The sequence below is a fragment of the Cetorhinus maximus genome, chromosome 2, assembly GCF_964194155.1.
Source record: "Cetorhinus maximus chromosome 2, sCetMax3.hap1.1, whole genome shotgun sequence".
NCBI lineage: Eukaryota > Metazoa > Chordata > Chondrichthyes > Lamniformes > Cetorhinidae > Cetorhinus > Cetorhinus maximus.
The window spans coordinates 220,723,450-220,795,538 of record NC_135880.1 but is presented as its reverse complement, the minus strand read 5'-3'; positions in this window follow the sequence as shown (position 1 = coordinate 220,795,538).

Here is a 72,089-nt window from a genome sequence, read left to right as displayed (position 1 = left end):
TGTGCCCAAATCTTCATGGATACATCAAGAGGGTTAAAAAAGAAATATCAGCGCATGGCCCCTGTGTATTAATTAAAACAGCATCTGATCCCTTTCCTTCTGCAGAAAACAAAATTCTTTTAGACCCGATGAAATGTTTCATGTTTTAGGTTCCGGGGCTGCGGTACTTGAGAGATTTGGTTCATAATTATACAGAGGTTGCAGTGATGATCTGGGGCAGTAACTTGTGCCTAATAAATAATTGAATGGAACCAGAGTTTAAGATACACACTCAACAAGCAAGTATGTCAGACATCATCTCTCTTATTAGGCTGGATCTTGCTAGACGGGTGCTTCTCAGGGACATGCAAGATTAGTTAGGCTCGAACATAATTGTACTGTAACACGCTGGAAATGCAAGCTGATAATGACATGGCGAGAGCAACCTGGACCTTAGTGAACAATTGGACTGGCAACCTATCTCCTTCAGCAAATATAATAAAGATCGAGAAACTGAGGTAAAAGCAAAAAAAAAACTGCGGATGCTGCAAATCCAAAACAAAAATGAAAATAAAAATACCTGGAAAAACTCAGCAGGTCTGGCAGCATCTGCGGAGAGGAACATAGTTAACGTTTCGAGTCCGCATGACTCTTCAACAGAACTAAGTAAAAGTAGAAGAGAGGTGAAATATAAGCTGGTTTAAGTGGGGGGGTGGGACAAGTAGAGCTGGATAGAGGGCCATTGATGGGTGGAGATTGCCAAAAGACGTCACAGACAAAAGGACAAAGAGGTGTTGAAGGTGGTGATATTATCTAAGGAATGTGCTAATTAAGGGTAGTTGTTTTCTACCCTTAATTAGCCCATTCCATCTGTTGTCCCCATTGGGAACAATCCATCAGCACAGATACTCTGGCTGTGTTTGTGCGCAGTGGGAGTATTTTGCTTTGAAATGTGCCAGAGCTTGAAGGGCCACTTTACAAAAAAACACGCAGGGCTAAAATCAGAGACACCACTGGGCAGATTTGGGATGCAGGGTAGATCAAGGTGAAAGGGTGGTGAATGGGATGGTGGGGGGGCGGCGGGGTGGTGCTGGTGGGGAGCCTCTTGGCTCATTACAGTGGCATTAAACTTCTTAGGAACAATCTTTCTAAAGAGCCTCACAAACTGGATGAACGCTTCCACTTGGGAGGTTTAATGTTCCCTCTGCTTCGCAAGGTCCAACCAGGGACATTGGCAAGACAGTGGCTCTGTGGTAACACCCTCATCTCTCCATCAGAGGGGTGTGGGTTCAAGGCCCACTCCAGAGATTAGAGCACATAACCTCAGCAGGTACTCCCAATGCACTATCAAGGGAGCGCTGCGCTGTTGAAAGTGCTTCCTCTCAGATGAGGCATGAAATGAGGCCCCTTCTGCCAACCTGGGCGTAAAAGATTCTATGGTATTATTTGGAAGAAGAGTGGAGGAGTTTTGTGTCCTGAAATATGCTTTGGGATGTTCTGAAAGGTGCTAAGTGAATGCTTGTCTTCCTTCCTTTATTGGCGGATCCAGGTTCATGGCCTATAGACAAGCTGTGAGAATTTGATTGAGCTGGGATTCACTGAATACAAATTTGCCTAATCTTGGTCAGCAGTAAATAAAAAGGAGATGGTATTGGGAGCCAGGGTTGTCCCAGTTTCCATGGAGTAAACAAAAGGATCCAATCAAAATAGAATTACTTAACAGACCCATTTGTAAGGCTGGTGTCACGGACAGAATGTTTGTGCTGTCTTACTGGCCACGATCAGGATGTCTTGTATGGCAAAATGCGTATCTTTTATTGCCTGAGGAGTGTGTATTCCAACTAAATGATTTAGCAGCAAGCTTTCGCGAGGTTAAAACACAAGCACACACACACACACAAAGATTGGATATAGATAAAGATAGCGCACTTTAACAGATTACAGTTAATCCAGTCTCTCATTTATAATTTCCAGCCTTGCATGTGGCAGGCCTATGGTTTCTTGAATGGATTTGATGATTTGAAATTGAAATGAGGGTCTGGTAAAGCGAAAGGTTCACTGCAGTTGTGAGGTTGCTTGTAGTCGAATATCTAGAAGGTTGGTTCTCAGGTAAACTTTGAAACTGGAACAGGTTAAGTACTTTGGCTGCTTGGTGACATGCAGCTAGTTTCAGATTCTGGCTCTCAGACTGGCTGACAATGGTGCTTCAAGGGCAATTTGGCACAGTCTTTCTCTGTAGCTGCTGTCATGTTCTATCGTAGTGTGCCCAATTCTCTGCTTAGTCTTGGGATAATAAAGGATCTCAGTGTAAGAAGTCAGTTTTGGCCACATGGTCAACAGCCATTTATATGCCATAGGATAACTGACAGATAACTGGTCTCATCAGCTTTCCTTTGTTGAATTCCAAACCTGGAGAGACAGACCCAGACTTTCTGAGCTCTGGATGGTCGGAGACCGGACATACCCTGCAAGGTATGATATGGGACCTCTCAGAAGTCCCAACGCAAGGACTCTGTAGGAATTGCCTGAGAAGTTTTAACTTCCAATTTGCAATTCCCCTGCTTCCTGGGACCATCCAAAAAAGTCTCCAACTTTGAATTAGAGTCAGAAATTTCCGACCTGAATAGTTAGCCAGGAAATGTTATACAGAAGAAAAACTAGTCTAACTCCCAGCTAAGTATAAAACTGACCCCTGTATCACTCATATTGACCTCCCTGGACATCTGCCTGACTTTCCTCCACAAATCCCCCGCCAACCAGGATAAAGCATAAACCATCCAGGATAAAGCAGTCTCACTTGATTGGCATCCCATTCACAAACATTCATTCCCTTTGCAACCGACACACAATAGCAGCAGTTTGTATCATCTACAAGATGCACTGCAGGAATTCACCAAGGCTCCTTAGGCAGCACCTTCAAAACCCACAACCGCTACCATCTAGAAGGACAAGGGCAGCGGATACATGGGAACACCACCACCTGGAAATTCCCCTCCAAGTCACTCACCACCCTGACTTGGAAATATATTACCGTTCCTTCACTGTCGCTGGGTCAAAGTCCTGGAGCTCCCTTCCTAACAGCACTGCAGGTGTACCTACATCACATGGACTGCAGTGGTTCAAGAAGGCAGCTCACCACCACCTTCTGAAGGGCAATGAGGGTTGGGCAATAAACACTGGCCCAGCCAGGGAGGCACACATCCCGTGAATGAATAAAAAAAAAAGCATGGTTTCTGTGTGGACTCTCTTCGCTGCTCCCTCTGAGGATTCCTGCACTAACTGAGTTCTGCAGGATCCTCCATTGGAAGATAGGCCTGAAAAATTGGAGGAAGCTAAGTGCCATCTTATTTTGTCTGACTGGGTTCGGAAATAGGGATTCCAATCCTGAATGGACGATTCGGGCCATAGAGTCTAGGATCCATTGACCCTGCATTTTGAGTAAACTTCGAACAATGGCAGGTGTGAATTCCACAGATAACATTTGTCTCAGTACGTCCATTCCAGGGGGAGGACCCCACCTGTGGTTATTTGGTCAGAACTTTCTGGAAGCTTGATTGTCTGTGTTGAATCAGCAAAGGTCTCCTGACCCTTTGTCATCCACCTTAGCAGTTCATCAGTGTCCATTTTAAACAAATGAAAGACAGTTCTAGAAGCTTCCACATGAACTCAGTCCATGTGTAAAGTTGTGAATATGAATTGCCTTTATTGGGCATGACAATAGAGAAATGTTTTTATAATGCTTTTGTTTTGATTAAAAATAAAATTACTACATGGAAAGGATTTGATTAAATCATCTTGAAAAAGCTCGTCTTTTTCCTGTCTGTTCTCAAAAGATCGCCTTAGTACTGCTGACAAGAAAAGTCTTTGAAATACAGGCTTTTACCACAGCAGGGAGTGCCACAGGTACATTAGAAGGTGGTTTAAGAGGGGACTGTGTGTGGGGTGGGGGAAGGGGCAATAAGTAGGGAGTAACAGTCAGGTGTGAAAAGAGTATGAGGCCTCCCTTTTCTGTTTGGTAAACTATTTGAAACAAAGGGCGGGATTTTCTGCCCCGGCCTGTCATCGGGGTCGGCAGGTGGCACTGAAAGTCAGTGGACCTTTGGCTTGGCCACTGAACCTCCCACGGCGGGTCCCACCATGAGGGGGGCCGGAAAATCCCAGTCAAAATGCTAGCGGCAAAACATGAGGTAAAGGCTGCATTTAGCAGTGGAAATCCATAAAGCAAAAGGGTGTAAGGACAGATGGTATGATTTACTCAGTTAGAAAGAAGGGAAGAAAGCATTCGATTACTCTTTGGCATGAGCAAGCTTGGAGAAACCATCCTTCCAATTTCTCATTAAGCCTACTTACCTTAAGTTTTGGATACAGAGCCAATGTGTGCTGTTCTATATGGTTGCTTAGGGTGTTATAAGATTAATGTTTTGTCAGTAATCAATGAAGTGAATTAACAAACATCTCTGGTTATATTAATCTACCTGAAGGATAAGAAAGGAATCATCCAACACCAGGAGCCCTGTAGACTGTCTTTCTCTGTGAGGAGCTCTTTAGCATCCATTTGCCAATTATCCCAGTGATGACTAAAATGAAGAATTCACTGTTTGAGGGAAAATTGCAGACACAGACCTGTCTCCTATTCTATTGTTTTTTTTATTCATTTGCAGGATGTTGGCATCACTGGCTGGGCCAGCATTTATTGTCCATCCCTAATTGCCCTTGAGAAGGTGGTGGTGAGCTGCCTACTTGAACCGCTGCAGTCCATGTGGTGTAGGTACACCTGCATTGCTAAAAGGGAGTTCCAGGATTTTGACCTAGTAACAGTGAAGGAACAGTGATACATTTCCAAGTCAGGATGGTGAGTGACTTGGAGGAGAACTTCCAGGTGATGGTGTTCCCATCTATCTGCTGCCCTTGTCCATCTAGATGGTAGTGGTCGCGGGTTTGGAAGGTGCTGCCTAAGGAACCTCGATGAGTTTTTGCAGTGCATCTTGTAGGTGGTATATACTGTTCATCGGTGGTGGAGGGAGTTAATGTTTGTGGATGGGGTGCCAATCAAGTGGGCTGCTTTGTCCTGGATGGTGTTGAGCTTATTGACTGTTGTTGGAGCTGCACTCACCCAGGCAAGTGGAGAGTATTCCATCACACTCTTGACTTGTGCCTTGTAGATGGCGGACAGGCTTTGGGGAGTCAGAAGGTATTCCATACTGTAGAGTATGACTCTAAAGTGAAACATCAACTGGGGTAAATAAAAAGTTAATAAGTTGACATTGTCATCTAATTGCAATGAGAATATAAAACAAGCAACAGTTTGTGTGAAATCAAATGCCTCTAGCTGAAGTTAATCATTTCTGTTGCTCAGTTAAACAGTTTGAGATTCGGGGGTAATTTTAACCTAAGTCGCCAGGCAGGAAACCCATAGTTTAGGTGGAATGCCAGTTTTATATCATCCCTCATTGACTTCAATAGGGAATAAAATCAGGCTGGATGTATAATCAGCATTGCATCCAACCTCATCAATTTCCCAGTGGGCAGGTTAGGTTAATATTGACCCTCAGTTTTTCAGAAACATCTCAAAGTGCTTTGTCTACTATGAAGTACATTGCAGAGCAGTGACTGTTGTTGAGTATGACAATAATTTGCATTTATATTGCAGTAAAATATCACACCATTCTTCATAGGACACTGAGACACGTAAGGAGATATTAGGATAGGTGACCAAAAATTTGGTCAAAGAGGCATGATCTAAGGAGCATCTTAATGGAAGAGAGAAAGGTAGAGGGGCAGAAAGCTTTAGGGAGGTAATTCCAGACCTTAGGTGGTTGAAGCAGTTATTAAAATTGGGATGCAAAAGATGCCAGGATTGGAAGAGCGCGGAGATCTCGGAGGGTAGATAGATTTGTTTAATTTTTGACACTGCCATTAATCTTTTTAGCTTAGCATGGGTGTAAAATAACTGGAGCTGACAGAGAGATGCCGCTAAATATTAGCTTTAATGATTGCTGGCAAACTGTGCTTTCCCTTTCATTGACTCGTTCCATAGCAGCATATGAAGATCCTGCTGTCATTGATGACAATTATGGATCAACGGGGAACTGAATGTTTGTTGGATTCTGGCAGTGTTAATCTCTGGCCCAAGTACATCTCGCACTGGGTATAAAGTTGCTCTGAATCTGGCAGCATTGTCAATGAAAAAAACAAGAACTGACTGCAGTGAAACATCCAACACAACAAGCAACACTTCTTCACATCAGAATTTCAGGATCTAAACCTTTTTCACTGGTGCTTCCTTCTGGGTTAAGAAGTGCACTTCCTCTGTGATAATATGGACTTTCCTTGTGCTCTTTACACAAGTGACCGCACGTTGAAAGTACTTTATTGAATGCGTAGCATTTTGTGACACACTAAGGTTGTTAAAAGATGCTATATAAAGAAAGCAAGCTCTAAATAAAAGGCAGGTTTCTTTAAGGGATGTTAGCACTAGGGGATGAAATACTTTTCCATTTCAGACACCTTCAGGGTGTAAATTCCATTTGGTGTAAATATTAGAACCAATCCAAAATGAGCACCTGTTGCCTGGAGAGTAGAGGAGAATCCATTTTGCTATGTCCTTGCTTGAAAAAGTGTGTATAAATTTTGAGGCAGGCTTTCTAGTTGATATAAACTGCTCGCACTGTGTGACAGCATCATTTTAATAGTCTAATTGACATTAGTCCCATTGAAAAAAAGGTCAGGTGCAAAATCCCATTCTTTAAGCTGGTAGAAGTCATTGCTTTACTCAGCCCCTTAGGCCTCGCTTTTCTAGTTGTCTCCTTATTCCTCTTTCCCTCCATAGTGAGTCTTGGAATCCACACATTCACTTCTGATTAAACGGAATAAACAAGTGGATTAAAATCAACTTTAACTTGAACGTAGTCTTTGTTTGCCTGTTAGGATTGCTTCCTGTTCAGTGAAACACATGTAAATTCCTCGATTTAACTTTTATTACTATTAACTACTAACCTGTTAGTTAGGTGTAAATTGGTCTTGTTTCTGTTATTCTCATTATAATTTGTATGTAATTTTGCATTCCATGCCCACAACAGATTAGCAGCCTTTATTTCTCTGTTTATAATTCAAAGACTAATGAGCTCATATCTGCGACAGTCTGGTCAGCTAACGTCAGCACTGCACGTGCAGTCCTAAAGAGTCCTAATGCTAGAACTATGAACCAGAGTTAAAAGCATAGCTCAAGTCTAGAATGATAATCTCTGGAAGCTATTGTATCAAAAGTTTTTTCCTTTCTATATCTCCTATGTAGGCTATTCTTGAATTTGGCAAGTATAGCAGCAGATTTGTTCAGAGTTGTGCTTCGCAGACAGGAAAAGCAAATCAAATACTGGAAAGTTGCCTACTTTACTTCCCACTTTCTAAAAGGCACAGATTAAATTTCCCGAGGTAAACCTAAGGATTCAGCACTGACAGAGGCCTGATGCAGCAGCAAACTACCCCTGACACAGTTAACTGTCAGGGACATGTTACAAGTCAGTTTGAAATATGCACAAGATATCACACTCACCATAAACCCTTATAAATCAACGTGTAATGTTTGTCATATCTTCTTATTTTCCTATGGAGGACGACATGCAAGCTAATTAACAGCCTGTTAGGCCACAGTGCGATCCCTTCTCCCATGGCCGTAGCCATCTTTATATAAAAGGTGTTTAGTCCTATAGAACAGATTAGTCCCACTGATGCACTTCCCATCTGATGTCTGTGCCCATGCTGGATATGAACGAGAGCCAAGCTCCAGTGTCCACTTACCAGGATCACCTAGGGTGGGATTTGAACCTGTACCTTCAGAGGCAGGAACGCTACCGCTAAGCCAAAGTCTCACTGCAGCAATGTATGGTAATTCAAACACTGAAACATGAAAGAAAATTATTTTATAAATGTATTGGGCTATCAACACTCTCGAGGAAAAGGCACTTTTGGATTCTTGTTCATTTGACACTTATACTGTAGAGCTGATGGGATAAAATTAATATTTCAATAACCAAATGAATATTTATTGCACTAGTGTCCCACAGTGTGGATAGACACGCCAGCAGTTGGCTTAAATTTAACTGAACATTGAAACTGGAAAATGGGGGAGAAATAATTATTCAATTTGAATTTCCAATTGATGTTTTTCCTAACTTCAGGAATTCTGCAGCAATCATGTGCAACGAGGAGATGTGATGCTGGAGGCAACTAACAAATGGAAACCTGGTGCATGACGAATGGCAATTACACGTGTGATCCTTTGGAAGGCTTTAATCGTTCTAATGTACCTTATCTGGTAAACCCAGAAATTACATTGTAACCCTATGGCATTATCATTGGAGACCAGTTAATGTAGTTGCTGCATGCAGGCCCTGATTAAGTCATTTAAAAAAAACCTCCCGGTCTCTAATATGTCCCTTAAGACATTTTTCTGGAATCAGTATTGGAAAGGGAGGCCACATCAATTGGTACCCTATTCTTGTTGGCAAGAACCAGCCATGGTTTGAGATTAAGGATATATCCATTTCATACGTTTCAGTCTAAGAAGTAGCATGATCCTCTGTAATGATGAGATCGCATGGGCTCTTATTTACCCAGCACAAAATCAATACATGTACATCAGTATTCTAACACACAAAAAACTGGCCGCCAAGGAATAGAAAATAGTGCGATGAATATTTGCTTATACCCTGCAGAGAAAATTTGCACATTTAAATACTTATTTAGCAATTCAATCCACACAGAAACCAACAGAAATCAGAGAAGTATGTTTTATGAGAATAACGATTCCCAGTACAAGCTGACATCTTCAGTGAACCGAGCATTGAAACCGGAAATTGAGGGAGAAATAATTATTCAATTTGAATTTCCAATCAATGCTTTTCCATGCTTCAGGAATTCTGTACAATGTATAGGTTTCATGCATCGGATTGCCATACAAACAGATTGCGTGAAAAGTGGTTTGCTTTAATCGAACACTATGCCACATGAGTGAATAGGAAGTGATTGAGTCCCACTGGAATACAATGGAATAGGACTATGCGTGAGGATGAACTTGGTCAGTTGAATCCCAACATGGATGAGGTGTGCATTTAGCTCAAGTTACTTACAGCAAGTTGTCATCTGATATAATCATCAATCCTCAGTAGCTGCTGAGAAATTAGAAGCAAGATTAAATGTTTAATGTTACTTAACGGAGTAATTGCAATTCTGAGTCCATTTTCATGGAGCCAAAGTTTTATTTAGAAAGTTGAAGGACTCTGGGCCTGTGTAAAACACCTTGGACATTTTACGTTAAAGGCACTACATAAATGCAAGTTGTTGTTTTGTCAAACATGCTCATGATTTCTCTCATATCATGTACTGAGCTGTAATAATGATCCAATGTTTCATTACTCAGTGAGAGGAGTTTTAAACATATGTATGATAAGAGTCACCAGGTGCTTGAGAGAGATCACTGATGGACCTTATGATCACCGAATGTTAGGAGGCAAATGTCTGCCGTCTAAATGAGGCGAACGTTTAAAAATATGGTATAGGGTTGGATCTCCAAGCCTCCAGAATTTCCCTGACGTTGCTAGGAATTGGGGATTAGTCCAAAGGACACTACTGGGAGCAACACAGGAGGAAAATCATAGGGGTGTAGAAGAAAATAATTTTCTTTCAACACTTTTATTAGTTGGAGAAATGTTGGTGATGAGAAAGAAAAGATTCCAATCAAGGATCATCCAACCAGGTACTGAAGAGTCCGCTCACATTCCAGTTGGCCAGGGGGAAGCTGTTGCACCATGAGGCTGGGTGACCAATGAGGGGAGCGTAGAGGTCAGCTTGTTGGTGAGAGGGGGGTCATGTGATCAGGAATACATCCAGTCAGAGTTGTCAACCTTATGTGGAAGGTTTTTAGATTTTACTACAAAAGGCTTTTATTTGTAATTGCAAGTGAGATTTACTGGCCTGAGAGATGCACTAGTTTCAGAGATTCTCTGTTCAGGTCTAAGGTTTGCAATCAGTGCAAGGTGAAGGCCTAGGAGCCTCCTCTCTCTGTCAGCAATAAAGGCCTTCTGAAAAAGTATCAGTCTCTGGTCGCACTCTCCTTTTGTTTCTCCTGTTTCAAAATGCTTGACCTGCTCTCCGATGCATGTCACCCAAATTTTATACCTTCCAAAAGTTATTGGGGTGGATTTTGACTTGGCCTTCCAATTTTGCTGTCACTATTTGACACTATTAAACCACATTTCACATTGACTCATACTGATAAGCCTTGGACATGAGAACATAGCAGAGATTGAGAATAGGTCATTCAGCCCATCGAGACTGCTGGTCCTACAGAAAGTTTGTATAACTACTTGATTTGTCATAGATAATCAAGGGACACTGCAGAGTACACAAGAGGTATAAATCTACCCTCTTGAGGTAAGCTGTGAACCAGGGGTAAATCTGTACTATGAACTAAATCAATCTGTAATTGGATGTTTATTTAGGCCTGTTTCAGTTGCTAAGAAGCGTTTTTGATAAGTCATATTATCTTATGATACCTTCCATCCCTTATCCACAAGAAACATTATAGAATGGATGCAAAGAAATAGAAGCATCTGTCGCATGATTACCAACATTGGATCCTTTCTGTCCTAGATCACCTCTCTTCTCACATTACATTTAGGAAGTAATTTTCCTGTGAGCTTCTGTTTTGCCATTTCAGAATCGCAATCTCACACATACATAGACCTCAGAAATGATTCCCCATCATTTCTCTTGCTTTCTCCAAATTTCAGCAACTCTGCCTTTCCATCTCTCTCTCTCTCTCTTTCTCCTCCATTGAGTCCACTGTGAAAATCCAGTGAAGCCCAACGCAAACTGGAGGAACAGCACCTCATCTTCCGACTAGGCACTTTACAGCCCTCCGGGCTGAATATTGAATTCAACAACTTTAGATCTTAAACTCCCCCTCCCCCCATCCCCACCCCGTTTCTTTCCCCCCCCGCCCGCTTTTTTTTTTCAATAGTTTATATAGATTCTTCTTTCCCCACCTATTTCCATTATTTTTAAATCTAAAACTAAAACCTTTAGTCTTTCCACCCCACCCCCACTAGAGCTGTACTTTGAATATCCTGTCTTCCATTCTTAATTAGCACTTTTCTCAGACAAATACCACCACCTTCAACACCTCTTTGACCCTTTTGTCTGTGACATCTTTTGATTATCTGCTCATCTCCACAATCACCACACCACACCCTCAATGTGTCTCTCCCACCCCCCACCCACCTTAAACCAATTTATATTTCTCCCTTCTTCTAACTATGCTCCAGTTCTGCCGAAGGGCCATGAAGGCTTGAAACGTTAACTGATTTCCTCTCCGCCGATGCTGCCAGACCTGCTGAGTTTTTCCAGGTAATTCTGTTTTTGTTGTGAAAATCCATCTCTCTGACCAAGCACATGTCACCCTTCCTAATACATTCTTCGTTTGTTGGCCGTCCATTTTTTGACACTGCCTCAGTGAAACTCTGGGGCATGTTTTTATGCTGTAATTGTTGTATAAATGTAAGCTGTTAGTATTATATTCTGTTTTTACAATGAAATTGAAGAGAAGCCATCCTTTTGTAAGATCTCAGTATCTGAGCTTATTCATTTAACAGCACATGCATGTTGACTCTCAGTTCAGGATCCTGACCAATATTTATCCCTCAACCAACATTACTAAAGGAGATTATCTGTTTGTAAGACCTTACTGTGCACAAGTTAGTGCCATGTTTTCTACATTACAATAGTGAAAACACTTCAAAGGTATAGTTCATTGGTTGTAAAGCACTTGAGGCAGCATGAAAGCATTGTCCAAATCCGCAACCTCTACACTTAGAAGAACAAGGGGAATAAATGCATGGGAACACCACCACCTTCAAATTCCCCTCTAAGCCACACAGCATCCTGACTTTTGGAAATATATCGCTGTTCCTCCACTATCACTGGGTCAAAATCCTGAAACTACCTCCCTAACAATACTGTAGGTGTACCTACACCATAACGGTTCAAGAAGACATCTCACCGCAACTTTCTCAAGGGCAATTAGCGAGGCACAATAAATGCCAGCCTTGCTAGCAATGCCCACATTCAATGCACGAATAAAAAGCAGTGAAAGATGCTTAGTATCAAAAAAAACCACGAATGTAGCTGACGAATGATTGATTACCTATAGAATGTCAACAAATCAGTAAGGCTGTAACAATAGCCATATTATGGGCTATCCCTTGCAAGCGAGGATGACTCCGTGAGTCAGAAGATGGCTAATCAGGCTGATTCGGGACCTGCAGACTATGGTATGCAGGGCATTTGTCATCATGTGGGATGTCTTCTCGTGTATTATTAACTTGGGTCATGGTGTGTCTTTTCACCACTCTCATTTTTTCACTTAATTTTGTCATTGTTCATTTTGGGTCTCAAAATGCTGGGATCCTTCTCACAGACTCTGCCGTCATCTGATTCGATCCAGAGCGACGATCTCCCAGGAGTTGATGTCAATGTTGCATTTCTTAATGTTGGCTTTCAGCACATCCTTGAAACACTCCCTCTGTCCTCTGGTGTGTCTGCCCTGACTGACCTGGGAGAAGATCTGCTTTGAGAACCTGAGATCTGACATCTGAACTACCTGACTATGTAGCCAAATAAAATAGCCTTGAATAGTTTAATCTTCTCGTGAATAACACTGCACTTTCTTTCTGTTCTGTTGAAGTATAGAGATCAGGTAGTTAGTGTTAGGTCTTGATGTGGTGCTGTAGAGCATTTTTGAACTTTTGCTATTTGAGCTAATAATATCCAATGTCATGAAAGTGGTGAAGTAATGGTCTCAAGAATTAACGCAAGACCATTGTGAGATTGGGAAATGAGGAAGGGATACTTCTGGAAAATTGAGTTCAACTGAATTTAATAAGACTTGGACTCAGCTGTTTGGCTTTCATTCCCTCACCCACTAAGGAATAGTCTGTCAACCTTCATAGCCTCATGAGGAATGAGACACTTGGAGAGGTGATTCCATAAATCTGTATCCCAGTATGAGTCAGCAATTTCAAGGAAAGCCTGGGACAAGAAAAAAAAGCAGATGAAAACTCTCAATACTCCACCACACTTTTGTAAATTAAATCCACAACACAGATTCTCACAGTAACGCATACAGACAGTGCCAAGGATCACAGTAGTCTACTGGAATAACAGACTGATTGTATACTTTTGATAATGGAGTTGAGTTACAGGGAAAGATTAAACAGGTTAGGACTTTATTCCTTGGAGCGTAGAAGAATGAGGGGAGATTTGATAGAAGTTTACAAAATTATGAGGGGTATAGACAGAGTAAATGCGAGTAGGCTCTTTCCACTTAGATTAGGAGAGATAAACACGAGAGGACATGGCTTTAGGGTGAAAGGGGAAAGGTTTAGGGGGAACTTCTTCACTCAGAGTGGTGGGAGTGTGGAACAAGCTGCCATCTGATGTGGTAAATCCAGGCTCACTCTTAAGTTTTAAGAATAAATTGGATAGATACATGGATGGGAGAGGTCTGGAGGGTTATGGACTGGGTGCAGGTCAATGGGACTAGCGGAATAATATTTCGGCAAAGACTAGAAGGGCCGAATGGCCTGTTTTTCTGTGCTGTAGTGTTCTATGGTTCTATGGTTCTAATCACAGGAGGACTGTTCCCTGGGCATTATTTTAAATCTTCTTATATTCCCAATAATCTACTAAAGGATATAGAACCCTCAAAGCAATAACAGTGGGACGGGTGAGTCAATGCAATATGCGTGGTGTGCATGAAATGATAGAAAGCTTTAAGAATGGAAGGGATATTTCAACATTTTCCATCAAGCTGTATTCATCGATAATCAATTAATTTAACTAAACAAAACACTCAGTACTCTCTCTGTCATACTGCAGGTTATGCCAATCACCTTAAATTTGATTCCTGGCCCTCTGCCACTAGAAAGAGTTTTTCCTTATTCTTTTCAAAACCATACATGATTGTGAACATCTTTATCAAATTTCTTCTTAATGGTTGCTGCTTTAATGAGTGGCGGCCAAGGCACAGTTAGTAGCACCTTTGTCTCTGAGTTACAAGGTTTTGGGTTCATGTCCCACTCCAGGGAGTGCTGCATGATTGATGGTGCTCTCTTTTGGATAGGATGTTAAACTGAGGCCCGCTTGCCCTCCCAGGTGGATATAAAATATCCCATGGTACTATTTTGAAAAAGAACAGGGAAGTCTCCCTGATGTTTTAGCCAATATTTAGCCCTCAAGCAATATCACAAAAAAAAAGAGATTATCTTGTTATTTTCACTTAGCGGTTTACAGGAGTTCACTGTGTGCAAATTTGCTGCTGCTTTTCCTGTATTACAACAGGGAGTACTCTTCCAAAGTACGTCTTGGCTGTTGAGTGCTTTGGGACACTGAGGTCATGAAAGGTGCTATACAAATGCAAGTTGTTTTTCCCTAAAGGTTTTTGAATAGGGTTTCATTTCCTCTCCTTTGGTCTCTACCGTTTCAACTGTATTGATGTGCGACACTACTTGCTAACAAACGTAGCTGTTAACCTGAGCACTCATTGTCAAATCGTTCATTGATTTTGCTGCCTGAACAGACCTCATGTCAAAATACAATTAGTAGCTCGTAGAATGGTGTCTGTTATCATTCTCCTGCTGGCTGTTGTTCGAAATGTGATCCGTCAGGTCGGCTTAGTTTCTCAACGGGGTGGGGTGCAACCTATTGATTCATGGATGAGTTCCGACAGACGCAGTGACAGGAGTTCACGGGCTCTGCTCCCAGATTACAGCCAGGCTTTTCCTGTACACGGCATCCTGTGACTGTACACTTTATCCACGTCCATCCTTGCTCCGTCAAAATGCAGTAATGTCTTTAGATGAGCCTGACAGCTGGCGCGGATAGCTTGTCAGGAGAGCAAAGACCTACATGTGTCAGCCGGGCTTCACAGTCCGCTGTCTTGCCAGTGAGTCAGAAGGTTGTGATTTGAGTACATAAATCCTGGGTCCAGTCCAGAGGGAGCACTGCACTGTCAGAGCCACTATCCCATGATGGAAATGTGACGCAAACTCTTTAGAATTGGTCACAAATGCATCAGTGGTTGACTCTTAACTGCTCTCTGAAGAGGCTAAGCCACTCATTTCAAGGACAATTAGGGATGGGCATTGAATGCTGGCCTTGCCAGTGTTTTCCAAATCCCATGAAAGAATAAAGGGGAAAAAAAAAAGCAGGAACCCAAAACAGTGGGCCTTTGCCCAACTTTGACTTAGTTTTCATGAAAAAGGACTTGCTTTTGTACACCTTCCCCAACTTCAGTGCTTTGACACCTCAAGTACTTTACAGCCATTGAAGTCCATTTGACATGCCATCACTTGTTGTAATGTAGGAAATGCAGCTCCCAATTTCTGCACAGCAAGATCCCACAAGACAGCAGTGTTGTAATGACCAGATAATCTGTTTTAGTCTTGGAATGTTTTACCATGTTTAAGCCACTATGTAAATACATGCTGTTGTGTTTTTGATATTGTTTGAGGAATGAATATTGCCTGGGAGAGTGTTCTTCAGAATAATGCTGTGGAATCTTTTACGGTCACCTGAGAGGACAGATAAGTTCTTGGTCTAACATCTCATTCAAAAAGCACCTCCTACAGTGCAGCACTCCTTCAGTACTGCGCTGGGAGCATCATCCTAGATTATATTCTCAAGTCTCTGATAGGACCTGAATCGACAATTTTCTGACTCAGAGGTGCTTCTAACTGAGCCACAGTAGACAGTGTAAAGACCAGGGTCTGGATTTTTGAATGTGAGTAGGGTGCATAGAGTCAGGAGAACTCCTGGCTCCGTGAAACAGACTTTTAGAAATGGCTACCGGAATGTCTGATTTTCGGTCAGGAGACGGGATGGTCTATATCAGAAGTTGGAGGCAGGTGAGGTACTGAGGGTGATGTCAGATGTGGAGCCCGGTGGGCAGAAGGCCTGCCTTGGGGCTCTGGTACTGTTTCCAAAGTTTTAAAAAAGATTTAAATTATGAAATGTCCCTCCAGCCCTCAACCTCCTTCGCCCCCCCCCAAACACCTACTCCCCATGCCCCATCCATGACAACCCATGCCACCACATGCCCTGTACTCACCCTCTATGGCCCCTCATACCCTCCATGCCAACCAATACCCCTGTACCCACCCCCATGGCCTTTATAGCCCCCATGCCAACTAAGTGCCAACTCATGCCAACCCATGTCCCTCACTCACAACCCTTCAACCTTACACCTACCATCCCAACTTATCCATGGGCAGACCTCAGGATTCATGCAGAGATGAGATAAAATAAAGTTATACAAAATAAAGTTCTAAGTGTCCATTGCAGACTTCACTATATTGAAAAGACTCTCATTCATAAAAACTCCATTTACTATATTTATGTTTCTTCAACTACATAAAGCCTTATAACAAGCATTGGGATTCATAGTCCTATTTCAAAGTCTATAACCACTTGCAGCTGTCAATCAACCTGTGAAATGGCATATACTTTGATATGATAATGGAGGGTTGGGAAATCAGTCATGCAGCAGTAATCCAGTAATGGAAGCCCCCGGGCTTATGATAACAGGCAGAGTGAAATAACAAGCAATTTTTTTTTTTTTAAAACACTGCCAGACTTTTTTTCCCCAAATATTTAAAGGGCAGGACTTTTAAATGCCTTAACAGCTTGTCAGCTTCCTTTAACAGTTCCTCTTGACATTTTGTCAGGTCCTCTTGACTTTTGACAGTTCATTTTGACAGTACCAGTGAGCTTGATAATCAATGAGTCTATGCACCTTTTACACACATTTATACCTACTTTTAACAATTTCAAAGGGCACCTTACCGCTCCAAAAAGCCACATGATCTTCTCTAAAGGGCTCCATCAAGTGCACCTCCCCCAAAGGTGTCCCGGGGTACCTTACGCCTCCAAAAGGATGCCCTGGCTATTCAAAGAAATTCACTAAGTTCAGACCTGCCCTTACCCAGCCGAATCTGCACACCTCAGGTTTCACACTTCTGGGCTACCAAAATCTGGCTTGAGTGGAAACAGCTGATGATTTAAATGGACAGCTGCATTTGTGAAATGCCTGTGTGTAAAACGTGAACGGTCCCCATTCCTGCCCTACTGTGTTGGAAGGTGGGGGGATGGCGGTGGGGAGGGGGGAATGGGGCGTGACTTACAATTTTCAGGCACTTCTGCCATTTTTGCCACAATGAAGAGGCTCTACATCATGGTGAAAATCCAGGCCTAGGAATCCCGTCCCTGTAGAGGCAGGATTGATATTTCAAAATACTTCTATTGTTGTCTTATGTGGAAAACAAAAAGTTTCAAGAATGTTGTTAGGAGGTTTGAATAAAGTTGCATCACCCTGTGTTCAGCTGTTATAAATCCCAGATTTTAAAAGATAAAATTAATAGAATTACCATACCAATGTACGAACACTAACATATTTATCTCCATATGATCAGATCACCCTGGCTTATTTCATAGTTACACAGAACATGAAAACAGGCCATTTGGCCCAATAGATCCCCAACAATATATCCCATCATTCCTTCTTTACTCATGTGTTTCTCCAGCTTCCTCTTAAATACTTCCACGCTATTGGTCCAATAAGCAGTTCTCCACTTACAAATTCTAACAGGGTCCCTTTTCTAAGAGAAGCGTGTTGTAGCCTGTGCCAATCTCAGAGCACTTTGATAGCTACAGCAATGATATGCGAAGCATAAACAGCATGGAATCATAGGCTGACTATAGCACAGCAGGAGGCCAGCCAGTCGAGTCTGTGCCAACTCTTTGCAAGGGAATTTCAGCAACCCCACTCCCCACCCTTTCCCCATAGCCTTGGTATTTTTTTTTTCCCCTTTAGGTGGTTATCCAATTCCCCTTTGAACACCACAATTGTATCGACCTCCACCATCCTTTCAGGTAGTGCATTCCAGATCCTAAGCACTCGTTGCAAAGAAAAGTTTTTCCTTGTGTCGCCTTTGGTTCTTTTGCCAATGACTTTAAGGTTGGTGTTCTGTGGTTCTCAACTCTTTGGCTGATCAGAGTTCTTTCTTTCTATCCATCCTGTCTAGACCCCTCATGAGTTTTTATCACCTCTACCAAATCTCCTCTCCACCTTCTCTTCTCTAAGGAGCCTCTCCAATCTATCCACAATTCTGTGATAATTCCTGGAACCATTTTTGGAAAACTTTTTTTTGTGCCCTGTCTTAAAACCTTTACATGCTTCCTGAAGCCTGGTGCCCAGAATTGGACACAATATTCCAGTCCAGGCCAAGCCAGTTCTTTATGAAGGGTCATCATAACTTCCTTGCTTTTGTACTCTGTACCTCTATTTATAAAACCCATTGGTGGAGTTTCATTAGCTTATTTTCAGGCTAAAAAAGAAAAATCAGGGCTAGCAATTTACCTTGGGAGGAGACATTATCAGGCAGTATCATCTCTGCTTGATACTGAATTCTATTGTAGTCATATCAACTTCATATCAATCTGAAATAGAAGCAGGAAAACTATGCTGCAATAATAGTAGTGACAATTGCATTACAGTTCTAGTATTAAGCCAGTAATATCCGTATAAGATGAACCATCTACTTGTACAGGTTTAGGGCTGATAGATGGTCTGTGAATATCTGAATGGAATTTTAATATTTCTTTATCTTCAAAGGGAAAGCACGTTTCCAAAACAACGATTTCATTCTGTGACCAGGTGTAGCAAAATTGTGACCCTATTATTTATAAACGAGATTAGAATTTTGTTCCAGTTCCCACTTCCTTTATTTATCTCCCCCCTCCCCCTACCCACTCCACCATATAAACATAAATGAAAGTGAAGAATGACATCCTTGCATTTCGTTCTACTTTCCTCCAATTCTAGCCTCTTGAGCATCTCCTTTAATCTCCCATTATATGTTGCCACAGGTCCTAAGCTCTGGCATTTCTTCCCTAAACCTCTACATCTATCTCTTTCTCCCCTTTGAAGGTGCTCTATAAAGCCTACCTCATGGATCATGCTTTTTGACACCTGTCCTATTGTCTCCCTCTTTGGCTCAGTGTCAATTTTTTAATCAAACTACACTCCTGTGTTTCGTTGTGTAGTCAGGGTCCAGGCATGGGTTCTGGGGATTGTCTATTCTCCCAAAGCAAGCTGCTCGAGTCTGTCGTTTCTCAAAACCGTTACTTTTTATTTAAGTATTTACCATTTGGATCTCTACATGAGGTTTGGAGCTTCTCCTCCTGTCAGATCTCGCTTATTTCTCAGTCATGTCATCTGACATCATTATTACATCAGCATCATGTAGGCTTCCGATGTTAACCCTTTACTCTAACACCTTGGGACGTTTTACTACATTCAAGATACAATTGTCCGTAACTTTCATGGAGTGGCAATTGGAAGTACCCAAGCACATGTCGGGGTGGGTGAGGGAAGCAGGCCGCACTTGGAAAAGCTTGTCAAAAAAGTGAGCATTCTTCCACAGCTGAGACTGAAGCTCCATTAACACGCTTTGAGTCGGGCCTCTGAAGCTTTTCTGCCCACTCAAGCTATGCAAAAGCATGGAAGTGCCACCAAATACTCCAGACCTTTTCACCCCTTGGGCGCAGACTGCAAATTAATGTACGTTTTAGGGGGCAGCACAATAATTGCCTGACTGGGCAAGTTGTATGGCGCAGTTACTGGTGGAGGTGCACACAGCTCCTTGCAGTGTCTTCATTAAGGTTTGGACCAGTATCCCTCATGGTTCAAGCTAACAGTCAAGCCTTGCAGTGCGGGTTTCGAGAATGCCTGCACCCGAGCTGAGAGCACAGCGTGCAGCCCAATGGCCGAAGCTGCCACCAATTGGTCAAGTGGAGAGGAACGGAGGTGGATGGGATTTTGGACAGCCATGGAAACTGCACACTGGCCATCCAAGTGGTGTCCAGAACTCTTTTTTAAAATTCATTCATGCGATGTGGGCTTTGCTGGCTGGGCCAGCATTTATTGCCCATCCCTAGTTGCCCTTGAGAAGGTGGTGGTAAGCTGCCTTCTTGGACTACTGCAGTCCATGTGGCGTAGGTACATCTACAGTGCTGTTAGGGAGGGAGTTCCAGGATTTTGATCCAGTGACAGTGAAGGAACATATATATATATGATATATTTCCAAGTCAGGATGGTGAGTGACTTGGGAGGGGAACTTCTAGGTGGTGGCATTCCCACCTATCTGCTGCTCTTTTCCTTCTAGATGGTAGTGGTCATGAGTTTGGAAGGTGCTGTCGAAGGAGCCTTGGTGAATTGCTGCAGTGCATCTTGTAGATGGAACACACTGCTGTCACTGTGTGTCGGTGGTGGAGGGAGTAAATGTTTCTGGATGTGGTTCCAGTCAAGCGGACTGCTTTGTCCTGGATGGTGTCAAACTTCGTGTTATGGGAGCTACACTCATCCAGACAAGTGGGGAGTATTCCATCACACTCCTGACTTGTGCCCTGTAAATGGTCGACAGGCTTTGGGGAGTCAGGAGGTGAGTTACTCATCGCACTATTCCTACCTCTGACCTGCTCTTGTAGCCACAGTATTTATATGTCTAGTCCAGTTCAGTTTCTGGTCAATGGTAACCCCCAGGATGTTGTTAGTGGGAGATTCAGTGATGGTAATGCCATTGAACATCAAGGGGCAATGGTTGGATTCTCTCTTGTTGGAGATGGTCATTACCTGACATTTTTGTGTGGCTTAAAATGTTACTTGCCACTTGTCAGCCCAAGCCTGGATATTGCCAGGTCTTGCTGCATTTGAATATGGACTGCTTCAGTATCTGAGGAGTTGCAAATGGTGCTGAACATTGTACAATCATCAGCGAACATCCCCACTTCTGATCTTATGATGGAAGGAAGGTCATTTATGAAGCAGCTGAAGATGGTTGGGCCGAGGACACTGCCCTGAGGAACTGCTGCAGTGATGTCCTGGAGCTGAGGTGATGGATCTCCAACAACGACAACCATCTTTCTTTGTTCTAGGCATGACTCCAACCAGTGGAGAGTTTTCCCTTAACTCCCATTGACTCCAGTTTTGCTAGGCCTCCTTGATGCCACACTCTGTTATATGCTGCCTTGATGTCAAAGGCAGTCACTCAACTCACCTCGGGAGTTCAGCTCTTTTGTCCATGTGTGAACCAAGGCTGTAATGATGTCAGGAACTGGGTGGCCCTGGCGGAATCCAAACTGAGCATCAGTGAGGTCACTGTTGATGACCCCTTCCATTACTTTACTGATGGAGAGTAGACTGATGGGGTGGTAATTGACCAGGTTGGACTTGTCCTGCTTTTTGTGTACAGCACATACCTGGGCAATTTTCCACATAGCCGGGTAGATGCTGGTGTTGTAGCTGTATTGGAACAGCTTGGCTAAGGGTGGGGCATGTGTGAAGGGGCCTTCAGATTTAACCAAAAGTGGTTCTTGGGACACATATGCTAACCTTGTGTCTCTCTTTGATGCTGCAGGAGGAGAACATCAGGATCACAGAGCCTGGTGATTTAGCAGTATGTCTCATGGCTTACAGGAAGCAGAGAAGAAGAGCAGTGGAGGCACCTGGCTTGGCAAAAGGAGAAGCGCCTCCCTTTAGATGAAGGGGCAGCAGGACCCACTGTGCACGCTGCTGTAGATCCAGAGAGCCGTCGCTCATAGGCTCAGGGTCAATAGACAGCACTTGTCATTCCTGCAGATGACTGAGAACCAGTCTCGCCAAACACTGCGCATGTCTAGGGAACTGGTCAGTCACATCTGCCACCTGCTGCAGGATTTGGCACCATGGGGACATGGAGGGCATCCACTGCCAGTGGCTGTGAAAGTGACTGTGGCACTCAATTTATGCCAGTGGCTCCTTAGGTGACCTGTGCAGTATCTCGCAATCCTCCATGTGCAAGTGCATCCGGGAAGTCACGGATGCCATCTTCACAAAGGCACAGAACTTTGTGCATTTCCCCTGGGATCGGGAAATCCAGGAAGCAAGAATGCTGGGATTTGCATAAGTCTCTAGTTTTCCACAGGTGCAGGGTTCCATCAACTGCTCCCACTTAGATCTCCATGGCAAAAAAAGCAGTCAACTACGTCAACCGCAATGATTTCCACTTGCTGAATGTTCAGCTGCTGTGCAACCACACATCCTGCAGGTCTGCACACAATTCCCAGGGAGTGTCCATGACTCCTATATCCTCCCTGACATCTTCCAGGGTCCAGAGAGGCTGTAGGGTTGGTTCCTCGGGGACAAGGGCTACCCACAGAGGACATGGCTGGTGACACCTGTGCTGCGATGTCAGGCTGCAGCAGAGCGACGGTATAAAGAGGCTCATGCTGCAACCCGGACTTTGGTCAAGCAAGCGATAGGCATTTTGAAAATATGAGGTTCTAGTGCCTTGAGGGGTCCGGTGGAGCACTACAATACTGTCCACCGAGGGCGTTGCTCATCAGCATGCTTGCTGCATGCTCCACACCTGGTGCTGCAATGGGGGGGAAGGACCTGGCTGATGAGGAGATGGAAGAGCTGCACATCTCCTCCGATGAGGAGGTTGTTGAAGGGGATGATGGTGATGAGGTCGTTGAAGGTAAGGATTTCGGTGATGACGACATCACACTGGCCAGACGAAGCAGCTGTGCTCAGGAGGCCCTCAGCCGCAAGATTCACGGAGGATGATGACGAGATGCAATGAGGACAGTCCTGACATCCTCACCTTGTATCTGTGAATGTTTGACTCCTGTGTGGCTGATGGCAGCGCACATACCCTCAGTGCTCAGGCTCATGATATGGAGACGAAGCAGGGGCCCTAATTGTTGCTAGATTCCAGGAGGATGATGACGACATGCAGTGAGGACACTCCATAGATTTTCACATTGCCCCTGAACATCTGACTCCTATCTGGATGAGGGCAGCTCGCTTGCGCTCTGTGATCAGGATCATATCAAGGAGACGCAGCCATGAAACTCTAAATACATCTGATCCATTGTCCGCCTTCAGCACCTGACCCCTTCAGGAGCAGAGTGTCACCAGTCACAAGTGCTGAAGGGATTTAGGGCCAGCTCCACCTCAAAGGTGCTGAGAGCACACAGAATGAGAGAACTCCGACACCTGTCCACAACACTCTGGCAACAATGACAAGCACCATTGAGGTGCAGGCATCAGTAATGTGTCCAGTGAGTGTGAAACTGAACCATCATTTTGGTCTGAAGGTTACACACTGCACAGCCCTGGACTGAGACACCTGCCTTTATCTGGTGTAAGAACCAAGGTTTCACATCGAACCATGGAAAAGTTACAGCACAGAAGGAGGCCATTCAGCCCATCTTGCCTATGCCAGCCCGAGGACACTCAGGTGCCCTTTCTAATCCCATCTTCCTGCACCCGGCCCATAGCCCTGCAGCTTACAGCACTTTAGGTGCAGATCCAGGTACTTTTTTTTTAAATAAAAGAGTTTAAAGTTTCTGCCTTTACCACCAACTTGGGCAGCGAATTCCAGATACCCACTACCCTCTGCAAAAAAAAGTTCTTCCTCATGTCCCCACTACATCTTCTTGAATCTATGTCCCCTGGTTCTAGAATTCTCCATCAAGGGAAACAATTTTATCCTGTCCACTCTATCTATTCCCCTCATAATTTTGTACACCTCAATCAAGTCACCTTTCAGCCTTCTTTGTTCCAGGGAAAATAACCCCAACCTATCCAATCTCTCCTCATAGCTACACTTTTCTAACCCTGGCAACATTCTTGTAAACCTCCTCTGCACTCTCTCCAGAGCTATTACATCCTTCCTGTAATGTGGTGACCAGAACTGCACACAATACTCCAGTTGTGGCCTCACCAGTGTTTTATACAATTCCAACATTATCTTCTTACTTTTATATTCTATACCTCTGCCAATGAAGGAGAGCATTCCATATGCCTTCTTTACAACCTTGTCTACTTGAACTGCTGCCTTCATGGACTTGTGTACTTGTACGCCAAGATCTCTCACTTCATCTACCCCTCTTAGTATATTCCCATTTATTTTGTAATCCCTGTAACATCTTGACCTCCCTAAATGTATGACCTCACACTTCTCTATGTTAAAATCCATCTGCCACTTTACTGCCCACATCTGAGTGACACAAACATTGCTCATCAGAACAAGGAGCCATAGGCAAGGAGACATTCTTGGGAGTTTATTTACAATAGTGAACATTATATACTAGTGATTAACACTTGTGCTCAGGCTGTGCAACTACATCTTCTTAGCAGCGGGCGATCGAGGGGGGAGTCCCGCCGAATTGTTTGTCCCTCTTCCGCGGCTACGTTCGCGGCCAGGTGTCCCTGGAGAGAGAGCACGCGGTGTCTGCTGGCACCATCGAGGCCTTCCGTGCCCGGTGGGCACCGCGGGGACTGGGGTGTTTTGTTGACCCCTTTAATCACATTTTGGTTTAATATTTGTAAGGTTCCTTTAAACTTTGTCCTTGGTTTTACAGGTGACCTGACTTAGTGGCTGTGCCTGATTTATTCCTTATTGTGTTAATTTAGTTTATTGTTTTAACTCTGAAAGAATTACATCTTCTTAACCTTCCTAACCCTGCTCCCCAGACATCCACAGCAGAGGAGGCAGCCTATTGCCAATCCCTGTCTGCGATGACCTTGGCGGGCATCCTCTGGAGGGCCAAGACCTGGAGGGCCCTGGCCTGCTTTTGGGCAGAGGCACCCTCCTCAGCCTATGGAGCTGGAGCTGCTGGGGTCACAGGAAGAGGGGATTTGGATGGGCCGGACAATCCCAGAATCACCTGGGTGGATGGTCCCAGGGTGTGCACCTGCTGATCCTCCTCCCTATGGGTGTCTGAGGGCCCCGGCTGACTCCTTGAGAAGAAGGGGAAGTGAGATCGAGCTGCCCTGCACCCCTCTTGTGTTGACACCTTTGGAGGTCAACTATGGCGTCAGCGATGGAGTTCAGCCCGCGCAGCAGTGCAGGACCGATGTCCCGGACCAAGGTCTACATGGCGGCCACCATCCTGCCAGTGTTGATCTCGGTGTATTTGGCATGCCGGTGCCATCAACTCAGGCTGAAGGCAGATGAACTCCTCTACTGTGCCTTGCAGTGTAGTGGACATCCCTTCCTGCTGTTCCCAAGCAACTGAGGTATAACCGAGTCCAGAGGCTCCTCTTTTGATTCAGACTCAGATTTCTGACTTTCAGCAGTCTTCCAAGTGCCAGAAACCTGGTAAGTCCCTGCCTTCACCTGCTGTGGATCAGAGTGTGCGATGTGCTCACCAGATTGTGACCCCAAAGTTTCTCTAGACCTAGGTCCCACTGAGGTGTGTGTCTCTGCATTGGAGGAGGGTGTGGGTGAGCGCTGTGGCAGGTTTTCAATTAGGTGCCATCAGATTCTTCTTCAGAGGTGTCTTCAGGGCTTGAGTCGAGGACCTGGCTCGTGGACCCACTTGGCTGCTTCCCAGCTGCGCCTCCGAAAGCAAAGAGATATTTAGTGCAAGGCAGAGGGTGTAGAACAGGGGAACTGACTCTCAGCATGGTTATCTGATGGACATTGCACAGCTGGATCCTCACTTTGTTGAGCGCCACTGATCTCATTGTCAGCATAGGAACGGTCCAGACCTTCGCTGGTCAGCTGGATTACTCTTTACAAAGTCTGTGAGGACCTTGATGTTGGACATTCCTCCACCAGCCTGCAGCATCTCACTTTTGTTGTGTGCTAGCTTGTCCTGCATGAAGACAGATGGAGAGAGTGTAAGCAGGATGCCTGCCAGGTCAGATAAGAAGGACGCCTGGCATGCGTGGGTGGTGAGTGATGCCATGGACAGGATGAGGACACAATCCACAGGTCAGATGAAGGTGTGTGAGAGAGAGTGAATGATGGTGTCCCTTGAACCTGCAGTGAGTGAGATCCCTGTGGATGTGTGATGGGTTTGAGAGTGAGATTTGAGAATGATGACTCACCCTGGTGGAACAGAGGAGATCATTCATTCTCTTTCAGCACTGGGTGGCTGTCCTCTTTTGAAGGCACTGACCACCGCTGCCACTGCCTCCCATGCTGACCTTGTTTGCTGGTCTTTGCTCAGGTGATTTTATGGCGAGCCTCCACTGCTTCCAGTAGGTGCCCAAAGGAGGCGTCGTTAAATTTGAGTGCAGCACTTTTCCTCCCTTTGGTAGCCATGACTTTGTGGCGGCTTCCGACCCCTTAGAGAGAGCTGGCTGTTTGCATGGACGACCTTTAAATATGGCACCCAGATTAGTGATGGCCTGAGGTGATGGCAGGGCTGGCAAATCTGAGGTCACCCCACCAGCAATCCGGTGTATTTCCTGCGAACTCATAACGAATGAGGTGGAATGCGCCTGCATTGGGACAATTCGGCAGGAAAACCCACGATTGTGGCTGGCGTGTAAAGCATCTTTTTTCCTGTTTGCTATCACACAGTGCAAATCTGGGACTATTCCGCCCACAGTTATAAACTGTTCCAAGTCTCCTCCCACCCTCTCTCACATCACCCTATCTACATATCTTTCTATTCCTTTCTCTCTCATGTACCTATTGAACTTCCCCTTAAAGAAGTCTGTCTGAACTACTCTACATGGTGGCAAATTCATACAAATTTGGATTATGACTCTTCAGTTTTCAATGCTTACATATTTAGCTTATGAAAATTCCCTAATTATAAACAAAAAAAAAACACAATCATAAAATTATTCAAATTCAAAGGTGAAATTCCTTATAGAAAATAGATAAGCATTTGTTGGTGTTCCATCTTTTATTAATAATAACACACTTTTGATGAAATGGTAAGAGTTGTGAGTTCTCCCAGTGTCTTGGCCAACATTCAAATGAATGCCACCAAAAACAGATTAACTGGCCATTCATCTCAAGGTCCTGTGTTGGACATTGCTGCATAACAACAGTAATTGGAATTCAGAAGTAATACATCGAAGCAGTTTGGGATATTTCAACATGGCTGGGTCAAAGTCTTGGCTGCTACACCACTCAATGGAAAGGCTCACCATCAGCTTCTCAAGGCAACTTTGCATTGGCTGATAAATGTGTCCTTGTCAGCATGGTCACAACCTGGGAACAAGTTCTAAAAAGCACAGTGTGGTACAATAGCAATACGAGTAAATATAATAGCATCCTCCCTCCTATTTTGCAAAGGCTTTAACTGGAAGTCAATACTTAATTGCCGAAACAATTCAGCCTGGCTAATAATTGTGCCCTTGTCATTTCATGGAGCCTCTCGGGGAATCAAGCGATATGGGGAGCGGGTGGAAAAGTGGAGTCAAGGCTGAAGATCAGCCACAATCAGCAGTGCAGGCTCCACAGTCTCCATGATCTATTTTTGCTCTTATTTGATATATTATGATGTTCTTAGCACAGACACAACAGGCTGAATGGCCTCCTTTTGTGCTGAGAGTTTTGATGATTTTAACATTTTCCCCATGTGAATCAGAACGCTGCAAGTTCCTAGATGTTCTTGAGTAATAATGCTTCCCATATTTAGTATTAAGTATCTTGCTTTCATTATGTGATCTTCCATTATCTAGCTGAAAATATCTGTAATTTATCAAATCAATTTGTAGATCTTGTTATTTTCTCTTGCCCTAATCAATTTTCATTCCATTCAGCATTACATTTCATATTTAGCTGCTTATTGATTGAGGGAACAATTATCTTGTGTGGTTTGTCTGTGTCTGTTTGTGAGGTCTGGTCGAACAGGTTGCTCTGTGCCACAATTCCAATATATATTTCCATGCCATCGTTCCACAATCAAGGATATTTTGCACAATCTGTCATCCATATTCTAGACCTTGGCTCCTATTGTAACTTAATTAAAAATATCCAAGGCATCCTTCAAACAAAAATCCCCCAACATGACCTATCAACAACAAGGAGACCAAACATGGCAGTACCTTGGCTGTTGCTTGATTGAGTTCTGGGGTTTGACTGTGGAGTACAGTTTGATTTCCCTGTTCCTTTGCAGTTTTTCATCACTTTTTTTTTTTAAAAAACAGGTGTATGTTACATACAGAAGACATAAGCTATTTTGTTTTGAGAGAAGCTAGAGGCAATTGTTCAACTGAGTTTGACTGCAAGATAATTACTTAATTAAAATCTCATATCCCATTCTAACAATTGAAAAGGTGCTCAAAGAATATTGCCAATGCTTTCTCCTTGGAGTCTATGATAGATGTGGATGACTAACTCATTATTATCCTTCTTGGGAAGTTGCCCCCAATAAGAAATATCTGGCAATGGGAGATTAGAACCAATCCAATTATTTTTAGCAAGATAAGATCCCTAAGCCAGACATGTCCAGAATATGTCACTTGGTTATTAATGGTTGATCAGCTCCCAGCTTTACTGATTGATGGGACCAGGACAGAGGGTGGTCTGTAGTATTTCCTGCTACTACAGACTAGGAACTTTCTCATTCAATCCCAGATGACTCCAAGCAGTGGAAAGCATACCAGTGCTCGGTGCTGGTAAACAGCAGTCTTCTCCAGCAGTATCCATACACATACTTAGCAGCCTTTCAGGCTCAACTTTTATTTAGCCTGTATCTAAAGTAAGTGAAGTCTGTCCTTGCAGAGGGAGAGTTTGTATGCCATATGAGGGGATGGAAAATGAACATATGTGCATTTCTCAGAAGTTTGATGTGGGGATTCTAAAGAGCGGTGATAGATTCCTATCCAAGTTTGCCACCTAACTAACCAAAACTAAATTTAAATGATGGATGAAAAAAGGATGTATATCCAGGAAGGGACCTGCTCAATGGATGGTGTTACTCTTTTTTGCTCTGTGTCTTATGGTCTAATGATTATTGTGTGAGACAAATTATTTAAAAGCAATGATCAGGTGAACACGAGACAACTATTTTATGACAATGAGGTGAGCTTGCCAAAATCAACCAGCTGTTCACTTCTCACTCATGACCAGCAACTGCTTAACTTAAACATTGGGCACCCAGCTAAAGATGTGGGTTTAAGTACTAGTTTGATTACAGAGCAAAATATTTTTTTCTTCCCGTAAAATCTGCTTATTTATTAGCCTTGGAGGGCTCTCGTGCTATCATCTGATGTATAATTATCCTGTGACCATTAGAAGCCCTAATGTGATGGATCTACCAAATCCAAACCCTGGGAAGAGCAGAGTCTTGTTCAACAGCTATGGCCTGAAATGTGGAAACATTTCCCAACAAAAGCAACAGATGTTGCCTTGTGGAATTCCTTGAGCAGAACCGGATAAGTCAATTTACTTTCAACTTGGTATACTGTGTTTGCTGCTGAGAATACCCTCTACTACACAGGCAAGATACCAAATGCAGATTGAGTGATCTATCGCTGAACACCTCAGTTCAGTCTGCAAGCTTGACTCCAACCTTACAGTCACTTGCCATTTTAATTCTGTCCCATTCCTGCTCTGATCTTTGTCCTTAGCCATATAACTATTCCAATGAAACTAAATGGAAGCTCAATGAAGAGCACCTCACCTTTTGATTGGGTTCTTTACAAGATGCACTGCAACTTACCAAGGCTCCTTTGACAGAATCCTCCAAACCTCTACCACCTGGAAGGACAATGGCAACAGAAGCATAGGAACACCACCGCCAGCAAGCTTCCCTTCAAGTCATACATGATCCTGATGTGGAACAATATCACTGTTCCTTCACAGTCACTGGGCCAAAATCCCTATAGCACTGTGGATGTACATACATCACAGGGACTTCAAGGGCTCACCACTATCTCCTCAAGGGCAGCTAGGGATGGGCAATAATCGCTGGCCCAGCCACCAATGCTCACACCCTAAGAAAGAAAACAACACTGAGTCAGGCACAGGCACAGGCACAGGCACAGGCACAGGCACAGGCACAGGCACAGGCACAGGCACAGGCACAGGCACAGGCACAGGCACAGGCACAGGCACAGGCACAGGCACAGGCACAGGCACAGGCACAGGCACAGGCACAGGCACAGGCACAGGCACAGGCACAGGCACAGGCACAGGCACAGGCACAGCATCCCACTCCCTGTCCAGAAGCAAAACCCCCTCCAGCTGGGGAACCCAGCTCTTAAGTACAGGCTTCAATGAGCATCACCTGCTGTCAATTCACTCTGAAGCTTGTCCTGATTTATTCTTAAAGGGACCTGCATCTCTAACGTTGTCAACCACAACTCCCATTTTTTTTTCAGAAGCAGCTGTTGGTAAAGCTTCTTCTGTTGCCAGTTGTACCTCCTCTAGACACATCTTTTGTTTCTTTAAGTCTTCCGTTACCACCCCCTTTTGCCTTGCTGCATCATCCCTTTTCTTATTTAACCTCTCCTGCCCTCCACCCAAACACACACCTTCACTTTTGTTCCTCGCACCTTTCCTCCACATCTGTACTTGCTTAAAACCTGTTACCACTCTAACGTCTTCCAGTTCTGTTGAAAGGTCACCAACGCTGAAACGTTTTCTGTTTCTCTCTCCACAAAGGTTCCCTGACCTGCTGAATATTCCCAGAATTTTCCATTTTTATTTCAGGTTTCCAGCATCTTGCTTGTGGACAAACATCTAGTGGGGAGTAAAAGTGCTGGTTATGGGGCTAGACATTAAAGTGCGCACTGTACAAATACGTCCATTGAGAAATGCATTATTGATGTGGATTTTATTGATTTTTTTTTAAAGTGCCTGTCCTATTCCCTACAGCTAAAACCAGAGGCTGCTAAGTAAAAGCTTGGAATTCTGATTCAGTAAAGTTAGAAATAATTCATTGAACACTGATCAGCTGGGAAGGAGGCTAGGATGGTGGTTGAGTTTGTGAGTTGTGTAATGATTTTCAGTTCAAAAGGAGAACAGCTAGATATGTGAGCACAGAGTCAAGTGCAATAAGTTTGCAATTTAGTAGCATTTCACACTCTATTACTGCTCTCCTTAAACCTCAAGCTCTGAATCCATTTTGCTTCATTCGTTGTATTCTGTTTTTTCATTTCTGCTCCCTTTTGTGCTGTCTACACCTTCCTTCTTCCTCTTGCATGAGGTTGGGGGTTAGCAGAGCCCAAAGCAGTAAAGTTTGCCGCTCTTTGGGCAGCACATACCCAGATTTGCGGCATCGTCCCAAGAAGTGCGGTCACGGGCGTGAGAAAAGACATTTACCCGCCAGCCGCAAAGGCAAATTTTCACCACATATTGTCCCCTTCCTGCCTCATAAATGATCCAGCAGCAGCAAACACACCGGCTCACTGGCCGCTGGCCTCCGATTTTCCTGACACACGTCACGTCGGGTGCTATATTTTAAACTGCAGCAGTGCACACACTTCTCAATGCTTGTCGCCCAGGACTGCTCTGATGAAGACATGGCCCCAAAAGCCAAGAAGAGTTCAGCTCACCCCCCCAATTCAGTGACACATCCCTGGGATGCCTTCTGGACACTGTGGAGGCCCGCTATGATGTGCTCTACCCCCGCCCTGGCTGCTGGAGTCCTTTCAGCCCTTCAGTCTCACCACTCCAGCGGTGGTAGAGATGGTCAGTGCCAATGCTGCACATAAGAGGTCAGCCATCTAGTGCAGGAAACAGATGAATGATCTCCAGGGTAAGTCAACCATCTCATCAATCTCAACTCACCCACTCACAGGCCCATCACACATTCGCTGGCATCTCACTCACTGCCAGCTCAAGGGACATCACCACTCGCTCTCTCACACACACACCCTCACATCGCCATCTGGCCTCATCTCCTCTGGAGACTGCCTCCACATCCCCTCCAAGGCTCTACTCAGGACACACGCACTCCTGGCATTCTTCTCATTTGGCCTGGCATGTGCCTTGCTCACACTCTCTCCATCTGTCTTTATGCAGCACAAGATCACCAGGAGAGGTCTCAGACAGGGGGGTGGAGTGCCAGACATCAAGGTCCTCACTCCATTCGAGAGTCACATGTTGGAGCTAGCCGGAGAGCTCATGGACCTTTCCTGTGGCGATTGTGAGGTCGGCGGTGAGCATCCATGTGAGGATCCTACACCACATCATTCCTCTCTCAATGCTGCTCTGAGTCCACTGATTTGTGTGTAATGCAGCTGCCAAGCACTAATAATCTCCACTTTCTCTCCTAGGCACATCTGACACGTCGCCCTCAGGCAACCTTAACCCTGATCTCAGCGCCAAGAGCACCTCGGGCGAGGACCCCGAGGGCTCCACCACCCATTACAGCACTCATCCATATGCTCCACCAGCGCAACGACGCACATCTCGTGGGACCTAGATGTACAGCAGCCTTGGAATCACAATCTCGTGAGCACAGCACACGCTCTGTTCTACAGTAGGCGGAGGCAGGGCATCCTAGTTCACCCACACTCGCAGGTCGACTGGAGGTAAGGAATCTGCTGAGTCCGAGTCAGATGATGAGCCTGTGGACTCGGTCCTGAATCAACTGTTGAAGCTGCAAAGACAATCATGGGAACATCAGGAAGGAATGTCCGCTGCACTCCTCACATTGCAATGGATGATGGAGGAGTCCGTCTGCCTTCAGCCTGAGGTGATAGCGCTGGCGTGCCGATGCACCGAGGTCAATACTGGCAGGAAAGCAGCCACCATGGAGACCTTGGTCCAGGACATCGGTCCTGCACTGCTGCACAGGCTGAACTCCATCGCTGGTGCCATAGTTGGCCTCCAACAGTGTCAAAGCAAGAGGGGTGCAGCGCATCTCGATCTCACTCTAGCTTTCTCTTCTCCTCAAGGAGTCAGCCAGGGGGCCTTGGGCACCCAAGAGGGAGGAGAACCAGCAGCTCCAACATGTGACTCTCAAATGGAGTGAGGACCTTGATGTCTGGCACTCCACCCCGCGGCCATCCAGCCAGGTGACTCCAGGAATGTACAGCCGACTCAAATCTCCTCTTCCTGTGACCCCAGCAGCTCCAGCTCCATTGGCCGTGGAGGGTGCCACTGTCACAAGGCAGGACCCCGAAAGCAGGCCGGGACCAATAGGCTGCACGCTGTGCTCTCAGCTCGGGTGCAGGCATTCTCCTAACCTGCACTGCAAGGCTGCACTGTCAGCTTGAACCATGAGGGAGACTGGTCCAAACCTTAATGAAGACATTGCAAGGGGCTGTGAGCGCCTCCACCAGTGACTGCGCCATGGCCGCCTTTCGCAAGGGGTTTCTACAACTTGCCCCGTCGGCTATTTGTTCTGCTGCCCCCTAAAACGGACATTACTGTGCAGTCTTCACCCGAGGGGTGAACATTTCTGGGGCATTTGGTGGCACCAAGTTCTGGAGCTTTTACGTTGCTTGGGTGGGTGATAAAGCTTCACAGGCCCGACTCTAAGCCTGTCAATGGAGCTGTAGCTGAACGGTCTCAACTGCAGAAGAACGCTCACTTTTGACCAGCTTTTCCAAGTGCGTGGCCGCTTCCCTCACCCTCCAGCCCTCACCACCCCCCACTCCCCGGCCTGCGATTGTGTACTTCCTTCAGTCTGTGCTGCCTTGCCCCGCACCCCCGTCCCCACCCGCACAGGAGCCCTTACCCTGGCACCGTACTGAAAGCCAGCCGGGAGAAAGCGACCTGCCTGTCCCACCCCCACTCCCCACCGAATGCGAGGCGCCTCTTCCTTGATGTCCTCCAGGTGATGCACGTGAGCGCTGCGCAGGGTTTTGTGCACTTACCTCCGAGCTCCCCTGGAAGTTCATCTTGCCAGCTGCACGCTTTGTAAAGGCAGTGGTGAATCATGCCATCCTGACATCACGTTGATGCGGGAGGTAAATTTGATGTGGAGGGATGATTCCGGCGTGAGAAGACAATAATGAGAAGCAAATGCACTAAATTAAGCTCCTGACTCTGGACGGCGGGAAATTCGGCCCGCAATTGTTGGGCAGAGCAGATGATCGCAAACTGGCTTCACAACAGCGTGAAACCAATTTTTGGGCTTCTTGCCATATTGTCCACTCTTGCCCGCCATGATGCCCACCACCAACGGGAGCGGAAAATTTCGGCCTTTGTGTCCAGCTACCACATCACACATTCCCAGGTGAATGGCAGTGATTGATTCGGGTGAAGCTCCCTAAATTCTGCCACGTGGAATACCTCCTATTCACAACCTCAAATGACCACAGAGCCCAGCAACAACAACAACAACTTATATTTAAATAGCACCTTTAACTTAGTGAAACCTCCCAGATGCTTCACAGGAGCATTATAAAACAAAGTTGGATACCGAGCCATATAAGGAGATATTTGGTCAGATAATTAAGTCAAATGTTTGTTCAGAACGGTAGATTTTAAGGAGTTAAAAACAAAAAGCTACTGCGGATGCTGGAAATCCGAAACAAAAACAGAATTACCTGGAAAAACTCAGCAGGTCTGGCAGCATCGGCGGAGAAGAAAAGAGTTGACGTTTCGAGTCCTCATGACCCTTTAGCAGAACTGAGTAAAGTTAGGAGAGGGGTGAAATATAAGCTGGTTTAAGGTTGTTGGGGGGGAGGGGGGGAGGAGAGAAGTTGGGGGGCGGGTGGTTGTAGGGACAAGCAAGCAGTGATAGGCAAACACCAGGAGAGAAATGGAAAGCAATGAAGGTGAACAAGGCAGAAGAGACAGGCGGAAATCCTGTCAGAGAGCAGAGCAGTACTTCTTCAAGGTAGGCATTTCTTGAAGAGGAGTGGCAGTCAATTGAACACAGAGATAAAAACAAAAAACTAGATTTTAAGGTGTGTCTTGAAGCAGGGAAGCAAGGTAGAGTGGCAAAGAAGTGAAGAAGCTTGGAGAGGAAATTCCAGAGCTTGGGGTCCGGACCACTGAAGGCATGGCCACCAAAGGTGGAGTGATTAAAATCAGGAATGTGCAAGAGGCCATAATTAGAGGAGTGTAGATATATCTCGGTGAGTTATGGCCTGGAAAGGATTAAGGAGATGGGGATGGGCAAGGTCATGTAAGGATATGTAAACAAGGATGAGAATTTTTAAATCAAGATGTTGCTTGACCAGGACCAGGAGCCAAGGCCAGTAAACATAGGGTAATAGATATAAGTTAATGAGCAGCAAAGTTTTGGGTGACCTCAAGCTTATGGAGATTAGAATGTGAAGACCAATCAGGAGTGTGTTGGAATAGTGGAGTCTAGAGGTGACTAAGGCATGAATGATCCTAGGAGAAAGTTTCTGACCTCCTTGACTACAGCAGCACTGAAATCAGAACCTCAACAGCACTGGGGGCTAACTGCGCTACCTGACTTGTGATGCTTTCTATTGGTGTCTGGCATTCTGTCTCCCCCTGACTGTGCCTCTTAAAACATGTTATTTTCTCAAGTTGGCTGTGTTTTTTTGTTCTTACTCCTCCCATCCTGAAAGGAAGAGCTCATGTCAAATGTAGTTCCATGGTGGGAGAACAGCCTGCTGCCATCTCAATGCTGACCATTATCTAGTGAGCACGGTACGTTTTAGAGTCGGTGGGGACGAGGATGAAAATTGCTCAGTAACAACTTAATCATCACTCAATCATTCATTATCAACCATGCTCTGACCCTCATATCTTATTTCTCAGCTATTAATTATTCAATGTATAATTCTGCGTGTGTGCAAAATTCTTGGCACATGTCCATTAATTCTGATGGTGATATGTCATTGAAGGTTAATGCACTCTTGTTAAATCACTGAACTAATTAGTTACCAATAACACCATGAAATGCTTCAAACACCTTGTCCAATTTCCAATCCAGATCATGCTTGTAAATGCATTTGACTTAATTAAAACAAAACAGGCAACTCTCGAGAATCACCGTTCTCTGTTTAAAGTTAGACCAGTGGTCATGAATGCAGCTGATTACCTGCTATTAGCAATGCACCAAACAATTACTCCACTTAACAGAGTCTTGTACGAGGTCCTGGTGGGCCTCAGGATATTAGATTCCTTTTCATCAATTTTGAACGGTACTTGAAACTGATGAGAAAGCTGCATCGCCTGAAACCATTGATTGGATAAATGCAACACTAAAGCATAGGTTTGACATAGGTACAGCAGAACAGGGACCTGAAGTGGTCAACACTGAAACTAACAATTTGTTCAGATTAGCAATGCACTTAATTTAAGCCTTCTAGCATTGTATTTAATCTGCTTACCTACTTGCATTAAATCGTTGATGCTATATCTTTCCCATACCCTTTGCTGCTACTGAGGATATTCTATCCTATGACAGTTTGTACAGATGTCGAAAACAAAAACAAAATTACCTGGAAAAACTCAGCAAGTCTGGCAGCATCGGCAGAGAAGAAAAGAGTTGACGTTTCGAGTCCTCACGACCCTTCAACAGAACTGAGTGTAGTTAGGAGAGGGGTGAAATATAAGCTGGTTTAAGGTGTTGTGGGGTGGGGGGGGGGGGGGGGGGTGGGGGGGGAGGTGGAGAGAAGTTGAGGGTGGGGTGTTTGTAGGGACAAGCAAGCAGTGATAGGAGCAGATAATCAAAATGTGTCACAGACAAAAAGATCAAAGAGGTGTTGAAGGTGGTGATATTATCTAAGAAAATGTGCTAATTAAGAATGGATGGCAGGATACTCAAGGTACAGCTCTAGTGGGGGTGGGGTGGAAAGACTGACAAGGTATTAGTTGTAGATTTTAAAATAATGGAAATAGGTGGGAAAAGAAAATTCTATATAAATTATTGAAAAAAACAAAAGGGAGGGGGAAGAAATGGGGTGGGGATGGGGGGAGGGAGTTTAAGATCTAAAGTTATTAGGGTACCCGCATGGGCCCCAGCTATGCCTGTCTCTTTCTGGGTTTTGTGGAACATTCCTTGTTCCAGTCCTACTCCGGCCCCCTCCCACAACTCTTTCTCCGGTATATCGATGATTACTTCGGTGCGGCTTCATGCTCTCGTCGGGACCTGGAAAAATTTATTAATTTTGCTTCCAATCTCCACCCCTCCATCATTTTCACATGGTCCATCTCTGACACTTCCCTTCCCTTCCTTGACCTCTCTGTCTCAATTTCTCATGATAGACTGTCCACCAATATCCATTACAAGCCTACCGACTCCCACAGCTACCTCGACTACAGCTCCTCACACCCCGCTTCCTGTAAGGACTCCATCCCATTCTCTCAGTTCCTTCGCCTCCGTCGCATCTGTTCTGATGACGCTACCTTCAAAAACAGTTCCTCTGACATGTCCTCCTTCTTCCTTAACCGAGGTTTTCCACCCACGGTCGTTGACAGGGCCCTCAACCGTGTCTGGCCCATATCCCGCGCATCCGCCTTCACGCCTTCTCCTCCCTCCCAGAAACATGATAGGGTCCCCCTTGTCCTCACTTATCAACCCACCAGCCTCCGCATTCAAAGGATCATCCTCCACCATTTCCGCCAACTCCAGCATGATGCCACAACCAAACACATCTTCCCTTCACCCGGCCTGGCGGCATTCCGTAGGGATCATTCCCCCCGGGACACCCTGGTCCACTCCTCCATCACCCCCTACTCCTCAACCCCCACCTATGGCACCTCCCCATGCCCACGCAGAAGATGCAACACCTGCCCCTTCACTTCCTCTCTCCTCACCGTCCAAGGGCCCAAACACTCCTTTCAAGTGAAGCAGCATTTCACTTGCATTTCCCCTAACTTAGTCTACTGCATTCGTTGCTCCCAATGCGGTCTCCTCTACATTGGAGAGACCAAACGCAAACTGGGCGACTGCTTTGCAGAACACCTGCGGTCTGTCTGCAAGAAAGACCCAAACCTCCCTGTCGCTTGCCATTTTAACACTCCACCCTGCTCTCTTGCCCACATGTCTGTCCTTGGCTTGCTGCATTGTTCCAGTGAAGCCCAACGCAAGCTGGAGGAACAGCACCTCATCTTCCAACTAGGCACTTTACAGCCTTCCGGGCTGAATATTGAATTCAATAACTTTAGATCTTAAACTCCCTCCCCCCATCCCCACCCCATTTCTTCCCCCTCCCTTTTGTTTTTTTCAATAATTTATATAGAATTTTCTTTTCCCACCTATTTCTATTATTTTAAAATCTACAACTAATACCTTGTCAGTCTTTCCACCCCACCCCCACTAGAGCTGTACCTTGAGTATCCTGCCATCCATTCTTAATTGGCACATTTTCTTAGATAATATCACCACCTTTAACACCTCTTTGATCCTTTTGTCTGTGACATCTTTTGATTATCTGCTCCTATCACTGCTTGCTTGTCCCCACAACCACCCCACTCTCAACTTCTCTCCTCCTGCCCCCCACTTTAAACCAGCTTATATTTCACCCCTCTCCTAACTACACTCAGCTCTGTTGAAGGGTCGTGAGGACTCGAAACATCAACTCTTTTCTTCTCCGCCGATGCTGCCAGACCTGCTGAGTTTTTCCAGGTAATTCTGTTTTTGTTTTGGATTTCCAGCATCCGCAGTAGTTTTTTGTTTTTGCACAGATGTCTAGTTGAGTAAGGTAATCCGATCTCTCATTCACAGGCCTACCCTGTCGAGCCCCAGTGGCAAATATCAAACTTCACTATTAAATCCCACATATCTCTGTAATTTCCTCCAGTCTATATCCTCCAGGATCTCCTGAATGCACTCTTCCAATTCTGGCCTAATGTGCACCGCAATTTTAATCACTCCACCACTGGCAGCCATGCCTTCAGCTGCCTAGGCCCTAAGCTCTCGAATTCCCAACATAAACCTCTCTGCCTCTATATCTCCCTTTAAGGTGCTCCTTAAAGTCTCAGAGAAAACTTTTGATCACCTGTCCTAATATTTCCTTATGAGGCTCAGTGTCAAATTTAGTTTGATAGTTGTTCCTGTGAAGTGCCTTGGGATGTTTTACTAATAGGCACTATATAAATACAAATTGTTGTTGCTGAAGATACAAGGAGGAATACCAAGCAAGGACAGGAGTATCTGATCTGTCAGTTCTCTACAAAGAAACGTACATGCTCATTATGCTCCCAATAATAGGAAGGGAATACTGTCAATAGGAAAGGTCTTTTTGATCTTATCTTCCCACTCCTAACACTGATATTTGTGAATTAGAGGTGTTCGGATCAGTGCTGTTTCACTCTCTTTGTTTTCCTGACGATGTGAGAAACAGGACTGAATTATACTTCCGCAGTTGCACATGTGTCAGCCTGGCTCAGTAACAGGACTCTCATTTCTGAATCATATGGACGTGGGTTCATGCTCCATACCTGAGCATTGCTGATACCACTGAGGGAAGGGAAATCTCCTGGACAGTACTTATCCCACAACCATCAGCACGAAAATCAGGGGCAGAATTTTGCCGTCGGTGACCAGGGGGCGGGGCCCGCTCGCTGACACGTAAAATGACGCAGGATGACATTGGGCGGAACCCCCGACATCATCCCGCCCCATTTAAATTTTCAGGAAGGCGGGGGGGAGGCAGCAAAATCAACTGCGCGCCCGCCAACCTGTCAATGGCCAATTAAGGCCATTGACAGGATCATTTAAACAATTAAAGGACCTGCCCGTCCAACCTTAAGGTTGGCTGGTTGACCAGGAGCCCCGGCAGCAAATAGAGAAAACATGAAACCTCATCCACCGGCAGGATGAGGTTTTATGTATGGATTTAAAAAGTTTAATTAAGTTATAGTGTAAATTATGAACATGTCCCATCTCATGTGACATTGTCACATGAGGGGGACATGTTAGGGAATTTTTTTTCTATTTTTAATCTTTTTAAAAGTGTAAACGATCTCCCTGAGGTTGCACTTAGCCTCAGAGAGATGTGCGCATGCGTGAAAGAGCGCGCTCTCGCTTTTGGGGAATCCCCCCCCCACCCCCCTGCCCACACAGGGAGTGCATAGCGCTTCCCGCCGGACATCACGCTGGGCGGGCTTTAATTGGCCCGCCCACATAAAATGGCGGCGGGGCCCGTTTCTCCGGCGGGGATCGGCTCCCCGCCCACCGGAGATTGGGTTGGGCCCGCCCTCCTGACAGGCAAAAAATTCTGCCCCAGATAATGAGGAAATTCCAGCAGCAAGTGGTTAGGATCTGGAATGCGCTGCCTGAGAGTGTGGTGGAAGCAGGTTCAATCGAGTCATTCAAGAGGGAATTGGATTGCTATCCGAAAAGGAAGAATGTGCAGGGCTACAGGGTGAAAGCGGAGGAGTGGCACTAGGTAAATTGCCCCTAAGGAGAGCTGGTGCGGATACGACGGAATGAATGGCATCATTCTGTGCTGCAACGATTCTGTGGTTCTGTGGTCTGATCATTTCCCTCATTGCTGTTTGTTGAAGCTTATGTGCAAATTGATTACTACATTTATCCAGAAAACAACAATGACTGCACTGCCTCTTCAACAGCACCTCCCAAACCTGTGACCTCTACCACCCAGAAGGACAAGGGCAGCAGGGGTATGCGAACACCACCACCTCCAGGTTCCCCTCCAAATCTCAAACCATCCCGACTTGGACAGACATTGGCTGCTCCTTCATTGGCACTGGTTCAAAATCATGGAACTTTTAACCTAACAGCCATACAAACTGCAGCAGTTCAAGGGTGTGGTTTACCACCACCATCTCAAGGACAGCTAGGTCTACAACTGTAATTATTTTACAAAAACACAGTGTGTGATGCAGGCAAGTGCTACTGGAATTTCACTCTTAGATAGGGAGGGACGAAGCACAGAATCATGGAAATTTATGGCATCAAAGGTATTTCATGACATTCAACACATTGAGTCTGTGTTACCCAAAAAGAGCTCTCCAGCCTAATCCTACTTCATTGATGGGATGTAGTCATTTTTAAAAATTCATTGATGGGATGTAGTCATCTCTGGCATTTATTGACCATCCCTAATCGCCCTTGAGAAGGTGGTGGTGAGCTGCCTTCTTGAACCGCTGCAGTCCATGTGGTGTAGGTACACCCACAGTGCTGTTAGGGAGGGAGTGCCATTGACCATTGTCTTGTAGGTCATAGCAACCTCAAGTACTTTTTAAATACAATGAAGGTTGTTGCCCTTATCACCCTTTCAGGCAGTGAGTTCCAGATACCCACCAACCTCTGGGTGGAAAAAAAATTCCCAGCTCCCCTCTAATTCGTCTACCGATTATTTAAAAAAATTCACAAACACTTAATTCAAAATGTAATTTGTATCGACGGATGTTTGCAATTCCATTTTTTTTTCATGTGCGAAGGAAGCGGCAAGTGTGCAACATTCCACACACCGAGCTGGGTTGTTCACTAGCTTCTGTTCTCCGTCCTCAGAAGTGCTAAATGTGAAGGCTGCAGAATGGCCTGGAGCAAACAGCTGCTGAGAATTGCATGTTCGCACTGGACCACGTGGCTCTCTTTGCTTATGATTGTCTGGCAATAAACCTCTAATACTAACATGCTACCCGGGCAAACGCGAGGCTTTTCCCCACAGAACCGAGGGAAAATAAACACCACAGTTAAAGCTGCTGCAGTTTTCATCCGCCCCCTTTCGCTTGCTTTACAGATGTTGGGAAAAAAAAATCCTGTCCCCGCAGCTCTTCCCTCTCCCTCAACGGGTGTGAAAGACGACCGAAGGATTTGTTCGACAGAGAGACCGCTAGTTTCTCTGGTGAGGGATCCAAAAAGAGGAGGCGTAACCTTAAAATTAGAGTTAGGTCATTCAGGGATGAACACAAGGTGCATTTCTTCACTCTAGTGGAAATCTGGAACACTGCCCTCACGAGCTGCTGAGGCTGGGGTCAATTCAAAATGTCAAAACTGAGATGGTTCAATTTTTGGAAGGAAATAGTAATGAACGTCTCCAACTATCTCCCCCTTTCTCTCAAAACAAAAACAGAATTACCTGGAAAAACTCAGCAGGTCTGGCAGCATCGGCGGAGAAGAAAAGAGTTGACGTTTCGAGTCCACACCACCCTTCAACTGAGAAGGGTCATGAGGACTCGAAACGTCAACTCTTTTCTTCTCCACTGATGCTGCCAGACCTGCTGAGTTTTTCCAGGTAATTCTGTTTTTGTTCTGGATTTCCAGCATCCGCAGTAGTTTTTTGTTTTTATCCCCCTTTCTCTCCTCCGTTAAGACACTCCTTAAAACCTGAATTAAAAATAAAAATGCTGGAAATAGGCAGCAGGTCTAGCAGCATCTGTGAAGAAAGGCTGATGACCCTTCAACTGGACTGGGAAAAGTTAGAGATGTAACAGGTTTTAAACAAAAGAAAGTTTGGGGGGTGTGGGGGGAGGTGGGTGTAGTGGTTGGAGGGTGGGTAAAGTACAAAAGGGAAGGTCTGAGATAGGGTGGGAGACCAAAGGGAGTTGTAGTGAGACAATTGAAGAAGCAAAAGATGTGCCTAGAGGGGGTTTGAGCGGCTGAGTCATAAACTGTTACCAGCTGGAAGCAAAGAGAAAGAAAAATGAGAGAAGAACAAGAGAAGAAAATTAAACCAGTGAAGAAAAGAGAAACAATGGGAGCAGTAGTTACATTCTAAAATTGCTGAACGCGATGTTGAGTCCAAAAAGCTGTAAAGTGCCCAGCTGGGTGCTGGGGAGTGAACCAGGGAATGGTCACCTCAGAATACTGAAAGGGGAGGGGAAAGGAAGATGACATGGGAGGGCAAGGGTGAGGGTGAAGTGCTGGGAAGCTCCTTAACTATCTCTGACCAAGCCTTTGGTTCAAACATTTCTTTCTGTAGTTCGATCTCAAATTTTGTCTGTTAACATTCTTGTGAAGTGCCTTAGAACCTTTTAATGTAGTAAAATGTCCCACATAAATTCATGTTGTTGCTGCTGTTGTTGGGTAAATGTATCCTTTAGGCGCTTCTTTATAATCAGGAATAATTTTTCAACCAAGATTTCACCACGCGGTTACACATCACACCAAGACACCATATCACCAGAGGCGATTAGAAGTCACCAGTTATTTCCCTCATATGGACAGAGGGACCTGTCAAATATCGTATCATTGGGCTGCTTGAGCGTCATCTAGTGGCAGGTTGTAAAACAACACCGGACAAAGTTCCAGCTCACAACCGAGATGAGGTAGATGGACAATGAGGCGACAGGCATGGAGTACAGACCAGCACAGGCTTTTAAACAAAAAATTATTTGAATATTGCTGAAAAGAGAGGCATGTTGCTGAGATTTTTCGTCTTGCATTCATTGGGAAATACATAAGAATGTCAAACTTCAAATTTATACATTCAAGTCTTGCAACTTCTTTGAATTACCAGGGAATTTGGGGAGCCTATGGTTCCCCGTTTCTTTTTCCATGGCAACGTCTTGACCAATCAGAGTTGACTTGCCAACTGATCATTCCCCTTTACTCCGGCAGTACAAATTGTTGTGATTGTTTGAAATTTGGCATTTTTACATTTGTCCTGATGAGTGCAAGATGAAAAGTCTCGGCAATATGTCTCACTTTTCAGCAATATTCACGTTCTGTACCACCGAGTGTAAAAATTATTTATTCATTCTCGGGGTGTGGGCATCACTGGCAAAAATCCAGCATATATTGCCCATTTCTAATAGTGTTTGAGAAAGTGGTGGGGAGCTGCCTTCTTCAACCATTGCAGTCCACGTGGTAAAGGTATTACTCACAGTGCTGTGAAGGAGGGGGTTCCAGTGATGATGCAGGAATGGATCCTGATCTGCCTATTGCAGAGCAAGCCTTTGCTCAAGAAGTAACATTCTCCCCTTATGAGCTAGAGTTCCTGGTTTCAAATCCCGTCTCAGACAGTGCTGGCAATGGAGAGAGCCTGTCAAACCTGTGTATCCTTCCACAACTTCACCAATGATCTCCACGGGAGGAGTGCAAAGGTACGAAAAACAAACAAATGGTTCGATTCTACTAGAGGTGAAGACTAGATCCTCCATTTTTAATTTGTGTCTTTACTTCGTTACCTGACAGCTGCTGCACTCGATACCAACAACTGAGCATAGGAAGGATTTTTGACTACCCAGTGTTGTGGATCCAGGCAGTCAAAAAGCGCTGACTTTAAACATATACCAGGGGGATGTGGCTCCTACTGATCCTCTCCCTGCTCCACCCCAGGCTTCATTCTCCTTTCCATTTCCTCTTTGGCTTTTTACACACTCAGGAGTTGCTTTCTATTCACAAGTGCTCTTGTAACTGCCCCATCATTTGACTCCTATTAACTCAGCAATCACTGTTTACTGTCAGATCCGTTAGTTGCAAAACCTTCAGAATGATGCCGATTAGTGGGAAAATGGGTTAAAACTTTACAGCTGGTTTGAATCTCCACTGTACACAGCAACCTGGCCAGTGAAGATAAAGGACAGACTTGCCTTCGAGGTAGAAATATTGATTATTTTTCGGACTGGAAGGCAGCTTAAAAAAAGTGCTGAAATTTGATAAAAATTTGATAAAATCCCTGAGGGTGGTGGGGGGGAGGTTACTGAACTCTGATGAGTACAACTGGAATTGACTTTATTGCAAACAAGTGAAAAACCTAAACAGGCATCAATTGAAAGGTTACAACCACAGCAGTAAATTACTGATGCTGCCTTTTTAGACTAAAAGAATTCAAACCCAACGAGTGAGATCAGAGTGAATGCATTTCCTCTACGGTTCCCAGCAGGGTTCAGTGGTTCTGGGCAATGGCGATTGTAATGTGTGCCATCTTTCTTTAAATTCATTTTTACAGGATGTGGGCGTCGCTGGCTAGGCCAGCATTTATTGCCCGTCCCCACAAGATGCATTGCAGCAACTCACCAAAACTTCTTCAACGGAAGCTTCCGAACCCACAACCTCTCCCATGTAGGAGGACAAGGGCAGCAGGCACATGGGAACACTAAGACTGCAACTTCCCTTCAAGCCACACACTGTCCTGACTTGGAAATATATCGCCGTTCCTTCATTGTCGCCGGGTCAAAGTTCTGAAGCTCCCTTCCTAACAGCACTGTGGGTGAACCTACACCACATGGACTGCAGCGGTCGAAGAAGGTGGCTCACCACCACCTTACTTCCCAAGGGCAAATGGGGATGGGTAACAAATGCTGGCCTTGTCAGTGGCACTCACAACCCATGAAAGAATTTTTAAAAAGGTGCTAAGTAAATGAAAGCTCCCTTTCTCTGCAACAGGGAAAGAGGATGTGTCCATATGGGAGAAATGGAGGGTGGGAAAGAGAACCAATTGAAAGGCATCGTCAAAGAGGTACATGGGCTGACTCCAGCTGAGCAGCCAGTTGGGGGTGCAATTGCACAGCTCACCCAACGTCCTCACCATTTTAAACTCTTCCCAGAGAAAAAAAAATAATTATACAATCAGTAATATTCCATCTGTGGGGAATTGGGATCTGTAACTGGGTGGTAGTACCACACTGCCCTGTGAACCCAATTCCATCTTTATCCATCGGCAAGCATGAACTTTCATTGAAAGACTCAAACCTAACTTGTTCCAAGTTTTTACATTTCCTCATGAATAATTTGAGATTTTAGCCATTGGGTCTCATTTCAAAACTGACCATGAGCGGCGACTGCTAAACCAGCACCCAGACCACCACCATTCAGGGCAGGGGGACATCCTATGTCTCCAGCCTGCAGCTGAGCCGCAAGCAATAACTTAAATGGCCGGGCAGACAATCGCAGGAGGGACAAGTGGAAAGTTTTTGTGAGGCGCACTCACTCCTGGCCCCACAAAAAATCTTTTTACAAATCCTGCCTGTCTCCCTGACTAGCCTGCTTTATCCCTGTGAGCATTGCTCAATGTCTTACGGTAATACATGGGGTATGGATGGAACATTCTCCAGGCAGCATTGCCAATGGCCTAAGGCAGAGAATTCCAAAGAACAGGTAGTGCTGTGGCTGAGGGACTGGCGTTTGACAGACTGTGGGATGAGGGGAGGATGCAGGCTGGAATAAGGGCATGGAGGAATTTGTTTAGTAAAGCGAGACAAAACCATGGATACAAGGAGCCCATCGTTTGATCGGTGTGAATTTTCTGTTTCTCGTGGAAAAATCAGTTTCTGCCAGTTGGTAAGTGGAATAAAACTCAAAAAAGTACAATTGCAAATGAACATAAGAAATAAACAAATGCAAATTATGAATATAAATGATAAATGTTACAAATAAACATACAAATACAATAGGGGAAGATAACCCCTTGCTGCCCTTTCCCTTTGCAGGCCATCTGCCCCCCCCATGACCGGTAATGCCCCCCCTACCGTCCACCCCAGTATGAGCAGCCATCCTTGAACCCAGTCTGAGGGAGAGTGACATTCATGACAAATTAGGGATTTTTCTTTCATATGGCTCAACTGCAGCTAAAAGAAAGAATGAATCTGCATTTGTATAGTGCCTTTCACGATGTCAGGAAGTGTTGTTGCTGTTGTACTGTAGGGAATACTGTGAGCTCAGTTGAGATTGGTCAGAGCCACAACAAAGTGGTTGGCTCTTAAGTCATCTCAGCAAGCCACTCAGTTGTGTCAAAACCGCTTCATAACCCTGCAGTGGTTCAAGTTCACCACCACTTTCTCATGGGCAATTAGGTTTGGCTAATAAATGCCCGGCATTTCCAGCAACACCCACATCCCGTGCATAAACGCATAAAGATTTGTAGATTGGGTGAACGTTGAAGATTCCTCTGGGAACTGAATAGTAAAGTGGATTATAGACACTGGCCTTTCAACCCTGGGACCTGGATTCCAATCCACCCCAGACTGATGTGGTAAATGTCTCACTAGTTTATTGGCAGTAAATGTCCTCTGTGACATATTGCTTCATCCGCTGGTGGTTAGGTCCCCTTTAAAGTGGTGGTGCCTATACTGGAGACGCCAACATAGATAAATATCGCTGCTGCGCTCACATTAGTTGAAACAAGTTAAGATCATTCCTGTCCCTCCCCTGCCCCAGGTACGATATCATCTCAAGAACATTAAGTAGTTAAAATTTTATTCACATTTGGAATTCTTCCTCAGATTGCTTTTCTCTTTCAATCCCTTTTCTATGATTGAGGGACGAAGGCGATAAATCAAAAACAACTAAGCTACCCCTCCAAAAACTCGTATTTCTTTTTGAAAATAAAAGTTATTCAAGTTGCAAATAAATTTACTGGCCTGAATGTTTAGGTTGGTGGGCGAGCGCCATCAGCGGGCCCGGGATCAGCCGGGGAACTGACCACCGACGGCGATCAGTTCCCGGCCGCGATTTCGTGCTGGCTGACCGATGACTGGCCAGGGGGTGGGGGTGCGGGAGGAGGGCGGGCGCTGGAGTCAGCACGGGGGGCACGGGCCAGCGCAGAGAGAAAGCTCCCTGAAGGCAAAGAGCTGCCTCAGAGAGCGGAAGACCTGAACAATCAAAAATAAAGGTCTCAGAAGCTGAGAGAAAGTGTCCATCCGTCACCATAAATCACCTGAAAATACGGATGATAAAAACGCTGGCCGCAGATTTTTATTTTTGTTCTATTTCATAATGGAAACCTCATCCCGCCACTTGGATGGGGTGTCATGAAAAACGGAAAGGCCGCTTGGCCGATTTGCCTGCCCGCCATAAGGTTGGACAAACCATGAAAAATCAGAGTCAATTGCTCTGTTAATGGGCTGAATTTCCCTCTTAAAGGTCGGCGAGCACGCTTCCTACTATTGCGCGAGTAGGGGATGACATCGGGACACTCGCCTGGCATCATCTCGCGCGATTTCATGCTGGATCGGGTAGGGCGCATGCCCTCCCGATCAGTGTAAAATTCTACCCACTGCAGTTCTGAACTTTCCAAATCAACAAAAACCTAAGTTTGTGCTGTGTGGCTTTGATGAATATATTCCTGTGAAGAAAGTCCTTTGCATTAAAGATTTGATGGCGAAAAACGTCCTGCGGGCTGATGTTGATGGGTGATTTCTGCTTCACCACATGAATATTTTCTCTCTTCAATCAACTTTTTTTTTTATCTACAGCAAACACAAATATAGTCTGACAATTCTCACTCCTTTAGTACAGGATTGGATTCCGTTGTATGGTGTCTCAATGCCCCATCTGTCCACATGCACAGAACTCAAATCTGAAAATTAGCTCTCTGTCTGATGGACAATGCTTCCCTCATCTTTAGCAGAGAGTGACTGTTCTTTCTCTCTGCTTCAAACTTTCTTGTCTCTCATTAATTTAAGCAAAACTCATCCCGTCATCACTCATCTCAATATTCTTCTGTTTCCTCTTCCAAGATGTGAACTTTCCTGCCTCTTCACTACATTTAATTCAAGATTCTCTCAATCCCATCCATACTACTTCATATAATTGACGCTAGCAATCATAGCACACTCACAAGCATGCAGAACGTCCCTATGTTGAAGACTCAATAATAATTTTGAAAACTTCTTGCTTATTTATCAAAGGTTTTGGAAGGATTAATAACCTCTAAAAGTTGGAAAATTTCCAACACATGATTATTAATGATAAAAGAATGAAAGGAGAAGTTACTGTTTCAGATACATAGTTATTGGTATGTAGAATGCTTTATCCAAAAATCTATTGAGGTAGAAACCCAAAAAATTAATATTAAAAATAAGACAGGACATTGGGAAAGAGCATTACAATAGACAGTTCTAGCCGAAGAGCTAGAACTGGCACTGGCTTGACAGACCGAATGGCCTCCCACTGTGCTGTAGCTTACATAATTCCAGCAAAGGTGCACTGCATTATGTCATGGAGATTTGCACCGCTGCCATTATGTTGGAAATGTTGTTTGGTGTTCCACAGAGAGGTCTGGAGGCTCGTATGGTTCAACATAAACCGTGTATTGTTAACCCATAACTATGTACATATCCAAGGTACTGCCATGCATGGGGTGCTGTCTCCATGCCGGCCCCTTCCAGACTCTACGTTACCCAGTACACTATCGTGTGACTCTCTACATCATACCATGGGCGATACTGTTCTCCTGTTCCACATTAATCCTTGCCCTGCTGAACACCCTTATACTACAGTACACAAGCACAAACACTCATTCTCACACAAACACACACTCTTAGATACCTATACAGATTAATATTTAGGCACAGCCTTGTCTGTCTGTGTGTGCATGTGTGCCTGTGTGTTTGTGTATGTGTGTGTGTGCCTATGTGTGTGTTTGTGTGTGTGTGTGTGTGTGTGTGCCTGTGTGTTTCTGTATGTGTGTGTGTGCCTATGTGTGTGTTTGTGTGTGTGTGTGTGTGTGCCTGTGTGTTTCTGTATGTGTGTGTGTGCCTATGTGTGTGTTTGTGTGTGTGTGCGTGCGCCTGTGTGTTTGTGTGTGTGTGCCTATGTGTGTGTGTGTGTGTGTCTGTGTGTGTGTGTGCCTGTGTGCTTGTGAATGTGTGTGCCTATGTGTGTGTTTGTGTGTGTGTGTGTTTGTGTGTCTGTGTGTGTTTGTGTGTGTGTCTGTGTGCCTGTTTGCTTGTGTATGTGTATGTGTGCCTATGTGTGTGTGTGTGTCTGTGTGTGTGTGTGTGTGCCTGTGTGTTTGTGTATGTGTGTGTGTGCCTATGTGTGTGTGTGTGTCTGTGTGTGTGTGTGTGCCTGTGTGTTTGTGTATGTGTGTGTGTGTGTTTGTGTGTGTGTGTGTGCCTATGTGTGTGTTTGTGTGTGTGTGTGTGTGTGTCTGTGTGCCTGTTTGCTTGTGTGTGTGTATGTGTGCCTATGTGTGTGTGTGTGTCTGTGTGTGTGTGTGTGCCTGTGTGTTTGTGTATGTGTGTGTGTGCCTATGTGTGTGTGTGTGTCTGTGTGTGTGTGTGTGTGCCTGTGTGTTTGTGTATGTGTGTGTGTTTGTGTGTGTGTGTGTGTGTGCCTATGTGTGTGTTTGTGTGTGTGTGTGTTTGTGTGTGTGTGTGTGTGTGTGTTTGTGTGTGTGTGTGTGTTTGTGTGTGTGTGTGTGTGTCTGTGTACCTGTTTGCTTGTGTATGTGTATGTGTGCCTATGTGTGTGTGTGTCTGTGTGTGTGTGCCTGTGTGTTTGTGTATGTGTGTGTGTGCCTATGTGTGTGTGTGTGTCTGTGTGTATGTGTGTGTGTGTGTTTGTGTGTGTGCCTATGTGTGTGTTTGTGTGTGTGTTTGTGTGTGTGTGTGTTTGTGTATATACACATGGCACTGCTAGATATCATGCTCTTTGAAACCCAAATAAAATGTTTAGGATTTCACCTCTCAAAGTGAGCATAGACAAAAAAGAGCGATTACCTCCAAGTGCAGCTGTGTAATTAACATACTGATCACTCAAATATCTCATTTGCTGGATGCAAAGTAAACAATAATTTTCAGTTTTATAGCTCCCTTAACACAATAAAATGTCCTGAGGCATTTCTAACCTGGACAAAAAGGAGATCATTCTAGGCAGTGAAAAGTGCCAATGAGTAAGAAAGAACATGAACTTCTGGAACCTTTCACAACCTTTTAGGATGTTCCAAAGCACTTTATAGCCAATATATTGTTTTCAATTATAGTCACTATTGTGATATAGGAAATAAGGCAGTCATTTTGCGCACAGCAAGCTCCCACAAACAGCAATGCGATAATGAGCAGATAATCTGTTTTAGTGACATTGGTCGAGAGATAATATAAAATAGTCCTCAAGAAATCAAATAGGGAATTCAAAAGCAACTTATTTATCCAGAGAATGGGAGAAGAATGTGGGACTCACAGGGAGAGATTGAATCGAACGGTAAAGATACACTTGAGGGGAAACTAGGCGAGCAAAAGCGGGAGAAGGGAATAGAGAGTTACAATTGCAGATTTAGATGAGGAAAGATGGCAGGAAGCTCGAGTGGACCATAAATGCCGGCATGGACTGGTTGGGCCGAATGGCCTGTTTCTGTGCCATATATCCTATTTATGTAATGACTATTGGCCACGACACTGGGCAGAACTCCCCTGCTCTTGTTTGTCATAGTGCCTTGGGATCTTTTATGTCCACCTGAGAGAGCAGACGGGTCCCGTATTGAACACCTTATCCAAGGGTCAGCAGTTCCAACAATGCAGCACCCTCTCAGTACAGGAGTGTCAGCCGAAATTTTATTCTCAAGTCACTAGGGCAAGACTTGAACGCACCACCTTCTGATTCATTATGTGAGGGCATTAACCTCTGAGCTGTGGCTGATGACCTAGTAACCAGCAAAGATCAGAAAGTATACCAATTAAATCACAAAAACATTTGCTGAATGTTGATTACCCAGAAGGAAAAAAAAACAATAAAAACTGGGAAATGAGAATACTGGTCCGAACTGGTCTTGCATACCTTAAAATGGGACACCAGTAAAACAGGGAAATAAAAGTACTGGTCCGAACTGTTTTATCCTTCTGGGTAGGCAGCCATGTTGTTTTCTCTGGGCCTGCTACATGAGGTGCAGCCTGCATTTCTCCCAGGTGGACTGAGGCCTCAATTTTGCTCTGTTTCCAGGAGCAGCAGTTTTTACTTTAGCCTTCAGTCCCAATATTTCCTGGGCCAAATGCATGGAAATCCCTCAGTCTCCCTCATGGCCGATCAGCCCCAGGAGACTGCACTCACCCCTCCCTTCTTCCTGACCTGATCCCACGTCTGACTCTTTTACGCTGCCTCTCTCTCTAAGCGATACCACAGGAAATGCACCTACGTTAAACAATAAATGTGCTCGACCCCTGTCACTAAGACCGCGCAGTGTTGTTTAACTTAAGATGCTGAGGATTGGGTGGTGCTGAGGAAAATGCATTGGCTAATTGTTCATATGCAAAGCCTTGATAACTGGTTCAAAACAGAATCTACATGAATTGTGATACAGGATAAGGAGGGATTGATCACACTAACAATCGCTCCACTTCCTTCCACGATGAGGCAGTTTGTAGAGGAGGAAATCTGTCAGCAAGTCTATGAAAGTAATAAAGAATTCAGGAGGGAACTTGCTACCACAGGGAGTAGTTGAGGGAAATAGCACAGGTGAATTCAAGGGGAAACTGGACAAGTGCTCAAGGGAGAAAGCAATAGAAGGATATTGTGATAGTGACAAATGAAGGTGGGGCACAAGAATGCTCATGCGAAGCAGAAACATTGGCACAGAAAAATTGCTCCTATGCTGTAGACAATGTAATACAGGAAGGATGGATCAAAGAATCGAACGGAGAGACCAACGTTCCTGATTTATGATGTTCCCAATTTTCCAGTTGATCGATTCTCTTGCCAAAAGGTGGGGAAAAATGTTTAGGGTCTGGTCGGGCAAATACAGAGGCAGGCCGGTGAGGTTTGCTGCTGGTTGCCGTGCCAACTCCCCGGTACCCTCTGCTGCGATATGAGCCTGCTTGCGTTGTCACATAAAGGTGTGTGGCCGAGTAAAGGATAACTGGAGAATAGCACCGCCCACGATATGATGTATAGAGTCACATGGTGTACTCTCACAGAAATGTCTAGAACAGCACTCTGTAAGCAGCCGGCCTGCATGGTGAATAGCAACCTTGGAACTGCAAATAGTTAAAGGTTACCAATAAAGAGTTCGTGTTTAAACATACAACTCTGCAGGGTCTCATCAATGAGCTACATACTGTGGTTGGCAGCGGTGTGAGCTTCTAGGCAAACACCATCCATTCAGCTGCAGCCACAGATCTCCCTGTGGGAGGGGGAAGGTGGGGATTCCCAATGACTGGGGGCCTTTTTTATTATTTTAAATTTTAAAAAGTTGGAGCGAGGGCACCTCGATATTAGGGCACCCTCTCACTTACCTGGAAAGGCCAGCTTTTGCCTCTTCAGTGCCGCAGGGCCTTGGACAGTGAGCCCACGCTCTGGCCATTAACTGACCAATTCGGGAAAAATCACAGCCGAGTGACTGTTCCCCACATGGTGCAGACTTCTGGCCCCCCCATTTGACCCCAACGAAGGAGCCCTGAAGCCTGTAGGGAAAAATCATGCCAATGGTTACTTAACAGCAATTAATCCTGGGGCCTAAAGCAATACGCCGATTACACAGGAGGCTGAATTTTTAGCTCTTCGAGCAGGAGCGCGCCTGACCCGACCGAGCATGAAATGACGCACAAAGACGCCGGGTGAGCGTTGGAGTCAGCAGCGCGCCCGCCGACAATTAAAAGGCCTATTAAGGCCATTAAAAAGGTAATCAAAAGGAATTTTTCACTGCCCGTCCAACCTTACGGGTGACGGGCAGGCGAAAAGGCCAAGCGGCCTTTGCATTTTTTTGGAAACCTTATCCATGGTCGGGATGAAGTCTCGATCAGCAAATAAAAATAAAATAAACGTTTTAAAATTGAATTAATAACATGTCCCTGCTCAAGGGACAGAGTCACGTGAGGGGATATGTTTCATTACGTTTTTAACTTCTTGAATTTTTATTTCGAAGACTGCCTCAGGGAGATTTTCAAGCGCGCGCCTGAGCGCATGCACGAGGTTCGTGCTCACCCTCCTCTGCTCCCCCCTCGCCCACCCCCCCAGCCGGCCCCCCACACAGACAGCGCTGAGCGCTACCGCTGGCATTTCACTCTGGGCAGGCCTTGATTGGCCAGCCAGCGTGAAATCGCGGCCGGGCCTGAGTCGTGGGCAGCGGTCGGCTTCCCAACCGCCCCCACTGAGCCCACCCGACAAGGGCAAAATTCTGCCCACGGACCCACCAACGTAGCAGAATAATAAATAATCTAGAGCTCTTATCAGATCTGTCCTCTGCCATGATTGATGTCAATGGAAGGACCCCAATTCCATGACCATTCTGCCCAAAGGCAGATCATTGGCTCTATGCCTGTGATGCTTCACCATGAGTTGTTTTCCTTGACGGTTTTTGTCAGTTCAGTGGTGATTTTCCATTGCCTTCTACTAATGGAAGGACTATCCCATTATTAACGAAAGTTGTATCTGTCCTGGTTCAAACAGCAAACTTGTATTTATATAGTGCCATAATATGGTAAAATGTCCCAAAGCGCCTCACAGAAGCATTACCTGACAATATTTGACCTAAACCACCTGAGAAGATATTAGGGCAGAATTAGGTTTTAAGGAGTGCCTTAGATGAGGAAAGATCAGTGGAGAGGTGGAGAAGTTAAGGGAAGGAATTCCAGGGTTTAGAGCCTCAGCATCTGAAGGCATGGACACCCAACGGTGGAGCGATTAAAATTGGGGATGCGCAAGAGGCCAGAATTAGAGAAGAGCAAGGAGCATAAATGGCACATCCCAGGAACTAAATACTGAACATCTGCTCGATATGGTCCAATTCTAGAACTGATTTATTTTCCAAATTTTATTTTGTGCTGTAAGAAACAGTGTTTCTGAGATGGATATTTCCTATTTGTTGTGTGCAGTTGTTGGATTTATCCATCAGCCACCACCTGTTGCCAGGTTACGTTTTCATGGTCTGACAATGTGGAAGGGAATTGATGACATGAAATGCAAATCCAAGAGGCAATTAAATTAATCCTTTTTATTTTCATCAGAGTGCGCAATGCTCATTTACCAATGGGATAATCCCATTATCAACAGTAAGCAGCAACTGGGATCTGTTTTGCACAATCTAATTTAAAAAGACTCCAGAGAGAAAGATTTCATCCACGTTAGTAGCAAGATGTTCATGAACCTGTTCTTTGTTCACAGTACATTGTGATATCTAACAGGATTATATTCATAATATTTATATTTGCAAGGTGAATTTGAAGTTTGTTGGGGGGGGCTGTAAATTCAAACTTGGGGAAACATTGGGCAGGTTTTCCCCTCTGTGCGTTACCCGTCGGCTGCAATGATGGGTTTTCACATCCTATCGTCTGCTTTACACGTCTCTCACTCATCTGCGGGTAAGACATGCAAGTTTTGTGCACACTTGGTCTTGTGAGCCACCTACACACGACCTTTCAGTGACCCTCATCCTCTGCATCCAGTGGGGGCCCTGGTTCTTCTTGGTCTTGAGGGTTTTGTTCCTCCCTTTGGTGGACCAGGTGCCTCTGTCGTATCCTCCTCCTTTATCTCTCCTGCCTGTATGCGGTTATGCAGGCAGCAATAAATCCGGGCACCATCTTCCTGAAGGTCTCTCTACAGTGTCAATGAGAAACAGACATGAGTCAGCATCAGCCTCCAAAGTTACTATTTTTGTCAATGACTCATCAGCGAAGGTGGGTGCAAGGGCTTTGTTCTAGTGTTGGCAACTATTTGCCCCTGAAGTCCTGGTCAGCATTTCATGGTGCTCCTTCCACCCTACCATCCCCCACCCCCACCCCAGCCACCTTTACATGACCGACTGCGATGAGATTGCTTTGGCCAGGCACTTAGATGTGCTGCTTTCGCCCTAGGCGCTGGGATCCTCATTCACTGCACTCTAACGCTACACTCTCTGGAATAAACCTGGGGATAATCATTTAGTCAGGGAATGAGATTATTTGAGGGGGCCCTGAGGCTGAAGATTGAGTAGTGCCACTTTTCGGGATTAGTCTCACATGAATGGGTTTCATTGCTATTCGATGGCGTACTGGTATTGTTGCTGGACTGGTAACCCAGAGACCCTGGGTAATGCTCTGGGGACCAGGGTTCGAATCCCACCACGGCAGATGGCGGAATTTGAATTCAATAACAATCTGGAATTAAAAGCCTAATGATGCCCATGAAATCATTGTTGAATGTTGTAAAAACCCATCTAGTTCACTTAGGCCTTTTAGGGAAGGAAATCTGCCGTCCTTACCTGGTCTGGCCTACACATGAGTCCAGACCCACGGCAATATGGTTGACTCTTAAATGCCCTCTGAACAAGGGCAACTAGGGATGGGCAATAAATGCTGGCCTAGCCAGTGACACTCACATCCCATGGGTGAGTAAAAAAAACTTTCCTGATTCCCTGCATTGTCATTGAAAGGCTCCTAACATGTCTCAGCTGTGTATCTCTCCTCATTTGGGAACGCACATGTTCAGCTGGGTGCCTCTTTGACTGGCCCTCCAGTGCATACACCTGCCATCCAATCGGTGCTCAGACCCCCTCACCAGTAGAGTTTGTCCTTCATTTTAACTTTGTACTGTGCCATCGCTGGGGCGATGATGGTGCTGCACTCTCAATGCCCAGACCAGCTTGGGTCCTCCCTCTGTGGGTGTAGAAATCCCTCCCATCATTTCCGAGGAGTTGCATGTTCAGGTTTCCCCTCCACCAAGACCTCTCAATCCTCCCCCCTCTGCATTCCTTGGTCCCACCAGGGTTGTGGGCGACATCTGTTTGCTAGACCTTGAACGTTAGGATGTGCCTATGCCCCATGTGGACCTCACCCCTCCCCACCTTCAGGCCACTTGCACAGTCAAACTTATAACCATATAAGCCCTCCCCCCCACTTTTGGAAGCCCCCACAATACCTTTTCCCCTTCTGTAGACTGCAGGTGCCCCCCACCGACTGAGTGTGTCAATTGTGGCCCATAACGATGCCAGAAACCCCGTGGGCCGAGGCTACAACAACGTCCTGCACACAACATGGGCAGAGCTGAGACTGGACTCACAGGCCCTCCCCCTCCCTGGACTGGGCCAAGGACAGTCTTTGCAAGGTCAACAATGTAAACTGAAGCACTTCTTCACTCAGCGTTCCTCCTGTTTGGCCCCAAGCAGCTTATGTCATTCTGTAACCTGCTCTCTCCCCACCCTGAGGATGCTAACCTCTCCCCCCACTGCCGCACCTTCCTCCCAGTCATGTGTCTGAGTGTAACCTTCCCTCTTTGACCCCCAGTACAGCCCTAGTCCCGCAGCCCCTTCCCATGCCTCAGGCCAGTACGCCCCCCACCCCTTCCCCAGTACAGCCCTAACCCTGCAGTCCATTGAAAGGCACGCCCTGCTTTACTGCTCGTCTGATAGGCAGAGACTTGCTGTGGCAACCCCTTGAAAGCTGCCTGGTGCTGCCTGCAAAGCCTGGCGCTGATTACTGTGAGGGCGATGCAAGGTCGGCAAATGAACCTCAAAGTCACGAGGTGCCCCGTCACTTATATACCGTTGTGAAGCACATCATTCGAATTGCACGCCAATGTGCCCTGACGGTCCACCATTGAGGCGTGATTCCGGTGAGGAGCCCTTATAATGAGGTGCAAACCTATTGTAATGATGCTGCCGACATGCTGCCGCGAGGAACATAGCCCACCATTGAAAACTGCAGCGCACAATCGCAAACTGGTTTAATGACGACGTAAAACCAATTTCTGGCCTTCTCACATATTTGCCGCCATAATGGGCGGGAGCAGAAATTCCCAGCCACAGCCAGGATTTCACCCCCCCCACCCCGGTTTGCGGCCGGCGTGTTCAGTGGCGAGATCGGAGAATCTCACAAGAAGGCCCTAGTCGCGTTTCCCAGCAACGTAAATCCAGGATGCAATTGTCCCCTACGTGGGTGCCCGTTTCCCACCATCAAACATCAGGAACTTCATTGTAATAAATTTGCATCTAATTATAAGTGGCCACAGGCCGGAATCATCCCTCCCCATCAAATTTAAATCCCACGTGGGCTAGACAGGCGGGAAGAAAACAGCCAGGCTAATAGCAAAGATGAGCACTCCACCACAGCTGAGAACATTTAGCTTGAGCTCAATTGACATGCTTCGAGTCAGCCTAGCCAAGCAATTGTGCCAACTGAAGCAGTCCTAATTTCTCACAGTGCCAATGATTGCTCCTCTACTGTTAATCCCTCGTGCGCACACTTCACACTCGAATGATGCTCTGGTGCTGCAGAACCATTGGGGGCGACTGGGTAAAACTGAGGATCCTGTTGGGAAAGGTGGCCATCGAACACTGGTGGAGGATGCGCTCCCAGCCCCTTGCGTCATGTTTCAGTTGACATTGAAAAGTCACCCTCATGGTCCAAGCAAACGACAAAGTCTTGAAGTGCGGGTTAGGACAATGCCTGCACCTGAGGTGAGAGTTCAGGATGCATTCGAGTGGCTGAAGCTGCCACCGCTCAGCCATAATGTGTGGGGCGGTGCTGTGTGTGGGGCGGTGCTGGGTGTGGGGTATTGCTGGGTGTGGGGCGGTGCTGGGTGTGGGGCGGTGCTGGGTGGGGGGTATTGCTGGGTGTGGGGCGGTGCTGTGTGTGGGGCGGTGCTGGGTGTGGGGCGGTGCTGGGTGTGGGGCGGTGCTGGGTGTGGGGTATTGCTGGGTGTGGGGTATTGCTGGGTGATGGGCGGTGCTGGGTGAGGGGCGGTGCTGGGTGTGGGGTATTGCTGGGTGTGGGGTATTGCTGGGTGAGGGGCGGTGCTGGGTGAGGGGCGGTGCTGGGTGTGGGGCGGTGCTGGGTGTGGGGTATTGCTGGGTGTGGGGTATTGCTGGGTGTGGGGCGGTGCTGGGTGTGAGGCGGTGCTGGGTGTGGGGTATTGCTGGGTGTGGGGTATTGCTGGGTGGGGGGCGGTGCTGGGTGTGGGCTGGTGCTGGGTGTGGGGCGGTGCTGGGTGTGGGGCGGTGCTGGGTGTGGGGCGGTGCTGGGTGTGGGGCGGTGCTGGGTGTGGGGCGGTGCTGGGTGTGGGGCGGTGCTGGGTGTGGGGTATTGCTGGGTGTGGGACGGTGCTGGGTGTGGGGCGGTGCTGGGTGTGGGGCGGTGCTGGGTGTGGGGTATTGCTGGGTGTGGGACGGTGCTGGGTGTGGGGCGGTGCTGGGTGTGGGGCGGTGCTGGGTGTGGGGTATTGCTGGGTGTGGGGTATTGCTGGGTGTGGGACGGTGCTGGGTGTGGGACGGTGCTGGGTGTGGGGCGGTGCTGGGTGTGGGGTATTGCTGGGTGTGGGGCGGTGCTGGGTGTGGGGTATTGCTGGGTGGGGGGGCGGTGCTGGGTGGGGGGGCGGTGCTGGGTGTGGGACGGTGCTGGGTGTGGGGCGGTGCTGGGTGTGGGGGGTGCTGGGTGTGGGACGGTGCTGGGTGTGGGGGGTGCTGGGTGTGGGACGGTGCTGGGTGTGGGGCGGTGCTGGGTGTGGGGCGGTGCTGGGTGTGGGGCGGTGCTGGGTGTGGGGGGTGCTGGGTGTGGGGCGGTGCTGGGTGTGGGGCGGTGCTGGGTGTGGGACGGTGCTGGGTGTGGGGCGGTGCTGGGTGTGGGGTATTGCTGGGTGTGGGGCAGTGCTGGGTGTGGGGCGGTGCTGGGTGTGGGGCGGTGCTGGGTGTGGGGCGGTGCTGGGTGTGGGACGGTGCTGGGTGTGGGGCGGTGCTGGGTGTGGGGCGGTGCTGGGTGTGGGGTATTGCTGGGTGTGGGGCGGTGCTGGGTGTGGGGCGGTGCTGGGTGTGGGGTATTGCTGGGTGGGGGGCGGTGCTGGGTGTGGGGTATTGCTGGGTGTGGGGTATTGCTGGGTGTGGGGCGGTGCTGGGTGTGAGGCGGTGCTGGGTGTGGGGCGGTGCTGGGTGTGGGGTATTGCTGGGTGGGGGGCGGTGCTGGGTGTGGGGTATGCTGGGTGTGGGGTATTGCTGGGTGTGGGGCGGTGCTGGGTGTGAGGCGGTGCTGGGTGTGGGGTATTGCTGGGTGTGGGGCGGTGCTGGGTGTGGGGCGGTGCTGGGTGTGGGGCGGTGCTGGGTGTGGGGTATTGCTGGGTGTGGGGCGGTGCTGGGTGTGGGGCGGTGCTGGGTGTGGGACGGTGCTGGGTGTGGGGCGGTGCTGGGTGTGGGGCGGTGCTGGGTGTGGGGCGGTGCTGGGTGAGGGGCGGTGCTGGGTGTGGGGCAGTGCTGGGTGTGGGGCGGTGCTGGGTGTGGGGCGGTGCTGGGTGTGGGGCGGTGCTGGGTGTGGGACGGTGCTGGGTGTGGGGCGGTGCTGGGTGTGGGGCGGTGCTGGGTGTGGGGTATTGCTGGGTGTGGGGCGGTGCTGGGTGTGGGGCGGTGCTGGGTGTGGGGTATTGCTGGGTGGGGGGCGGTGCTGGGTGTGGGGTATTGCTGGGTGTGGGGTATTGCTGGGTGTGGGGCGGTGCTGGGTGTGAGGCGGTGCTGGGTGTGGGGCGGTGCTGGGTGTGGGGTATTGCTGGGTGGGGGGCGGTGCTGGGTGTGGGGTATTGCTGGGTGTGGGGTATTGCTGGGTGTGGGGCGGTGCTGGGTGTGAGGCGGTGCTGGGTGTGGGGTATTGCTGGGTGTGGGGCGGTGCTGGGTGTGGGGCGGTGCTGGGTGTGGGGCGGTGCTGGGTGTGGGGTATTGCTGGGTGTGGGGCGGTGCTGGGTGTGGGGCGGTGCTGGGTGTGGGACGGTGCTGGGTGTGGGGCGGTGCTGGGTGTGGGGCGGTGCTGGGTGTGGGGCGGTGCTGGGTGAGGGGCGGTGCTGGGTGTGGGGCGGTGCTGGGTGTGGGGCGGTGCTGGGTGTGGGGCGGTGCTGGGTGTGGGGCGGTGCTGGGTGTGGGGCGGTGCTGGGTGTGGGGTATTGCTGGGTGTGGGGCGGTGCTGGGTGAGGGGCGGTGCTGGGTGTGGGGCGGTGCTGGGTGTGGGGCGGTGCTGGGTGTGGGGCGGTGCTGGGTGTGGGGCGGTGCTGGGTGTGGGGCGGTGCTGGGTGTGGGGCGGTGCTGGGTGTGGGGCGGTGCTGGGTGTGGGGTATTGCTGGGTGTGGGGCGGTGCTGGGTGTGGGGCGTTGCTGGGTGTGGGGCGGTGCTGGGTGTGGGGCGGTGCTGGGTGTGGGGTATTGCTGGGTGTGGGGCGGTACTGGGTGTGGGGTATTGCTGGGTGTGGGGCGGTGCTGGGTGTGGGGCGGTGCTGGGTGTGGGGTGGTGCTGGGTGTGGGGGGTGCTCGGTGTGGGGTATTGCTGGGTGTGGGGCGGTGCTGGGTGTGGGGCGGTGCTGGGTGTGGGGTATTGCTGGGTGTGGGGCGGTGCTGGGTGTGGGGCGGTGCTGGGTGTGGGGTATTGCTGGGTGTGGGGCGGTGCTGGGTGTGGGGCGGTGCTGGGTGTGGGGCGGTGCTGGGTGTGGGATATTGCTGGGTGTGGGGCGGTGCTGGGTGTGGGGCGTTGCTGGGTGTGGGGCGGTGCTGGGTGTGGGGTATTGCTGGGTGTGGGGCGGTGCTGGGTGTGGGGTATTGCTGGGTGTGGGGCGGTGCTGGGTGTGGGGCGGTTCTGGGTGTGGGGCGGTGCTGGGTGTGGGGTATTGCTGGGTGTGGGGCGGTGCTGGGTGTGGGATATTGCTGGGTGTGGGGCGGTGCTGGGTGTGGGGCGGTGCTGGGTGTGGGGTATTGCTGGGTGTGGGGCGGTGCTGGGTGTGGGGTATTGCTGGGTGTGGGGCGGTGCTGGGTGTGGGGTATTGCTGGGTGTGGGGCGGTGCTGGGTGTGGGGCGGTGCTGGGTGTGGGGTATTGCTGGGTGTGGGGCGGTGCTGGGTGTGGGGCGGTGCTGGGTGTGGGGCGATGCTGGGTGTGGGGCGGTGCTGGGTGTGGGGGGTGCTGGGTGTGCGGCGGTGCTGGGTGTGGGGTATTGCTGGGTGTGGGGTATTGCTGGGTGTGGGGCGGTGCTGGGTGTGGGGCGGTGCTGGGTGTGGGGTATTGCTGGGTGTGGGGAGGTGCTGGGTGTGGGGTATTGCTGGGTGTCGGGCGGTGCTGGGTGTGGGGTATTGCTGGGTGTGGGACGGTGCTGGGTGTGGGGTATTGCTGGGTGTGGGGCGGTGCTGGGTGTGGGGCGGTGCTGGGTGTGGGGCGGTGCTGTGTGTGGGACGGTGCTGGGTGTGGGGTATTGCTGGGTGTGGGGCGGTGCTGGGTGTGGGGCGGTGCTGGGTGTGGGGCGATGCTGGGTGTGGGGCGGTGCTGGGTGTGGGGGGTGCTGGGTGTGCGGCGGTGCTGGGTGTGGGGTATTGCTGGGTGTGGGGTATTGCTGGGTGTGGGGCGGTGCTGGGTGTGGGGCGGTGCTGGGTGTGGGGTATTGCTGGGTGTGGGGAGGTGCTGGGTGTGGGGTATTGCTGGGTGTCGGGCGGTGCTGGGTGTGGGGTATTGCTGGGTGTGGGACGGTGCTGGGTGTGGGGTATTGCTGGGTGTGGGGCGGTGCTGGGTGTGGGGCGGTGCTGGGTGTGGGGCGGTGCTGTGTGTGGGACGGTGCTGGGTGTGGGGTATTGCTGGGTGTGGGACGGTGCTGGGTGTGGGGTATTGCTGGGTGTGGGGCGGTGCTGGGTGTGGGGCGGTGCTGGGTGTGGGACGGTGCTGGGTGTGGGGTATTGCTGGGTGTGGGGCGGTGCTGGGTGTGGGACGGTGCTGGGTGTGGGGCGGTGCTGGGTGTGGGGCGGTGCTGGGTGTGGGGCGGTGCTGGGTATGGGGTATTGCTGGGTGTGGGGCAGTGCTGGGTGTGGGGTATTGCTGGGTGTGGGGCGATGCTGGGTGTGGGGCGGTGCTGGGTGTGGGGGATGCTCGGTGTGGGGCGGTGCTGGGTGTGGGGTATTGCTGGGTGTGGGGTATTGCTGGGTGTGGGGCGGTGCTGGGTGTGGGGTATTGCTGGGTGGGGGGCGGTGCCGGGTGTGGGGTATTGCTGGGTGTGGGGCGGTGCTGGGTGTGGGGCGGTGCTGGGTGTGGGGCGGTGCTGGGTGTGGGGCGGTGCTGGGTGTGGGGCGGTGCTGGGTGTGGGGTATTGCTGGGTGTGGGGTATTGCTGGGTGTGGGGTATTGCTGGGTGTGGGGTATTGCTGGGTGTGGGGCGGTGCTGGGTGAGGGGCGGTGCTGGGTGTGGGGTATTGCTGGGTGTGGGGTATTGCTGGGTGTGGGGTATTGCTGGGTGTGGGGCGGTGCTGGGTGAGGGGCGGTGCTGGGTGTGGGGGATGCTCGGTGTGGGGCGGTGCTGGGTGTGGGGTATTGCTGGGTGTGGGGTATTGCTGGGTGTGGGGTATTGCTGGGTGTGGGGCGGTGCTGGGTGGGGGGGCGGTGCTGGGTGTGGGGCGGTGCTGGGTGTGGGGCGGTGCTGGGTGGGGGGGCGGTGCTGGGTGTGGGGCGGTGCTGGGTGTGGGGTGGTGCTGGGTGTGGGGTATTGCTGGGTGTGGGGTATTGCTGGGTGTGGGGCGGTGCTGGGTGAGGGGCGGTGCTGGGTGTGGGGTATTGCTGGGTGTGGGGTATTGCTGGGTGTGGGGCGGTGCTGGGTGGGGGGGCGGTGCTGGGTATGGGGGGTGCTGGGTGTGGGGTGGTGCTGGGTGTGGGTATTGCTGGGTGTGGGGCGGTGCTGGGTGAGGGGCGGTGCTGGGTGTGGGGTATTGCTGGGTGTGGGGTATTGCTGGGTGTGGGGTATTGCTGGGTGTGGGGCGGTGCTGGGTGGGGGGGCGGTGCTGGGTGTGGGGCGGTGCTGGGTGTGGGCGGTGCTGGGTGGGGGGGCGGTGCTGGGTGTGGGGCGGTGCTGGGTGTGGGGCGGTGCTGGGTGGGGGGCGGTGCTGTGTGTGGGGCGGTGCTGGGTGTGGGGCGGTGCTGGGTCTGGGGCGGTGCTGGGTGGGGGGCGGTGCTGGGTGTGGGGTATTGCTGGGTGTGGGGCGGTGCTGTGTGTGGGGCGGTGCTGGGTGTGGGGCGGTGCTGGGTGTGGGACGGTGCTGGGTGTGGGGTATTGCTGTGTGTGGGGCGGTGCTGGGTGTGGGGTATTGCTGGGTGTGGGGTATTGCTGGGTGTGGGCCGGTGCTGGGTGTGGGGTATTGCTGGGTGTGGGGCGGTGCTGGGTGTGGGGCGGTGCTGGGTGTGGGGTATTGCTGGGTGTGGGGCGGTGCTGGGTGTGGGGCGGTGCTGGGTTTGGGGTATTGCTGGGTGTGGGGCGGTGCTGTGTGTGGGGCGGTGCTGGGTTTGGGGTATTGCTGGGTGTGGGGCGGTGCTGTGTGTGGGGCGGTGCTGTGTGTGGGGCGGTGCTGTGTGTGGGACGGTGCTGGGTTTGGGGTATTGCTGGGTGTGGGGCGGTGCTGGGTGTGGGACGGTGCTGGGTGTGGGACGGTGCTGGGTGTGGGGTATTGCTGGGTGTGGGGTATTGCTGGGTGTGGGGCGGTGCTGGGCGTGGGCATGGTGAGCCATCATGCGTACTTAACACTGGGCATCCATGTGATGGCCTGGACTCTCCAGCATGCATTAAGGGGCCTTGAGCCGCAGGCGATGACTTGACCAAGAGTGGCCTTTAGGAGACAATTGCTGACCCTTACGTCTCTCTGTTTGATACTGTAGTGTGGAGAGCATTAGGAACATAGAGTCTGGTGATCATGCTATCTGCCTGATTACTTAAGGACAGGGGAGAAGAAGGAGAAGAACGCGACAGAGATGCTAGCTTCCCAAAGGGATGGGCCTACCCCTGAAGACCAAGGGAGGGAACAGCCTCCTCCGTACGCAGAGTATGAACCTCACAGAGCTGTTGTTTGTAGGTGCAGCGCTAGACCCAGGGTCTACAGACAGCGTATGTGCTACCCGCAGGTGAGTGAGAATGAGTGTCGCCAACGTCTGCACATGTCAAGGGAATTGGTCACACGCATATGCCATCTTCTGCAGGGTTTGCACCATGGGGACTCGGAGGGCATCCATGGCATTGGCAGTTAAAGTTGCTGCTGCGCTTAATTTCTACAGCAGCGGTTCCTTCCAGGGCTCCACTGGGGACCTACAAGTGTATCCAGGAGGTCACAGTTGCCCTTTTTACCAAGGCACACACCTTTGTCAATTTGAACAGGGATCAGGCAAACCAGGAAGCAAGAGAGCTGGGATTTGCAAACATTTCTGGATTCCCACAGGTGCAGGGTGCCATCGACTACACCACATGTTTCTTAAATCTCCCTGGCAACAAGCAGTCCAGTGTGTGGACCACAAAGGCTTTCACCCTCTCAATGTTCAGCTGGTCTGTGACCATAACAAATGGATCATGCAGGTGTGTGCAAGGTACCCTGGAAGCATCCACAACTCAGTAGGTCTCAGATCCCTGACATCTTCCAGGGACCACATAGGGTGCAAGGTTGGCTCCTCGGGAACTAGGGCTACCCACAAAGGACGTGGCTGATGATGCCCGAGCGACAGCCTCAGGCTCTTGGTGAAAGGAGGTACACCGAGGCTCATGCTGCAACCTGGAATTTGGTTGCGCACACTAAAATGGGGTTCTGGTGCCTGCGCAGATCTGGTGGGGTACTGCAGTACACTCCCGAAAGGGTGTTGCGCATCATCGTGGCTTGCTGCGCACTACACAACCTGGCAATGCAAAGGGGGGAGGACCTGGATGATGAGGAGATCCAAGGATGCCTATCTCTTTCAATGAGGAGGAAGTCGAAGGGGATGAGGGTGATGAGGTCCTGAACAGCGAGGATGCAGGCGATGAGGCCATTGCACTGGCCAGACGAGGCAGGCATAGTCGTGAGGCCCTCATTGCCACAAGGTTCCAGGAGGATGATGACGAGATGCATTGAGTTCAGATCTTCACATAGCATCTGGGAACATCTGACACCTGTCTGGCTGAGGGCAGTGCACATACGCTCTGTGAAGAGGCTCATATCATCGAGACGCTGCTGAGCTACAGCGGCCACATGGACTTGAAGACAACTTGATCCTTTTGCAGGCTTCATCACCTGTTCCCTTCAGTGCCACACTTTCACCTGTCAGGAATGGTGATGAGATGGGGAGGGCAGCCCCACCTCAAAGGTGCTGACAGCATACAGAGAACATCACAGAACCCAGTGACACTTGGGTACAAGATTCTTGCAGCAAACACAAGCCACATGGAGGCGCATGTATCACTAATCTGGACAGTGACCCTGAAGCCGGACAATCACTGTGCTCAACAGCTTACACACTGCACAGGGGAGAGACCCTGGACTGCGGCAGGAGATTTCATTTTATGCAGGAAACAAGATTTCACACCTGATTGACATGGGCACTGCTCAACGTAACAAGAAGCCATAGGCAAGTTGGTGTTCTTGGGAGTGTATTTACAATGGTCAACATTAAGTACAAGTGATTAACACCCATGCCCACATTCTGCAACTAAATCTTCTGGACTTATCTAACCCTGCTACTCCGTCTTTGTGCTCCACTGACATCCAGAGCGGGTGTGGCCTGCTGACCGCGATGGAGTGCAGCTCCTGCAGCAGTGCAGGACCAATGCCCTGGACCAAGGTCACCATGGCAGCTGCTATCCTACCAGTGTTGACCTCGATGTGTTGGCATGCCGGCGCTATCACCTTAACCTGAAGGCGGACGGACTCCTCCATTGCGCCGTGCAATCTGAGGAGTGCAGCGGACATCCCTTCCTGATGTTCCCGAACTTACCTTTGCAGCTTCAGCAACTGAGGTATGACCAAGTCCAGAGGCTCCTCATCTGACTTGGACTCAGCAGATTTCTGGCCTCCAGCAGTCCTTCGAGTGCTGGCAACCTGGGAGGTCCCTACCGCCGCCTGCTATGAATCAGACAGCGCACTGTGCTCACCAGATTGTGAGCCCGAGGCTACTCTAGGACTAGGTCCCACTGAGGTGTGTGTCTCCATGCTGGTGGAGGCTGAGCGCTGTGATGGGTCTTCAATTAGGCATCATCAAATTCCTCTTCTGAGATGCCTTTGGGGCTGAAGTTGAGGGCCTGGTTCGTGGATCTCCTCGACTGCTTCACAGATGTGCCTGTGAAAGAAAGGAGAGATAATTAGTGCGTGGCAGGGGTCTTTATGCACTTTTTAATGCTCAATCATATCTACTGTTAACAATCCCAAAGAGCACCTGACCTTTTTCAAAGGTATCCCGGGCCCATTTCCAAAGGGCTACATCAACCTCTCCAAAAGATACCCTGGCTACCCGAACAAATCCACAAGGTTCAGGCCTGTTCCTAGCGGGTCTAATCTGTGCACACCGGGTTTCAGACACCCTGCCTCATCAAAATCACACAAGTTGAGGAAACTGCTGATTTATTTGAGCAGCTGCCTCTGTGAACCATGAATGTGCAATTTAGAAGGCGCACCCATTCCCCCCCCACCCTGCAAAAATGGCAGAGGCCCAGGCTTGGGGGCGAGACTTCTAGATTTGGGCCTCATCCGGCATTGTTGCGCAGAGAGAACCTCACCATCCGCGCGAAAATTCAGGCCGGAGCGAGTGTGTGAGAGAGAGTGAGGGTGACAGAGGGAGTAAGAGTGAGAGAGAGGGAGCAAATGGAAGATGGACACAATTGTGTGGGGGGGGGAGTGGTAAAGGTATCAATCAATGGGGGAGCAAGGTAGTAACTGAGAGAAGGGTAGGGGGTAGAGAGGGCAATTGGGGGAGGTCGAGGCAGTGATCGGGAGACAGATAGAGGCGGTGATTGAAAGGGTTGGATGTATATTTTAATGTATATGTCAATAAGGTTGGCAGTGGCTCATTGGCTCATAATACACTGTGCACTTCCTGCCCCCCATATTGGAGGGTTAGGTGCTCGTTTAGTGTTTCAACAACAAGAAAGGCACCACTGAATTTCCAGGCTTGCATATAACTGTTTATTCAACCAAATCTGGTACATAGTTACAACAGTGCTGCGAGATCCTTTTGATTTGCCTCTGGTCCTTAGCTGAGGTTATTTGGAGGTCAGTGGCAACATTGACCTCTTTTCTGAACACTGAAAGATTGGATATTGTTGAGCTCCGCCGAATAGTGGTTTAGCTCAATTGCTCGGAGTTATGGACTGTCTATCAATCAGACGCTTACTGAATCTAAAAACTTGTAACAGTAACAAACTGGAGCTATGAGCAATGAAGTCAATTTTCATTTAGACTGAAAATTTCTCATTGGCCTTGACTACCTCTAAAGCCTGGGGCCCATCTATCAGGAACAAAGAAATTCATCTAGCTCCCCTCGATCTCTCCAGGATACTTCTGCTCTTTCAAGACAAATTAGGAGAGAGAACGGCAAGCTATTGATCATACAAACAGACAGTCATGGGAATTATGAAATCCAGATAGCAGCACTGAATAAGAGCAAGGACTACAGACCAACTGAGAGAGAGAGAGAGAGAGTGAGAGAGATACAGACACATAGTGGCAAATTTCACAAGGAAACCACCAAAGAACCAGCACCAACCTGGAGTCAGGGCCTCTTAACCCACGTAGGATCTAGGCTCACCAACTGTGATTAAATGAATTCCTGGAGGTTTCATCACATGACTTGTGCCATTAGTCGGCCAACACATCCACCCTTGTGCCGCACTGCCTTCCTGCGCCAATTGGAAAATAAAATGATTCATTACCCAATTGGATGATGCTTGACTGTCAGCCAAACAGCTGTTTTTTCCCCCAGTTTCAATATTTTTTATATCCAGTAAAGAGAAAAGCTCAAAGAAAATGACAAAATAGAAGCAATCTTTTTTAATGTGGCAAAGATTTTTCTTCAGCGTTGCACACAGCAGTGTCCTGGAGTTCAATCAATACCTCGAGACTCCAGGCCAATCCTGGAAGATTGGCAACCCTAATTGGATCCTCAGTAAAATAATAAGGACTGAATTTGTGCATCTTGCTTTCTGGAGTTCTTAGTGTTTGGTGAGGTGGTTGATCCAGTGCAATTTTGCACTGTAGCCGACAGATGTTTTAATATTTTATTGTATGAAGGTACCAAGTTTATTCATTCTGATCCATTTGATACAACACAACTAGAGTAAGGGGAAAATGTGAGGTTATGCACTTTGGCAGGAAGAATAGAGGAGCTGAATATTAGTTAAATGGAGAAAGACTGAAGAAAGCTGCAGCACAGAGGAATTTGGAGGTCATCGTACATGAATCCCAAAAAGCCAACATACAAGTTCAGCAGGTAATAGGGAAGGCCAATGGAATGTTGACCTTTATTTCAAAGGGAACGGAGTATAAAAATAGGGAAGTCTTGCTTAAACTATACAAAGCACTAATTAGACCACACCTAGAATACTGTGAACAGTTTTGGTCCCCTTATCTAAGGAAAGATATACTGGCATTTGAGGCAGTCCAGAGAAGGTTCACTAGGTCTATCCCGGTGTGGAGGGATTTTCTTATGAGGAGAGGTTGAGTAGGTTGGGCCTGTGCTCATTGGAGTTTAGAAGAATGAGAGGTGACTTATTGAAACATATAAGATCCTTAGGGGGTTTGACAGGGTAGATGCTGGGAGATTGTTTCCCCTTGTGGGAGAGTCTCGGACCAGAGGGCATAATCTCAGAGTAAGGGATTGTCCATTTAAGGCAGATATGAGGAGGAATTTCTTCTCAGAGGGTGGTGAATCTGTGGAATTCTTTACCACAGAAGGCTGTAGAGGCTGGGTCTTTAAGTATATTCAAGGCTGAGATAGACAGATTTTTAATCAGTAAGGGAATCAAAGGTTATGGGGAAAAGGCAGGAAAGTGGAGTTGAGGATTATCAGATCAGACATGATCTCATTGAATGGCGGAGCAGACTCGATGGGCTGAATGGCCTACTACTGCTCCTATGTCTTATGGTCAACCATTGAATCTGGAGCACACCACAGCTCCGCTGAAGATGTACACTGGAGAGACTGGAGAGGCAACACAGGTAAAAGGCATCGCCACTGTACCTGTACCCTACAGACAACAGACAGCCCAGCTTCCAGTGATTATTGTAACAGGTGAAGGACCTAGTTTTCTGGGCCTTGATTGGTTACAAAAAATTAAGCTCATTGGGTCGGTAATATTTTAAATGAGAACAGGAGGAATTCCTGAGCTGTTAAGGAAATACGACAGTGTATTTCATGAAGAATTGGGAAAGTTAAAAGGCTTGCAAGCAAAATTATGTGTAGATTCGGAGACGACACCCCGGTCCTTTAAGGACAGGCCTGTGCCTTATGCCCTAAAGGAGAAGGTTGGTGCAGAATTGTGCCGCTTAGAGAAGTTAGGCATCACCCAGTCCAATTTTCAGAATGGGCAGCGCCAATAGTCCCTGTGATGAAACCAGATCAAGCTAGTCGCATTTGCGGAGACTACAGATTAATTGTGAACAAGGCTGCTAAACTAGATAAATACCCTATCCCGAGGTTTGAAGACCTGTACGCCAAATTGCTGGAGGAAAACCCTACACCAAACTGGACATGAGCCATGCATAGCAACAGCTAGAGCTGGACAGCACAGCTAGATCGTATGTTTGGAGACTTCTCATTCACTTGAAGGGCGATAGTTATTGGTTCAGCTTTTAATGCTTTGACATTGGATAGGGAACAGATATCGGTATCATCAGTTTCTGGTTCTGTTATCTTGTGCACTTCAATCATCTTGGTCTGCTGTCTGATCGGCTGTCTTGATTTCATTTGCTTTATTTTATGTGCCCTTTCTTGTGGCAGTAATGGCCTTCTGTCTCTTTAAATTTGCAGGTTTCCGGTACATGGTTACCCCCACATCTGTAACAAGTTAATTTCTGGATCGCTGTTGATGTGTTTCCACTAGGCCTTTTCATTTTTCAAGCAGCAGAGATCGTCTCCCGCTTCACGGTTGTCTCTCTGGTTTTTGCGCCACGCCCGGCATTAGATTCCTGCCTTGCCTGAAGAACAGCGCCATGTTGCAGATTCTCTAAAGCCTGCGAGTCCCTCTCAGCACTTTCCATTGCTCGCGCTATTTCCATGGTGCGCTCCAAATCGATGTTAACTTCTGCAAGTAAATGGCGCTGAATGGCATCATCACGTACACCGCAAACCAACCGGTCCCACAACATGTCATCAGAGCAGCTTCTACCTTCAATTCATAGAATTGTAGAATGTTACAGCACAGAAGGGTGCGAGTTAGCCCATTGTACCATGTCAGTTCTTTGAAAGAGCTGTCCAATTAATCCCAGCCTCCTAGTTCTTTTGACACAGCCCTGCAAATTTTCCCCCTTCAAATATTTCTCCAATCCCTTGTGAAAGTTATTATTGAATCTGCTTCCACCACCCTTTCAGGAAGTGCATTCCAGGTCATAACTCACTGCGTAAAAAAACATTCTCATCTTGTCTCTTTTCCCCAATTACCTTGAATTTACACAAACAAAACCCCTCATGATTTTGAACGCCACTATTAAATCTCCTGTTAACCTTCTATGCTCTAAGGAGACAATTACTCCACTTTCTCAAAACTGACTCCCAGTCCCTCCCTTTACTCTAAAACTACAACAAATCAGTAACCGAAAACCTTTGTTTCGTTATTTCTTCAGCGATTATCTTCAGCGACAAAGCAGGAAAGTTGCATAGGAGAGCAAGTCAGCTACAAGAGAGCAAGGACAGTAATACATGCCTGACCTTCATAGAAACATATTCATAACCTACGCTGAGATTCTAAAGACATGGAGGCTCAATTCTTTACTCGTCACTTTCTCTTGAACTCTTAATACAAACTGGCACTTAAGCATATCAACTGGATTGCTTACATAACAGCCACGTAAGACGAAATGACCCTGAATGTTCTTGAAACAACATTAACAATGCACTGGACTTCCCTGGTAGATTCCTTGGGCGCTTTTTGAACACTAAGAGAATTTTTTTTTTTGACATTTCCTCTTTGGACACTTAAGGGATCAAGAATATGGGGTTAAGGCAGGAAATTGGAGTTGAGGTAGAAAATCAGACATGGCCTTTACTGAATGGAATATCTGGTTTCGGGGGCTGTATAGCCTACTCCTGCGCCTATTTATTATGTTGACAAGACCTGGTCAGAATACAGATGTAGCGTTGATATTGAATTCTACCTTCATTGGTTGCATTTGGAGAAAAAGGCACTTTGAGCTTGCGTTATGAATATGACCATTTCCATTGAATAGTGCTTTACAATTCTTCCCATGTCCTTCATGACTTACTGTTTACAAGGGGCTCCTGCTACATCTGGATTCAGTACATTACATAGGCCAGAATTTTACGTTCGGCGTGCGGGTGCGCACCTGAGCGTCATATGACGCGTGATGACATCGGGCGTGCGTCCTGACGGCACCGCGCACCTGCGCGATCTTTCGTTGAGCAGGCGCGCGGTGGAGTCGGCTGCATCCCCGCCCATAATTGAATGGCCCGTTAAGGCCATTAGCAAGCTCATTAAAATCTAATTCACGCTGCCCGTCCAACCTTACGGTCGGCGGGCAGGTGAAAAGGCCAAGCGGCCTTTACGTTTTTTAGGAAACCTCATCCACGAGCGGGATGAGGTTTCCTAAAGCAAATAAACATTAACTGAAAACTTTATTTTTGAATTAAAAACATCTCCCCAGCTCATGTGAGAGAGCCACATGAGGGGACATGTTTTTTTTTAAATTTTTACTGTCTTCATTGATTTTTTTTTAAAAAGCGCTTCAATCTCCCTGAGGCAGCTCCGCATCTTAGGGAGATTGGCGCGCTCTTTCGCACGCAAGTGTGAACTGTGCGGCCAGGCCCGCTCTCCCTCCTCCCCCTGCCCGCCCAGGTAGTGCTCATCGCTGCTGCTCGCGATCCACGCAGGGTGGGCCTTAAT